Source organism: Barbatula barbatula (genome assembly GCF_947034865.1).
Source record: "Barbatula barbatula genome assembly, chromosome: 8".
NCBI classification, from domain to species: Eukaryota; Metazoa; Chordata; class Actinopteri; order Cypriniformes; family Nemacheilidae; genus Barbatula; species Barbatula barbatula.
In genome coordinates, this window is record NC_136771.1 from 22668946 (window position 1) to 22741034 (window position 72089).

At 38.7% G+C, this 72089-nt stretch overlaps 2 protein-coding genes across 2 annotated transcripts; both read left to right on the top strand.

The window, feature by feature from the left end:
* The first annotated feature begins 25416 nt into the window (after positions 1-25416).
* Positions 25417-35773, top strand: gaa2 (alpha glucosidase 2). The gene is made up of 20 exons (XM_079462216.1): positions 25417-25518; positions 26887-27525; positions 28016-28161; positions 28264-28429; positions 28635-28731; positions 29024-29143; positions 29243-29361; positions 29514-29645; positions 30214-30324; positions 30724-30837; positions 30929-31013; positions 31359-31476; positions 31941-32074; positions 32285-32436; positions 32730-32878; positions 33067-33208; positions 33332-33430; positions 33676-33840; positions 33927-34073; positions 34743-35773. The coding sequence occupies exons 2-20, from the start codon at positions 26896-26898 to the stop codon at positions 34803-34805; spliced, it is 2889 nt and encodes a 962-aa protein (XP_079318342.1). The 5' UTR covers positions 25417-25518; positions 26887-26895; the 3' UTR covers positions 34806-35773.
* Positions 35774-38009: 2236 nt separating this feature from the next.
* micall2b (mical-like 2b) lies at positions 38010-50623 on the top strand. The gene is made up of 17 exons (XM_079462217.1): positions 38010-38287; positions 38697-38745; positions 40656-40797; positions 40904-41052; positions 42126-42256; positions 42660-43133; positions 43241-43861; positions 44255-44421; positions 44726-44777; positions 45222-45406; positions 46119-46183; positions 46525-46642; positions 47023-47125; positions 47226-47299; positions 47724-47838; positions 48223-48269; positions 49599-50623. Exons 1-17 carry the CDS (start codon positions 38148-38150, stop codon positions 49682-49684), a joined length of 2718 nt encoding a protein of 905 aa, XP_079318343.1. The 5' UTR covers positions 38010-38147; the 3' UTR covers positions 49685-50623.
* Positions 50624-72089: the final 21466 nt, after the last annotated feature.

Below are 72089 nucleotides of genomic sequence, written 5' to 3' on the forward strand. Positions count from 1 at the left end.
TCAGGGAGCGGGTAAACACAAAATGCAAAAAGCATCTTATAATCCTTTTATGGTCCGGTTCTCTGTCACAGAATGTGCAATGTTCACAAGACGCACGACAACTGAGTGTATATAATCCTAGGGGGTTTTAATAAGTCGACAGCAACGGACCACGAACACACATAACACAAATTAAACACGGACCACGAACACAGGCAAGCACAGGGCTAAAATACAAAGGAGAACATAATCAGGGCGAACAGAAACCGGTGTGGGACAACCAGGAAAACTAATGAGGGAACACAGGCAAAATAGGAACACAGAATACCTGTGAATACCACAACATAAAACTAAAACTGCAAACACTACGTTGTACAGTTTACCTATAATAGATTCATTGTATACAAGTTTGTATAGAGGAGCACAATTCCATAAATCACTGGGGCGACCGTAGTTGGACAAATGTTCAATATTTTTAAACCCAAGACGTATTTTCTAAACCACGTGTGAAATTTGTAGAGCATTTGGAGGCAATTACATGGATTAAAGATGGAAATCCTTTACATTTTTACTCTGAATTCTTGAAATTCACTTCCAGCCCCCACCATTTCTAGCTTTTTTAATCTCTGAATGAGGAAGGCAACCGATGTGGTTTAATATCTATATAAGAAGCATCTAGAGAATACAACTCGACAACATTTCTTGTCCCCCTCTTGCCTACTGAATAGTAAATTAAAATAGAGCAGCGAAGGTGCTGAAACAATTGTTACCTGCGGGAGGCAAGCAGCATCTTGCTATACGGTATATGTGCCCTTGAGTTTGATTGACAGATTACATTTATATCATCTCCTAACTGTTTGTCTGTAGAACTCCAGTTTTCAGCCCATTTACCGTAGCTTGATAAACTGCTTGGATCGTTGCATGTATATGCAAACGTCTTAGCCTCAAGCATTTACCATCATTTATTCTCTTCGCAGAGTATCAGTCTGAGTTAATGGTTCGTAACACTGAGAATCACAGTACTGTACATCGATATAAATATCTGAGTTTAAATAGATCCGTGTTGAATTGTCACTCCTTACGCACGTGTTAAAGAAATAATGCATTCTGGTGTGGACCGGTGTTTTTTTTAAATCAAGTGTTATAATAACTATCCAGTGTTAAATAAGTAACACTTTCAAATGTGTTACTTTCACCATAAATAATGGGACATTACATCATTTGGATTGTTCATCTTGTTATGTACTGTAGAAGGTTTAATGCCGACATCTGAGTGAATCGCACGTTTTTACAAGAGCCCAAAACAGCAAAATAGGGTCTAGCAACACCTACGGTCTTCTTAATGCAAATGTATTATCCACATTCGGTGCATTACTGCCCAATAATTCTCTGCTGAAGCCATAAGCTGAGACAGTCAAGTTTATATTTATTCAATGCCGTTTTCCATTATTTCGACGTGAAATCGATATCATGACGAGGGCTCTGCATTAAATGTAGCTGAGAATGTAATGAAAGCATTCGCCGGCATACTATATATATCATTTTCAACCACAATAGACGATGACTGGTTATCAACCCCTTATCAGTGCATCTGCGAAATGGGAAATCATTTATCTTTTTAACTCAGGCTTGCCCGGAGGACTCTTTCATGGCTCAACCGATTGTTTATGGATGTGCGCTCATTTTAGACCCTACTGTTGAGAGTCCCTGAATTCCCACAACTAGTAAACACTGGTCCAGAAGCATCCGGTTTCATTTTGTTAAATTACTATTGTTTTTTTATCTTACACATGCAGTAGGTAACTCGTAAAAATATTTGTTTAACATTTGGGGTTATAAATGTTCGGTTGGTTGTTTTTTGTTTAAACAGGAAGTTCTTCTGGACCAGCTTTGTTCAGGTCTTCCGAAGGGGTCTATACGATCTGGCATGTGTGTAGTATAGAACGTAATTTGTAAGATTTTGGTTGTGGTAATATATTATATACCATATTGGAAAGTTTTATTAAACAACAGCCCCAGAAAAGCTCCCTGTTATGAAAACATATGCATGAAAAATACAAATACTAAATAATTTTATACAAACATTTGTGATAAATAACAAGAAATACACTTTGTATGAAGGACCGGTTTTTTTTTGTTTTTCTTTTTTGCATTATGACATTTTTCTATGACAATCCTCCCCAAAAATACTAACATTGAAAAACACATCATACACTGTGTTTGTATATTGAATATTTATTTGATCATGCGCTGACAGGAGTATTCTCATTACTGTATCTTTTTTATTTAATTCTCAGGCCCAATTAAACTGCACTTGAAATGATCTTTGCAAATGAATATTACTGTTCAAACTATATTTACTTCAATCATTTAATATAGACTCCTGGTCGTGTTGCGAACGATACGTCAGTGCACATAATGTTAAATTAATTTGCATAACCTTTGAAACAACCTTCCCTTTCTCATCACGACTTTTACGTGTCGACCAACAGGTGGTGAAGCGCAAAGGGTTTTCCACATTTCAGCCACATACTGAAGTTTAAAAAAGATGTGCGTGGCCCTCATTACATTTCTAAAAATTGGAAAAACAAACACTGTGTTTCAAAGTATCTCACTGCCAAGACTCTTCCAGAGGTATGTGTGACAGAAAATAGTGTCTGATGTACAGATCCGCACCTTTCAAGCGGCACTATCTTTATATAAGCCATTTTCTATTCTTCTCTTCCTCTATTTCTCGCTCTCCTCTCTTTCCATTTACTCCGTCTCCTTTTGAAATCGCAGGGAAAAGAAGCTCCCCACCCAGCCCTGTGACATGAGAGGAATGATTGACTGGGTTTTTTCCCTGTATCTCCTCCACTTTCCACCTCTAACCTCTACTCTCGTGCTCTCTAAAACAGGACACCTTGCAGGAATGAGGGTCATTATGGAGAGTTCTCCGTCGCCGGAGGATTTCGTCCCTAGGCGTGCGGAAAAGAGTGAGAGATTATATCAATACAATTCACATGCTTCCTATGACATGAGAAATGGCAAAAATCCAACTGGTGTCACCATAACGATTTGATTTAAGATTAAAAAACTGTAGGAATATGTAAATGCGATACCAACGGCAGCAAGAAGGCCCTGAGCTTGAATTAAAAACTGCTCGCATCACTGCACGCTGCGTAGGGTGTAAATGTGTATATGCTTTTCTAAATGTGTGTTAAAGTACATTTTATTTAATTGTATTTATTTAGGCCAAGACGCAATGATGTTTGATGCATTTGACTGTATCTACAGGTGGAGGGAAATGTCCTCAATTGTAATGCAACAATGCAAAATAGTCTTAAAGTGCAACAACTGCGGTACCCTGCGGTGACTTCATTTAGTGGACACAAAACCAATGCAAGTCAATGGGTTCCGCCATTATTCGGTTACCAACATTCTTCAAAATACATTTTGTTGTTTTCTGCAGAAGACAGAAAGTCATACGGGATTGAAATGACAAAACCATACAGGTTTGATTATGCAAAATCAAATCGATTTTAGAATGACAACATTCAACGCGAACAACTTCACTTGTGCACAAGACCTGCAGAGGTTGCTGTATCAACCTCTCAAGATGAAACAAAGGATTTCGAGCGTGTCTGTGGGAACCGCACAAAAGCGGCAGAAGAGGGAAAAGAGGATTAGAGAAACAGAGACACGGCTAGAGAAATGTGAGATCTCCCATTAAGCAAAGGCATTTGCGCTCTGGTTATCTTTAATGCTTTGATTGTTCTGGTTTAATAGACGAGGATCAACATTTCATTTCCAACAGAATGAAATGTGCCTATACGTTATCCCGAACACAAATATGCCAACGGTTCCTATTCATCATATTTATGACCTTTTTATTGCCTTTCACGCATGTGTTTCCTAATGCTGGCGGTCGACCTTACAGCTCAAACGCTGTTGGAATTCCTATTTCAAATTCACATCACAGGGTCATAAGAGAGGCAGAAAAAGTATAAACGGAATTGGTGAGTGTGTCGTCTGTCTGTAATACAAAGAGATCTTGGGCTCAGCCTGTGTCATATTAACGGTTTCAGAAGATGCTGATAGCCTCGGCACACATTGTAAAAAGTAAACTTACATAAAAATGAAATTAGCATCACATCAGACATGCACTTTGCACGAGCTTCAATAAACACACATACCGTCCTTCTCAATTATCTTTGTCTCACTTTTTCATCTTTTCACAACTTGCTCTCTTTTTCAGTTAGAAAGAAGATCAAAGCGTTAAAGACACAATTTATCGTCCTAAATATCTGATTAAGCCTTAAACGCATCACACTTCTTGATCTTCAAAGCAAGCTGCTGAGTTGGAAACAGAGACAGTACAGTCTGATATCTAACTTATGAATTTAAATAATAGGCTTACACGTAGACAAACAATATATACTACAATATATACTATATATTATTTAATGAATTTGTAAAACTATGCAGGAACACGATTGGATGATCGGATGTTTACCACAGGATGCTTTTTACCAATTTGAAGTAGCTCCCATCTGTTTTTCTTCATTAGTCAGTCAAAGTCCTTCATTTCAGATTCTGACTGCGGTATTGATAGAATTCGAACAATTACATATTGTCCTTCACCTACCAACCTTCCCCAGTTTCATTACATCGATCAAATAGACACACTCACGGTTCGCTAAGCGCCCGCACACTGCGCACTAAACTGCTAACCTGACCAAGAATGAAATATATGCATAATTCTCCTCAAATGAGAAGCTTAAAAATCCATTTTAATGTCATTGAAATCAAATGACGTCAAATTGAAGCAATCGGAAGACTGGAGAGACAAAACATTCAGAACCACAAGACTCTGACATTTCAAACAAACGGATCAAACTGTGTGTGTGCACCGCATGTCAGGCCATGAAAGGAGTTCAACTATGTTTGCACACACATCCATCCAGTGATGGAAGTGAACTCAAATGCTGACATAACGTTATGACAGCCCGGGTCCACATTAACATTCTCTTCAGCAGAAATATTTAAATCACATTTCATGAAGGGAGGATACTTATGAAAACGCCCTGAAAGCAAAATAATAATGCATTAAAGGATGCACACAAACAAACATGCGTCTTTCACTGCTGCTTGGGTATAAAGGTCTTTGCACATACAGTCTGAAAGGACTTGTTTGTACGGTGTCTTTGAATTGTCATAACACCTCTCAAAATGCTTGCTACGGATGCGAAAAACGCAGAAAATCGAACTTTTTTTATGACGCTCGAAAATTTCGGAGGCTGTGTGTAAATGTGATTGACACGACATGAGGATGTATTTATTTTTTAATGTACAGAAATTTCTGACGCAAATTTCAGACTCAATGGCCTTTGATATGACTGCCGTCGCATCATCCAAGTGGATGCTGCACACTGGTGGTGGGTGAGGAGAGACCCCCAATATGGCTGACAACTCTATCATACAAAAGTGACAATGCACATTTTTTTAAATTGTAAAAAGTTTGGGCATACACTCAGATCTCACCGACCCTGTGTGAAAATGACATTGAGGTTGTACAGTAAGACGTCATTAGTATTTCACACACACTCGCACCCAGTGTTGCTGACACTATCTGCTTCTGACACACCGATCTGATTGGAGAGAACAACACCTGCACTCTATACAACGTCCACACCTACTGGCTGGAGGGGCATGTCAATTAAATCTGGTGAATGGCGGTGCGATAAAACTGTCTGCGCGAGTCGTGCAATGTCAAATGATGGACTTCAACTTCAACTTGCTCTTGTGTCTCAAAGCGAGTAAGCCTAGCAACAACTCTGAAATGTATGCAGCTACTCTGTTCCACACTGTAAAGCTGTAGTCGTAACCTTTCCGTGCACCAGTCCATTCTGAAGTGCTACAGTAACTGTTATGCATGTCTCATCAAAATTTTACATCACACTTGGACTCCACGTTCCAGTTATGTCACATTATACAGTCAGGTCCATAAATATTGGGACATCGACACAATTCTAATCTTTTTGACTCTATACACCACCACAATGGATTTGAAATGAAACGACCAAGATGTGCTTTAACTGAAGACTTTTAGCTTTAATTTAAGGGTATTTACATCCAAATCAGGTGAAGGAATTACAACAGTTTGTATATGTGCCTCCCACTTTTTAAGGGACCAAAAGTAATGGGACAGATTAACAATCATAAATCAAACTTTCACTTTTTAATACTTGGTTGCAAATCCTTTGCAGTCAACTACAGCCTGAAGTCTGGAACGCATAGACATCATCAGACGCTGGGTTTCATCCCTGGTGATGCTCTGCCAGGCCTCTACTGCAACTGTCTTCAGTTCCTGCTTGCTCTTGGGGCATTTTCCCTTCAGTCTTGTCTTCAGCAAGTGAAATGCATGCTCAATCAGATTCATGTCAGGTGATTGACTTGGCCATTGCATAACATTCCACTTATTTCCCTTAAAAAACTCTTTGGTTGCTTTCGCAGTATGCTTCGGGTCATTGTCCATCTGCACTGTGAAGCACCGTCCAATGAGTTCTGAAGCATTTGGGTGAATATGAGCAGATAATATTGTCCAAAAACCTTCTGAATTCATCCTGCTGCTTTTGTCAGCAGTCACATCATCAATAAATACAAGAGAACCAGTTCCATTGGCAGCCATACATGCCCACGCCATGACACTACCACCACCATGCTTCACTGATGAGGTGGTATGCTTTGGATCATGAGCAGTTCCTTTCCTTCTCCCTACTCTTCTCTTCCCATCACTCTGGCACAAGTTGATCTTGGTCTCATCGGTCCATAGGATGTTGTTCCAGACCTGTGAAGGCTTTTTTAGATGTTGTTTGGCAAACTCTGATCTGGCCTTCCTGTTTTTGAGGCTCACCAATGGTTTACATCTTGTGGTAAACCCTCTGTATATACCCTGGTGTAGCAGGCAATTGTCCCATTACTTTTGGTCCCTTAAAAAGTGGGAGGCACATATACAAACTGTTGTAATTCCTACACCGTTCCCCTGATTTGGATGTAAATACCCTCAAATTGAAGCTAAAAGTCTGCAGTTAAAGCACATCTTGGTCGTTTCATTTCAAATCCATTGTGGTGGTGTATAGAGTCAAAAAGATTAGAATTGTGTCGATGTCCCAATATTTATGGACCTGACTGTATGTCACGTGAGCACCCGGCTGAGTCTCAGTTGAATCTGTCTCCTTGATACCCTACGTTATATCTACTACTTTCTACCTGAAAACCTCTGTTACGGTTTCTGATACTTGTATGACTTTCTTTCTTCTGCAGAACACACAATTATGTATTTTGAAGAATGTTGGTACCAGAACAATGATGGTATCCGTTGACTTGCATTGGTTTTGTGTTCATACAATCGAAGTGAATGGGTACCGCCATTGTTCGCTTACCAACGTTGTTCGAATATCTTGCAGAAAGAGAATCGACAAGGACAAAGCAATATTTCCTTCGTAATGGTAGATGACACGCTTAGTTCAGTTAGTTTCACAATCCCGTACATATACCCTGACATCCACTGGAGGGGGCATCTCACTCAGTACGCTCTCAAGGGGGTTTAGCTCTCTCTCACTTTCCTGCCCCATCCTTTTCTCTCTCACCATCATGCTCGTCCAAATGCTCGCACGCTCTTTGAAGTTTTCCGATGCGGTTTGTTTCTATGGCAACAGGAGCCCTTGTTTCCCTGCGGTTGACTACTTGGAGTTTTTACGCCTTTAATTATGAATGGAGGGTCTGATAATCAGAGACAGATAGGCAGGATGAATGATTCAAATCTCACATTCACATCTCTTTTGCTCCTATTTAGGAAACAACTGAATGAACAGAAACAGGAGGCCTGACAAAACACAAACAGCGCTCCTTGTGTAAAGCACGTTCGTTCAAAACGTTCAATGAAAAGAAATGATGTAAGGAGCTGACAAGAAAAGCTCAAGTTTCCTCACTCCCAGATGTGTATCAGCGAATATGACCCAGTTACTGCCATTATTTCAGCTGTGCCATTAGATCTTATAAGTCAACACTTTTTATCACAAAGAAATCAAAATTCTACACGTTTGAGATCTTGTAATGTATGAAAATATATTTTTGTCCGTCCAATGTGTCTGTGACGTTCTTTCCGTCGTCATCAAGTTGTTTTGCAAAAAGACAATTCTATATAAAATATCATTTTCCAGTCAATAACGGTAAAACCAGTTTCACATGGAAATACGTCACATTACGGAGGAAAAATTGTGAATGCTGTTTCATGTTGACATCCGATGAGGCATGTGTCCAAACAATGGTAGTCAATGGGTCCAATGTTGACCAACATTTTAGGAGCTGTATCTGACCAGATCCCTAAAACATGATGTTTGTTTGTGAGTCATATTAAAGGAGTAGTTCACTTTCAAATAAGCCGCCATTGGCTTTCTATAGTTATTTTTATTCCTACTATGGAAAGTCAATGGCTTATTTTAAAGTAAACTACTTTAAAAAGTATTAAAAGAAAACCAGTTAATATTAATGATACCATATTGAGTATATTTGCAACCCTATTTATTTACTGAAGACTGATATTTGGCATATCGTATGGACAAAGCTGATGATTGAATTCTGCGTTGTTAAAATGGTTGCGTTCTGCCCTGCATTTGCATGAAGGTGACATTTCCAGTCACCAGTGAAATGAGTCTCTCTTTCTTGTGATTTCGTTTTATTACAGCTCGTATTATTTCACGCACTCTGAAAGACAATTCGGTAGCCCCATTTTCTTTTTCCTCCGTGATTGTGCTTTCAAGACTTTCATTTTCCTGTACACAGGTTTATATAAAAATTGTGTAATACTATACACACAGCTCATCTATCTGTGCTTAAAAGAATAATGGATTTTTATGGATTATTTGTTATTCCACTGTCCTGTGTCATCTTACCTTTTTGGGTACTTTATTGTACCCTAAGGTTCTATTGTGTACTGGTACAAAACATTTAACTGTACCTTTGAAACCCAAACATTATATTATGTTTTGTATATCTGTAAACGTACAAAAAAATAACCTTAGGGTGCAGAAAAGGTACAGTTTTAAACGTTTTTCTCTGACGAAGAATCTGCATTATTTAAAGGCGCTATCAAACAAACAGTAAGCACATTTGTAACATTTTCCATCTACATTTCTTTACTTTCATGACAGCACACAAGATGCATTTCCACATCATGCTGGGATAACATCACATACCACGAAGTTCTTTTTTGTGGACTTCAGGCGATCATAATGTCACTAAACCAAAGGGGAGATGTAAAAAATAGGACATTCTCAAAAGTTACGAAACGAGAAAGAAATGAAACACAGACAGTCACACACAAATAGACAACCACTTACATCTGAAACAGAAAACAACGGCTACGGTTAACAAATGTTGTCAGTTACAGTAATGACCAGTTATACGCCAGTCACAAAACATTACAACCAAACTCAATACAATGCTCGAACGGTGTCCGCATCGGTTGTCTAACACGACAGTAATGCTTTCATTATAGCTTTATGAGTCTTACTGTGCATATCGTATAGAGTAATGCATCATAACTTGGCGTCCTTGTCTAATCATTGCCTTAGTTTTCCCAGACGCCTCTTTGAAAAGCAAACTCTCGCTCAGTCACGAACTCGCTCCCTTTCTCCATTACCACGGGGGGAATATCTACCGCTACACAAACTTACATTTACCTAAATTACATTTACCTGCTCTTCCGCTCTAAGAGATAGTTGTCTTCGCTGTCTGAAGGTCTATATTTATACATCATCTGACTAACTAACTATAAATGGTTTTTAAAAAGTCATTGATTTTTTTATGCCCAGACGCGGTCAAGCGATGACTCTAAAGTTGCAGTGCATTGGAAATAGGAGTTTCAAATTGGATGTCTTATGTAACGGGAGCGAATGACGCAATAAATATAATTGACAGCATCGTAAAATAGCGCGGGGGAGCTCAACTTTATGTCTTCGAAAATTTGGTGGAAATGTTGTAAAGTTTAATAGACTGTCTCACTAAAATTTTAAGTCCATTAACCACTTCTTGCGTCTTATTGAATTAAAATTTCTGCAGTGAGATGCTGTTGTATTTGATTTTTTTATAATAAATCCATAAAGCTTCCAAGTTGTTTATTTTAATGTGACATTGATTTATAACATTCTAGGCAAAAACAAACTGAAATGTGTTATTTGCCGTGTATGAGATTTCACAGTGGCACTAAAAAGCATATGGATATTCAAGCCACGCCTACAAAGTGGGAATAGCGTTACACGGTATCATATTTTACATAAATATTTTATAATATTTACCGTAGGCAGCTACAATTTTTACCTTTCACCGTAAACTGTTTTTGGTCAAGCTCATTTCTTTCAGTTTTCAAGTCCATTTGCACAATCATCTTATGCTTCCCCCTTTTGCCTATAGGTTATTGTTATTCAGGATACCCTGAATAAGACATAGAAGAGAAATGAGACTTCTGAGTATCCGTGCACGATGAGTCATTACCACACATATCTTGAATTAGTCGGCGCCCGAAGCTAAGGCACACCTCTCTGACCTCGTGCTATAAAATGTATATAAAAAAAGAAAGATGAAAGTAAATGAACCAAATGATTGAAGGTTCATTTTCACGAGGCGAAAGAAATATTCCCATAATGAAATGATGTTCATTAAGCAACCTGGAGCACAAGTGTTCTTGCACAGCAGTAGTTTCTAACTTCGGTCCTGCGGACCCAGATAGCGTTTTTATGTCTCCTGTTCTGATCCACTATAGGATTTCCCTGCCAAGCCACTGCTTTGAATCGTGTGTTAAATAAAAGAGAGACAAGATCGGAGTTGAGTACAGTTTTCAGGCAGGCACACTGCAGGATTTTATATGAGGTCATCAGAAATCTGAAAATAATCATTTATCATCTTTTTAATCTTCTTGTTTTTTCAGGAAATAAAAACAAATGGGGGAAAATGTTTCCAAAAAGGCTCTGAGGCCGTAAACTTTTGTCCTATAAGAACAGAGATTAAAAAGAATCGTATAAAGTAAGACAGTGTGCTATTTATCACCGTAACAAAAAAACACCACTGTCGTTTGTTTTCATCCAAGATAAGATCAATTTACTTGCATTTATTGTAAGATGAGTTTTTTTCACAGCTCTCTACTTGCTTCTCGAGAGCATTCATCATGTTCGAGGAAAGCTGAAATATATATGTATCTTAAATGTAAGATAGAAATATATATGCAGTGTTAGATATAAATTTTATAGTATTCGTATTTTCTCTTGAAGTCATTATGAATAGCACAGAAACAAATGCAAAATGAAATTTCTGCTTTTCTAAATCTTTTGTCCTGCCTGAGAACAAGTCTGACTCCGGTGTCCCATAAATGCCAATGTGGTCATTTCTATTAGTCACAGTTTTAGTTTGTTTGCTTTCCGTGTGTGATACGATCTCAGAATTTAACCTCATCTTTACTTTACTAAATTGCTGTGTTCATGGGAAACAAAGCGTTGTGATGGCGGGAGGTTTCCTGAGTGATTCGGTCTTATCTGCCCTTAACCGGTCACAGTGTTAATGTGAGCTTGTGATGAAGATTGCAGATTTATACAGATCTGTGTTCAGGTTCATCATTTTTTTCAGATTTGTGGCGGGGCAGCTGATCTGAAAACATTCAAGCCTACGCCAGGGTCGACGATCTGGCCTTTCTTTTTTAATTTTCATGTTTGAAGTCTCACGGCTTTATCCTAAATCATAACAGAATGCTTAAAAAGTTCTCGCGTCTAATGCTTTGTTACACTTGCAATACAAGTTTATTAAAAAGTGCTTCTCAGTGTGGTCTGATTTAGAGGAACTAAAGTCTTGGAAGTCAGAGAAGATGGCAGGACTTCTCCTGAGACGTCAAAGCATTCAGGTGTATCCAATTTTCCAAGCCGGTCCACACAACTGGTTTTAAGGTAGGGTATTTTACCTTTCACATCACCATGTCTTTAAAGTGCCAGTTAAACTGTTGTGTAGTGACTGACGTCTCCCTACAGAGAAAGTACTATATAGTTTGTTTGCTAGTTTACTTTAGTGTACTACCACAGTATTTATTTCAGTGCGATTCTAAAACTTTACAGTGTCTAGGAATTTTAATGTAGGTTAGCGAACTGTACAGGGTATTCCAGTGTTTCCCCAAATGGGGGTTTGTATACTGTATCTTTAAGTATATAGTCCAATGCAAGTTGTTTACATTGCTTTAAAAAATGCAAATTGTAAAGAAATTATCCAGGCTTAATAATAGCAATAGTAATGTAAAATACTACTTATAAAACTTTAAAACAGATCAAAGTTGACCTTAGACATGCAAATGTCATATTAAATTATTGAATAATTATCTTAAAATTTCATGGGACATTTGAGTAAATAATTTAAGTCATTTTTGCCCTGGATCTCCAGTGGTGGTTCTCAGTGGATTGCTGGGGTGTTCGCTGTAAAAAAATCCAAAAACGAAGATATTTTCAAAGGTTACAAAGTAATAGTAATGTAGTGCTCGGATGTACATTATAATAGTAACAGTGACGCTTGCCCTGTTCACCTGAACTTATTACATGTTCAACTTTTTTTCACAAATCACATTCATTAGCTTGGTCTTTATACACGAGGCACTAAAATAGGCTTCATGCTCTGAGAAAAAAGAAGATAGACTTAGCGTCTAACCATGCACGACCGACTATAAAGGGGCCGAGACACTGGCAAGAGTTTAGGCCAGCAACATTGTCTTAAATTTAATTAATGAGGGAATTTCCGGATGTTAAAAATGAGTCGAGCAGCAGCATTGTGGATGCGCTCTGGGGATGTGCGGTAGATGCTGGAGGGCCAGCAAATAGGTTCTACCCCGTAAGTTATTAAAAACCCAGAGGCGAAGAATAGATCTCCACTAATGACAGGATTAAGAATAAAAGCCATTCATCTTGCGCAGATTTGCCCCAATGCGTTTCGGCGCCAGCGGAAAGTGCGCTGGCTTTAATTGGCAAAAGCTGGAACGGCAAAGAGCGTCAATTAGACAGCTCAGTGGTGGATCTCCTGGGTTAAAGAACTGATGCGTAACAAAAAAACAGGCTAAGCAAGTGAGGAAGTAAGAACAAAGAGAAAAACAGCTAGAGAACCTGAAAGCCTCGGCCTTGAACATACACACGCTTTCATCATTAAAGGAGAAGTCAGAAAAAGTCTCTTGTCGACAATGAGGCAGAACGCGTCAGCCTCCATAAAACCTCAGGGGTCCGACTGACAGATTTGTCTGTTATGGGATGACTTTTCGAGTCTCAATCTTCTTTCTATGCTACCTGCCTTTCACAGGACCCTCACAAAGAGCAAAAGCGTCACGTGTGAATTAGAAAGTCAAGGTGAAGGAATTGAACAGGTCGCGTCAAACGCAGTGACAGCTCTAATGAGATCATACTCCATCATTGACTCAGTGGGCTGTTTCGCAGCTGACACCAAACACAAAAAGACATTTGTAAACCATACACTCATATATGCTGAAAATCCTTTACATTCATGTTTTTATCCATTTTCTTCACCCCTTGTTGCTGTTTCATCTCAGGTACTGTAAGTATTTCATCATCTCATACGGCTCTCTTCACATCTCTTTAATTCTTTCTTTATTTGCATCCGTACATGCTCCTGTTTGACCGAGTTCTTAAATAAGCCCTTTAATTAAAAAACCTCAAACACATTATTTCTCTTCATTTATTCATTTCTGCTTCTCTTTGACAAGCAGAACGTACTCCCCAAGTCAATTATACCAGGTTCTATTTCACCAACAGCCCACTTGCATGCCTAGAAACGTGTCAAATATTCATAAGTATGTAATTAGGTCAAAAGGTGGACACAGTATTAATCCGCTTCCCCGTCGCTGCTTCTTCTGCGCGCGTGCACGTGCGAGGACGGCTAAACTATGCTGTGCTGATTTGTTGTGCATTAATCCAAAGAAATGTCAAGATATATTGACCCGGTACAAAGTGAGAGATACGGGGTCAGAATGTCACGGATGTACGATGAATAGGCCGCGGCTTTTTATCTCCTTCCAGTGCAATAGGTTGTTTGCCTGTGAGTAGAGAGGTTTGATTTCTGTTATGGGTGTGTATGGTGAGCGAGGGTCGCTTTGACGCTGTGCAATAACTTCTTGATTACACAGCGCGTCTGTCATGGCAATCTGAAAGTGACTCTAACAAGCTCGGCTGAGAGCTGGGGATTACACTCTTTTATGAGCTCGGAGCCCGGCGAGACGCCGAGAGCCGTTTGATGCGCGGAGGACGTAATGAGCGAGCGTCTTGTGTCACACACCTCAACGTCGATCAAAGTCGAGGCAACCATGGAAACAGTGCGTCCCGGAAAGCGCGCCGCCTTGCCTTTTTCATGGCTGTAAACGCATTTGGAGACGATGGGAGTTTAACGATCATGCAGGTGGCACTTTAAAGGCTAAAAACCAGGACGCTGGATGAAGGTTTATGGGATGGTTGGGTCCCGGAAAGCCGCTGAACTGCACAGTTTAGTTCCAATCCTAATCCCACACACCTGCATGTCATTTTCAAGTAATCCAAGTTTGTTTATCACGTAACCTCTAGGTGCTGAGGTGACATCATTTTCTGGCTAACACACAGTGAGGACATTTATTTATTTTATTTTTTTATATACTGATTGGAAACAATAGTGTATGTTTTCAATATTGCGATGTCAAATGATTACAAAATGACACGAAGACACATCCCAGTTTGGCAACTTGGCCACCGGTTTAAGCTCTTTCTCTTAAATGAATCTCCCTCTTTCCTAAAGCAGGTAGACATGCTTCTGAATGTGGTGAGCTGGGGCGAGACGGAGTGCACGAGAAAGAGTGTGGCCAGGACCTTTGATCTATCAAAGTAATGTATAAATGTGTTTGTGCATTAAATCTATAGGTTGTTTTTCATGCCTCTATCCATTACACTGAATCCTTAAAACGCATGGGCTTGAAGGAACACATTGGAGATTACATAAAGCGAAGTGATGACATAATTTACATATTTCATACGCCTTTTCTGGATAGACTGGTCTGTTTTATAAATTAGCACTGTGAATTTATGAATTGACATATATAGGAACAGCTGTGAGGTTTTAATCAATGTGTTCATGATGGAATACTTCTAAAGTGAATATCTTACTAAAACAACAGTTTTCTCTTAAATTTATGCTCAGAAGTAAATGCTTTTTGCTTTGATTCCTCAATCTATTGGAAGATACGAAGACATTCAAAATTTGTAAAATGTCAATTGAACGATTCATACATACACTACATACAGAACAATAAAGAATGCATTAAGTAATGCATTATGTTTTATTTATTGAAAGATAGATCACCTACCTCTGTCCGGGAAGACAAAACCCTCCAGTTCAGCTGATAACCGGGCAATACATTTTCTGCGTTGGCAGGATTTTGGCAGTATTTTAAAGAATCGTGTTGACGTTACAAGTATTGGGTTAACAATTTACAACTGAGCTCGCAAATGTTGGTATTTTTTTAAATGATACCCAGCCGAGTCCGGCACTGTCCAGGGTTCTGAAACGCACCGCTGCGGGGATTGCGCACGTAGGACGCGTTCTTGCGTTTCGTCCATTGCATTAAATGTTGTGTCTATGGACACGCGCATCATACTAAACGTTGCGTCCTCCCTCACGCCGTGACTGTTTCTGAGCATTCAACTTCAAAATAAACACGTTTCAGGAATATTTCGTTTTGATCCGTTTCGTTGCGCCACCCTTTCATCGAGTCCGATCTACTCTTAACTGAATAATGAATCAATTATTCTAAGATTTTTCTTGGTTAGGGTTATCACAGCAGCATGTAAACACAGGCTTCATAGAAGTTTGAAAATACGAATCGTTCTCTGGAACGGGGCATTATGGGGATGGAATAACAAACCATGCGTTAAGTCAGGGGAGGAAATGTCAAAAATAGCCCGAAATAAAACCTTAGTTTCATTCATTCATGTTTCATTCTGTGCGCATTGCATTTGTCTCATTCGCATCCATGAGGCATCACATACTCTGTGTCACTTGGATCACATGCAGTCGCGAGGAGTACGTAACTCTGAATACTAATTTCCCTGTGCCCTTCCTCATAAGGCGGCCTTGGTACAGGTACGAACCCAAATGTTTCCCCATAGACCACCAAGAAATCAGTATCTTGCAAGCTCCCCGCGACCGGTGCGCACTACCCAAATGCGTAATCGATAAGTGACAATAAAGCAGATCCATACTGCGTTATATTGACCCCTCGAGTTGACCACAGACTGCCGGTGATCGACTCTCATTTCCCGCAACTTAAAGACTCAAATAAGAATGTGGTCTTACCTTCTAAAACAACATGCTCCCGCCAAGGTCTCAAGGTTTTCTTTTAACAGAGTGTTGGTCTGATCTCATTCACTTCAACTGCAAAATCCAGCACTGCGGACGCGTCCGGGTGGAAAGCAGCAAATGCCCGCTGGAACAAACCACTGCGGCAGCTACAAATCTCCCGTTCCCGGAGAGCGCACGGTGATTCATTCGAGACTAAGGGGTGATGGAGAGTTGGTATTTTTTCCGCCGTCCTTCCCTGTTTATCCCGCTCTGAGCCAGAGCGCATATACTTCTCCCCGCCAAGCGGTTGGACTGAGCAACCAGTTTCACATGCATACTGAGCGTGTGTGATGGGAGGTGGGAGGGGGTGTGTGAGGATGATTGACAGGTTGTTATTACTTTGAATTTTTTATTTTTGAGATGAATAGAGTCCTGATATCTATTTATCTATTTGTCCTGCGGAAAGAAACCCAATATTTGTATGGTTTCCACTGCCATATGAACCATGAGATGAATACCATTAAAGCCATTACAACATTCATTTGTAGTGTGTTTTGGGTCTTACTCCAGTTGAATTTAATGGTGTTCCCCGAAAACACTCCAGCAAGAGAACACGTTGCCGAAATAACTAGCCATCCAAACCAATAATCCATCAGATTTTCTGTGATGCCTTCCATTGTTTTTTTCAGCAGGGTGATGTTACGTTCCATATCTCAAGGTTGGTCCAGATATGATTTTAATCTTTTACTCGTCTTCGTGTGTTTCCAAACCTACGGAAGAACTAAATGCAAGCCATAAGAGATTGAAACAAGATGATGTTGAGCAAACACGGAACCGTTCCTTTAATTGTCTGCAAATGGTGAAATCACATCACGAAATCTTTTGCTGCATTACCAACTTCTCCACAGTACTTCACCTCAAGGCTTGTGAAACTTTAAACGAAACAATAAAAATTGGCTTTCCAAAGTTTTATAGAGCCTCAGTATTGAAATCTACAAAATGTTTTAGTCTCCATTTTATATACCTGGTGTCCCCAAGGGCATCGGTAATTCACATTTATTTGCGATGTTAGTGCAGATGTGGCCCGTGGACATCGCTATCAAATAATTACTTTGAAATGCCATAAAGGTACTTTTATGGAGGACTTTTCAAATGTAACTGCTGGCTACAGCTCAGGAACAAAAGTTCCCCAAAATTGTACTTTTGGCACATTTTCAACAACATTTGAGTTATACAGTCGCAAATTGCTTCCCTTTTAAACGCGATCGCACATCAAAGTGAGTTATGGTTCCCTGTAGGAACTCATTCAATTACACAGAGCCCTTAAAATGTATTCAGCTCAAAATTGTGGAGCTGATAGTTGATCAATCAAGTCACAAATGTCTACGTCTGAGAAACAGCTTAACGCAAACTGTATAAATCTATAACTGAGAGCAGTATTGCTTTTCCCAATTCCCTTACCGGCACAAACTCTCCACACAAGACCGGATGTATGCAGGGCTCCAAAAACACAGAAACACAACCTCCTCGACAGGAAAACAACAGACATGTTTAGGAACTATTTCTTCTTTTTCTAGCTTCAGAAGAGACATACTGTACCAAAACCCACTTCAGCTTTCACTCCAGAATTGCTCTTTGAAGATACCCGACCAAGGCTAAAGTGAAAAGTGAAGTAAACAAAACAAAACTGATTGCAATTGATTTTTTTCTATGGTTTCCTGTGCCTGACTAATAAATATGAAAAGTATTTGTCCATACAAAAGTCACATCATCAATACTGCACAATCTGTTCTGTGTGGTTTCTAGGGTGTAGCGATGAGGTTGCTAAGGTGTTCAGTTTGGTTGCTAGGATGTTCTAGACTAAAGTTAAAAGAGCCCACCCATTAGTCTTGGTGATTTTCTGGTTACTCATAACTTGGTATATCTCCGTCAGTGTTTTTAATGTCAATATGTCGCATCCTTCAACAGGTGAAGTTTCTAAGATGAGAACTTACCATTTTCAACAAAGCATAGATTTTAAGGTTGTATGTTTGTTACGAATTATGTGCCAAGTATTCACCTCCAAAACTGTCATATCTGTCATTCGATGCTGGCAAACAGAGGGCTTTTGAAAATACTTCACAGCAAACTCATGGCATATGGTTTGGTCTCGGAGGGCTGTGATGTGTTTATTATATACAGTTACACTGACAGGTATTGAGACTATAGAAGTGATTTATGTTTTGGCAACAGATAGACATTCAGGAAGTAAAAAAGGAAAAGAAAAGGAAGCAGAGATCGACGCTCCAAGGTTTTTTTATTTTAATTTTTTTATTTTGGCATTTAGCCCAGGCACCCCGGGACACCCTCACATCTTACCTGAACGCTCATTTAAATGATCTCCTTACTCACTCAAACACTTGGCACCGCTCTGAGAGAAATTGAACAGTGAGGAGGTGATGTCGAGGGAAGGAGAGGGGAAGAGCATTCAATGTACTTCTCCTTTTCCTTACGGCTTCCTTGATGAGTAAAAGGACTTCTTGAATGTTGCGGCAATTTGGGTGTGCTTACTAGAGTTAGAGAAACAACACAAACAGAATGTCTTAGGGCTGGATTTGAAGATGAGAACCTAAAGTGTCTGCCAAAAGAAACCAACCCACATTAAAAGGGGATGTGTGGTGATGTGACAGAAGAGCAGAGAGGAAGATTATGAGTTATGAACTTTTTTCACACTAAGACTTAGTGTGAATATAATATATAATACAATATAAAGCACAAGTAATATCGAGTTTTCAATAGTGTTTCATTGTGTTTTTGTGATATGGTGTCTTTGGCAAGAAAGATAATCCAATAGTACTGTGAAGCTTTTAATGGATACAATGTAATGGTAAAATTCAACATTTATTATGTATCGATTTACAATCGGCTTACATTTATGGGCCATCATTGACTACCATAGTAGGAATATATATATATATATATTGTTCCCTTTAACACAAAAGAAGATATTGTGAGGTATTTCGGAAAGCAAAAATGTTCTGGGGCACCTTTGACTACAATATCATTTTTTTTCAACTGTGGTTGTCTCTGAGAAAGTCAACATTGCTAACTATTCTTCCAATCAATACAGGTTTGGACTATCCATTTAAAATAATCTTTTTTATTATTAAAGTGATATCAAAGTAGAAGCCACACGAAGGTCACACTGTAAGACCATAGGGCCTAAGGAAAACGGATTCTCGAACAGGTCTGCTTAAATTATAAGTTCACATAAGCAGAAAAAAGAATGTGTTTTTATTTTACTTTTTTATATAGTAGGAAAAACATATCTTAGTATGTCAACTGCTAGTTAAGGTTAAATGCAGAGCAAATGGATAATGTTTCCACAGACCACAGTTTTAAACCAAATTCAAATCCTTTCATACAAACTCAACTTTTGAGTTCTTATCAAAATCTTCACATTTCCCCAAAATGATCAAGGCTATGCTATACATATTAATTGTATAGAGACCCTCCTGCTGAAGGTCCACTTTCCATCTTTAGTTCTAGCCCTGCTCCAAAACACCTACAGTACCTGTTTTTAATTTTTTATTAAATGTGTGTGTGTAAAATCTACAGTATGCGTATAGTCATACTGTACGACAGTATGTCAAGAATTTCTCATTTGTGACAATTTATAAAAGCCGGACATACAGTAAGAGCTGGCCATCTATGCTATTATAGAAAAAAACATAAAATTATATTTTATATAACGTTTTACAGAATTTAGCATAAAGGTTGATACTTACTTAAAACTTAAATAAATGTTTCCTGCTGTGCAACCCATCCACTTTTCTTCTGTGATAAAGAAGTGCTGTAATTTAGCTATACAGTCATTATTTTGCACTTTTCAGTTATTGAGGCCCAGCTATTCATACACATCTGCACTCACACAGTCTCTGGAAAATGTGAATGTACAAAGATTTCTATGTGCGTTTGAGCATTTTGGTGTCTGGTCTCTTCTTTGATCTTGGGCCATATGGCTGTGCTACAGAGCTTTCACTGCATTTCAAAGGGCATTTATGCAGGACTTCGGCTGGCCAGTCCATAAACCACATGCGGTCATGCATATTCACATTTTTATTTTTGATTATGTAATATGCTCCCTTTCATGGTCACTGGTGTCTTACTATCTTCATTTCCTGATAGTGACTCTACATTTATATCTGTGTCTGACTTCTCACAGCATAGGGTAATAAAATACATGACTCAGGGATTTCAATGTGGATAGCTAAATAACAAAAGCTTTAGATGATGATTCAATTTATATTAAAGAAATCGTTCACTTTCAATATGAAAATCAAGACATTATTTACTTTCTTCTACAAAACATCTATCTTCTACAGAAGATACAAAAACACACAGGTCTGAAATAATAAGAGGTGAGTAAATTATTCACCCAAATAAAATGGCATTTTTGGGTGAACTGTGGCTTTAAATTTAGGAATGCATGCACTTTTTAAACAATAAACCCCATTCTCTGAACCAAATGCACAATAGCCGAAACCAATCTGTCCTATAAATCACTCTTTCTCCAAAACCTATCTAATGCACTCTTTTTGCAGAACTCCAAACACATTCTCACTCACTAAAACACGACTGTGATGCATTTGTGTTGCAAAACACAACACACGAGGAACAAAAGTTAAGCACAACTAATGCACAGTCGTCATCAATTACACACAACGACTCAAAATTCTTTACATTTTTTCTTATTATGTGATTAGAAGGTACAAAATGGTCCAATGCGCAAAGATGGTATGGGTAAATCCATCAGCTATGGATAACATTGTGAGAGGACGACGAAGACCAAGACTAAGAACGATAGTTTCCGATGAAATTAGAGCCATTTTGATACAAAGTAAAATCACCAGTCAAATTAACACTCACAGTGTATATATATAATCCACACTCTCAAAGAGTTAATATGACATTTTTTAACACGGGCGATTTTGCTGTGCAGGGACTTCCGTTACTGTATTGCAACGTTGGTCAATTACATTTCTCCCTCTCCTTCTTCTCTTCGCAAGATTGCATCCTGCTTCATCAACAAAAATTGGCCTTTCAATGGAATCCAATTCAAACGCTTTCTGTAAATTAAAATAAAGTAATTTACTGTAGCAAATGATACTTCGTCTGCGTCTGCTAAATGTCTAAGTGTAGTCTTTTTGTATGCATTCCTGATTTACAGACTTTACAGTATCTGTAGGCTAGAAACTCAGAAGTGTACCACGAGCATCAGCGATGAAAATGTCTAGATCTTTGACCCTTTCAGAGTTGCGCTCAAAGGGTACTCTTTATACTTCATGCATACGCGGTTATGTTGGAGGACACAGTGAATGGTAGAAAGGCTTACTATGTATCCTTCACATTTTGAATTGTCTTCAATAACTCTTTGCTGAATTTCACGGAGTCGGATGGCATTGCTTTGAGAACCTCTTGCTCTTGGGAGAACATAGCAGCTCTTCCACCCTGATGTGTTAGTCTTGCATTTCTACAAAATTATTTTAAAAAACGTACGTATATGTACTAAACATATGATGGAACTTACTTCCAAACATAAAGTGTTGTGTGTTTGTACAGCTTTTCTTTATTTTTTACAGTTCACGTTACAATATTGAGAGATTGAATTGCTCAACGATGAAAATCCAGTGTAAAAATTGACCTTTTTTCTCCTCTGAATGTCCTGCTATGAGAATCTGCTCAAATTAGGTTGAACTCGTTGTCCTGCCTCCCGCATTGCCATTCAATTCACAAGAACATGATCAAGGAAAATCTCTTACAGGCAATGGAACAGGCCTGTGGTGACATAGACGTCCGGTCTTGTCAACGCTGGACCTGCCACGCACCAGAGGGTTTTTTGCCCGTTGTCTGGCAAGGGACAACCGTGCATGTGATGTAGATGAAGTCCTCTGGCCAGACCCAGCGCAAAGAAATGATCCGGAGGAAGAAGAATCTTTTTCCAAGATTTTGATAGTCTACTTTTTGATAGTAACATCTACAAAATGCATCATACTTAGGTGTGATTTATTTTGTTCTGTGTGTTTTGTACTATATAGAATAACTTTTTTTGTAAATAGATGGACTGGATGCTGCGTTCTTGATTTTGAGTGCAGGTGAAATGGTTTTGAAGCAATTGTTTGATTTGGCCAGAAAAGGCCGAGGTTTTGTGAATTTAGTTTGAATGTTTGGATTTGTGTTGAAGGTTCTGTGAAAAAGAGTGATGATTTCAAGAAAGGTGTTTTAGCAATTCTGAAAAACTGTAAAAGTAATTTTGAAAAGGCAAATATATAACAGTCTTCTCATTTAATATGAAGTGATAAATACTGCATGCACAATAATAGTGTGTGTGTGTGTGGTGTGTGCGTGTGTGCGTGTGTGTGTGTTTAATGCTCCAGAAAGTTATTTTTCTGGCAGACTGACAGTGACTTAAATGAATAAATGTTTAATTCCATTCCTGGGTAGAAGATGAATAAATGTGACTTGAGGTTATTTCAGTTTCTCATTGCAACAGCTCTCACACCCATACACAGGCAATTCGTGTCTGACCGTAATCTATTGGCATGTTGGACGTCACTATCACTTCCTAATTTGAAAAGAAAAAAACCTTTCAGTTCCATTATAGTTTTAACAATTGAGGACAACTTTGACTGTAGTCTTCCTTCTCCCTCAAACACACACACACACACACACAGAAATACAGAGTTTGTGTCTCTTGTAGAGTGGATCTTGCTGTACGTGCACATTTTTTTGTCTTAGATTTTTTCCAGCTGGCTGCCTAACGCTGTGAATGGCCGTGTCTCAGCACTGTACTACTGCAAGCATTGCGTTCCCAAGGTCAAACTGATTATTCCCGCTGGGAAGCAGCTGTCCCGTCGGAGACCAGCTGCGTGCGTGTGTGTACAACATTAAAAGGAGAGGGAAACGATGAGGAAAGCAAAAGGGAGGGATGCTGGGTGGCTCTTAAATAATGACGTTAGAGGTGCTTGTCAAGGCGAGCACTGGGGCTCATATTTAACAAACATTTAACCCTACGAGTTAGATGTGGGACGCTACATACGTGAATGATGCCTTAAAGTGTTGGGGGACAAGTACAGTATTATAATGTTATGATTTGTTTTCTTGTAACTCAACTGCTAGGTCATTGCATTAGATGTAAAAAAGGTTGATTCCCAGTAAACACGCTGATCGGATATATAGTTTAAAAACACTATAAATTGCTTTGGATTAAAAAGTGATATGCCAAAATGCATTAATGATTTTTTCTGGTGGACAAAAAATGAATAAAAATGTCTGTACTCATTGAGGGATTCTATGGAATATCCCAAACACTCTGGCAACCATGAAGTAACGTATTAACGTATTAGCAACCAATCAAAACACCTTAGCAACCCATTTAGCAACACCCTGGTATAGAAAGAATGGCCCTTCTTACTGTACGTCTTGTGCTATTGAGATCCCCTTACAAATGGCTAAAAAATGTTCCATCTATGAAAATTCTGGTTTAACAAACGGGGACAAATGTCTATATTAGTGTATCTCGTCACGTAATAGCACCAGAACTCTATTTTTGCAGCTCTCTTCTTGACCTCAGGCTATAAGCCAACATTCACTGGAATCTGGAGTCTGTAACAGAAGCTCTGAGATCAGAGTTATACAGAGAGAAATCAGTTTGTGAATTTGTCTATTTAAAAAAGAAAATTCAGCTTTTTTAATATTTCTCCTTGCTTTTGAAAGCTTATTACACCTGCTCTGCAGAATAGTTAACAGATTCGGTTAGGCCTACTACTTAATGCAATAACGATCTTATAACTTCTAGCGAGGGACAGATAAATCCACCAATGTGTTTTGACACAAAGCATTGTGGGTAAAAAGTATAATAAAAATGGTAAATGTTGAAAAGCTTAGTGTGGTACATTTTATCATAAGATTAATGTAATATTGACTGGAGGGAGAGGAGAAAAAGTATGGGTGAAGTCATTATTACACCAGCGTGAGCTTCATAACACAGAGATTATCATCTAGCGTTACAGGTAATGCGTGAGCAAACAAGGCGATATTCTGACCATTAAGAGACTTCGATTTTTTCATTTCTCTTGGGGAATCATTTGTAGCGTGAGTGAAAATTAGAGGGAAAGATTGTCGTGTCAAATTGTTTAATAACAGCAGAACAAAACAATGATAATTAAAGCAATAAAAGCTATTTATCATCTTTATATGATGTGTGGTGCATAAAATGTGTTCGATACTAAAACATTGACGTATTCTTTGTTTAACCGTAGCCTAATGGAATGCATCCAAATATTCAAAGTTATCCATGCCATGTTTCAAAAGTAAAATAATACATGTTGTTGTGACTTTCTCCATGTTCTTGATCTAATGTATATTTTAGACTGAACTGCCATCTGCTGGACTGATGTTACTGTACATAAGGCTTAAAATAACCATGCTAATAATTTGATAGATTCAACTTTTTATCATGATTTTCTTTACAAGAATATAACTTTCAATCTCAAATTCCAATTTGATAACTGAAAAAGTTGAGATTGAAGTCCTGCTGTGCTGTCTCCGAGGCAGCTGGTGGCAGTAGCGCGCTAACAGACGACTGAATGTTACGGGTGAAGAACATACCGGCGTCCGATTCTTAAATGAATCGTTTCAACCAGTTCTTTTCCGAGATTTGTTCGTTTCGATGTGATTCAATCGGCAGAATAAGACTTTGTAATGTAATGTGGATTATTCTCGCAGAACGTATGACATTGTTATATTAGTAAATGAGTAATAATACGTCACTTTAATATAGAAGTAAAAATATAAAATAATTACGAAAACAAATGTATATACCTGACATGAATAGGCCTATAAAAATAATCAATACGTTTCTAATTGTTTTAAAATGTTACTTTAAAATTTAATGTTCTTTCCATTTGGTTTCTGAATAACAGGACGAACGCTAGCCAATCCGGCTTTCGATTCGTTCAAACGAATCACTTCGCTAAACGAATCTGATTCAAATCGCTAAGACTCGCATAACAACACTAACTTCATGAATCACACGTGACGTAAACATCAGAGCGCGTACACGAGAGGATCTTTACTCTCTCAGACAATATATCGTGTAAGACATATTTACTGCCTAACAAGGTAAGCGAGTGTTTCTTTAACTGAACGTATAGAGAGGTGTATGTCTGCGTTAATGTACAAGGTTAAATGTCTAATCAATGTCTAGAAACGTTACAGAGTTACGACGCGGATTGTCATTGCAACGGCTTGTAAACACGAACGCTCTTTCTGTCATGTTTTCAAAGGTTAGCGTTAGCCGTGCGCGTTACTGCAGAGACCTTTTTGATCTTATATTTTCGACATGTAACGTTAACAGGCCAAATATCTGTTTAACTTACTGAACAGTGATGCTATTAGAAGATAACGCTGTATGACGTAAGCTCACGTAAACGTGCACGCCATTAAAATATAATATTAGCATATCATTGGTATTATTTGCATGGTATTGTTAATGTGTTTGTTTAATCCCCATCTGTCCAATATTTAAAAAGTTTGATAAGTATTTAGTTAAAGGTGTTTGTGTTTTGTTGACCTTTGACCTTCACCCCACATTGACCTGGCTGTCAATCTAATGCAAACCCTTTGAGCTGACCTCTCAGACAGCAGTCTCGGGCACTTCTTTTGGTACAATGTGTCCATTTACAGTATTTTATTACCAACATGAAGCCTTTAAGATGAATGCGCTTAAATTGATTCATTTATATGATTTGATATCTAGCACAGCTGATTTTTTTGCATTTGTCATGCGGTCAGTGAGGACAATACAAGGTTATCACCAATATATTATTCTTCAGTGCCAAATCCTTCTCTTTGATTATGAAGAGCGCAGGTGGCAGTTGCATGAGTTGTTAAACATGTAAGACTTCATACTTTTTTATTAGACTGCACAAACTGAAAAGGAAAGTCTGGTTGATCTGGATAACATTTTGTAGACCTGCAGCCTGTCCTCTAATTTGATGCACTTTTTTCATGCGGAAATAATACCAATTTCCTGCTGGAATATAGCATTTTATTTCATTATAATAGTGTTTTATTTTTGTCTGCATTTGGGACCTGTACAGAAAGATTCACTCCTGTGAATGTCACATTCATCATATCATATCATAATTTACTCATCCTCATTTTTATTCCAAACCTGCCTGACTTTTTATGCAGAACACTGAAGAAGATATTTTGAAGAACCAAGCAATATTGGCCCGGTTGACTTCCACTGTATGGACACAAAACCACAGAGACATTTCTCAAAATATCTTCTTTTGTGTTCCTAAGAAGATCAACACGTTTCCATATGATATTCCTGTTCTTAGATATGGCTGGAGTCTCTCCTTCAACGTGTCTTCTGTATTGTCTTTAAGGCACAAACATATTGGGACGTGTTACCCATCAAAGTTGAATTCTTTGCCTACGAGCTTGTTTTCACCACTAATTAACATCTCCGTTTATCCTCAGACTTTTGAAATGGTTTCATACAAGAGACTCACCCCTGAGGAGGTTCATTTCTCAGGAGCCGCGTTGTTGGATCCGCCCCCTGATGATTCGACGGACCCAGAGGTGAAGGAATTAGACCCTGATCTGCCCCTGCTGCCCCAGAGACCTCGCTGCTCCATCACCGCCGGCCTTCTGACCCTCGGAGGACTTATTTTGGTTCTTTCCGGCGTCTGGCTGTTGGGAACTATATTCTGGCTGCACAGTCCCCCCTCCACAGAACCTCATAGACCCCCGCCACCCGCCATGGACCCTGGCAGGGGAAATGGGACGAGGCTGCAGCCCGAGTCGTGCTCCAAAGTTCCAGAGGCTTGGAGGTTTGACTGTTATCCGGAGAGAGGTGTGGTGGTTACGGAGGAGATGTGCCATGCTCGAAACTGCTGCTTTATACCTCGATCACAGGGAAAGACGTCGGGACGGAACGGTGTGCCGTGGTGTTTCTACACACCTGATTATCCATCCTACGAGTTAGTATCTGTTAGTGACAATGAAATGGGAATGGTCGGAAAACTGCTGCGGAAGAAAAAGACGTACTACCCAAAAGACATTGATACACTACAACTTGAAGTGATTTATGAGGATGACAACCGGTTGCGTGTGAGGGTAAGAGAACTTTGCTATGAGTCTATTTTTTATTCTTGGTCATTTAGTCAATTTGACAAAAACCTAATTTAAAGATGTAATATTAAATATATACATTAATTTGGAATTTTTTCTGCTGGTTACTTAGAAAAGCATTATTTTTTGTCCGTGTTTTTTGAATTTGCAGTTTTTTAATTTTGATAAAAATACTGGGATATCACAGCATAGTAAACCCAGTATTATTCATTGTATAGAGGCTTACGCTGGCCGTACCAGCAAATACCGTGATACTATCAAACCGTAAACCCAGTATTATGCATTGCATCGAATCCCAAAGTGTCCGTGACACAAAATACCGCCATTCTACCAAACCGTAAAAAGATATCGTGCATTGTATCGAATCCCAAGCTTACCCTAGCATCAAATATTGTGATATCATAAATCCAGTATCGTGTATTGTATGAAATGGTGAGCTGAGTGTATATATCACAGTTACTTTGTCTCACCGCAGATAACAGATCCCGCTCAGAAGAGGTACGAGGTGCCCCTAGATGTTCCTGTGGTTCAGAAACAAGCATTAAACCGATCCTACACCGTGGAGTTCATCAATGAACCTTTTGGGCTGGTTGTCAAGCGAGCCCTCACTGGGACTGTATTGTAAGCTCTGTTTGAATCTATCCATCAGTCTACCAGATCTGTAATATATGTACGTGATTGTGTGCATTGAGTTATTAACATGAACGTCATATGTGTCGTAAGGTTGAATACATCCATAGCGCCTCTCTTCTACGCCGATCAGTTCCTGCAGATTTCCACGTCATTACCATCACGTTTCATATATGGGCTGGGGGAACACCGCTCCAACTTCCTCCATGACGTCCGGTGGAACACACTCACCATGTGGGCTCGAGATGTCCCACCAATGGTACATGAGATCTAGTTTGGCGTGTTGGTCTTGTCATTAAAGGTTAAAAGTTTGATGTAACTAAATATTCAAGCAACGTTGGTATTTGATTTGCATGCAAAGAGTTTAGGCAAAGAGAAAAAAGGTTCATGTAATAACAAAAGAACATAATTATTAGTACGTCATTCATGTTTGCTGGTAACCATGCATGTCTGTTTTCTCGTAGGAGCTGACCAACCTCTACGGCGTCCATCCATTTTACCTCTCTATGGAATCTGATGGAAAGGCACATGGATTCTTCATGCTCAACAGCAACGCCATGGGTGAGTTTATTATTAATGTATTAATAAATTCATACATTACTTTCACACAATACATTTTTCCATTGAAAATGCTTTAAATGATAAAGACAGACTGGTTCATTTGTACTTTGAACTGTTTACGCCTGAGTGCAAATGAAGTGGATTGTGTTCATTTGTAAGCATTTTTAATGGGCACGAAACAATAGGTTTGGACAATTCTAAATCTGCAAGCACATTAGAATTACTTTGAGGTAGAAGCACTTGATGCCATCAAAACAACAAAAACATGTTTGTATTTCAATCTTTTATGCAGATGTGGCCCTGCAGCCCGCCCCCGCCCTGACCTGGCGCATGATTGGTGGAATCCTAGACTTTTACATGTTCCTGGGCCCAAATCCGAGCTCTGCGATTGGTCAATACCTGGATGTTGTCGGTCAGCATACACGTTTGTGAATTTCACTGTATTGATGATCTTGTTAAGAAGCCAATAGAAGAAAATGTAAGCTGAGTCTCTTTGTCATCTTACTTTTAGGTAAACCTGCAATGCCCATCTTTTGGGCTCTGGGCTATCATCTGTGCAGATGGGGCTACAAGTCAAGCAACAAAACCTGGGATGTTGTGAAAGAAATGAGGAATTATGGGATACCTCAGGTACTGTTACCATTGGTTGCATTCGGTGCTCAACAAGTGTTAATTTGGGACCCTGGTTGTACCTGTAGAAATAAAAAATAAAAACCTTTAACGTGAAAATAAAGGTTACACAAATTAAATTCATAATTGTGATCATTATTTGATTCTGTCAGGACGTGCAGTGGAATGACATCGACTACATGGATCGTGCTTTAGACTTCACTTATGAACCTTTGAACTTCTCCACCTTACCCGACCTTGTGAAAGATCTTCACAGACATGACCAGCGCTACGTCATGATCCTGGTACTTTTTTATTCACTTTAGGAATGACGCTTTTCGATTTTGTGCTCGAGCCGTATTGATGCTGTTAAAAAACTGCAGTGTTAGAAGGTCTGAAGAAGGGTTGCTGCAGTCTTTTGGTGGAACATGATAAATGATTATTAAAATGCCAGTATTGGCATGTGAAATAGATGTGATTGACTCAAGGCACGTCCTGGTTTGCTGAGAAACATCTTTTGTTGTTCCTGGAACTACAATACTGTCAGGAAAGGCAGTTTAAACCCAATGCGAAGCCGTAACCTTAAACTACAGGAAAATAATAGCTTGATAAAAATTAGATCGAACAAAAGAAGGAACAAATTCATGTAAACTAAGTCACAGAAAGTTAATCTACAGTTACTCAATATGCAGAAATAAGATGAATTGGTTTTGTAATATCTGCTTCTGCAAAACATGACAGAAGTCCATCTGACGCACATCCTTATTTTCTTTGCGTCTCTTTAAAATCACAAGATGCTCATATGACTGATTCGGCCACTGAATGTTTGTACAACAGTCATAATTGTGTGTATTATTTGCTTTTCTCTAATAGGATCCTGGTATAAGTAGCACTCAGAAGCCTGCCTCCTATTGGCCGTTCGATGAGGGGGCTAAAAGGGGTCTTTTCATCAATGAATCGAATGGAGACATGTTAATTGGGAAGGTACAGACACACCAAATGGAAACAAAGATTAGGGGATAAAACCCTAATCGGTTTAGCAGGTGTATCAGTTGACCTACGCCTAAAGAGGCAAATAGTTCTCTTTTTTTAAGATGTATACTTTTCTCCAGTCATGGTGTATGATATCACCAGCTAAATGAATAAAGTGATAATGGGCGATGATGTATATATGAATAGAATATTTCTTCAATAGCATATATGGTTAAAAATGTTTGCGTTTGCATGATGCTCCAGGCCTGTAGGTGTCGGTAAACTATGATTTGACAAAACCTAAAAAAGAAAACCATTCAACGCACCTTTAAAAGACCAGTTACACTTTAATTGTTTTATCATTATTTCGTTTTATAAGAGTCTTGTTTGAACACAGATGTTGTTTTGAAGGTCTGGCCTGGACTCACGGCATTTCCAGATTTTTCCAATCCAGACACACATGACTGGTGGTATGAGAATCTGCAGAGGTTCCACGACAAAGTGCCGTTTGACGGCGTGTGGATCGTAAGTTTGCGTCAGTCTACAACTAATCGGTTTGTTTATTTGTTAACCCATTTCTTCACTTTTCAAAATATTTGTATTTGCTTTTATGAAGGACATGAACGAGCCGTCGAATTTCTTTGACGGATCACTTAATGGTTGTCCAGAGAATGAACTGGATAATCCTCCGTACATGCCAGGTATCAGTGTGTTTGCTTTTGTGTGCCAGGTCCATTGTTCATTACATATTTGGAATTATAATAATCATAAAATGATAATTTCAGAATTTTGAGTGAATTTTTTCAGGTTTAATGTCAAATTAAATTCACAAATTGAATTGTCCATTTGTCCAAAAATTGAAGAGGAAGCGTTGTTGTCGGCTGGTTCAGATTAACTGGTTTACACCGATGCATTTATTGTTTCAAATATTATTAGGAGATTTGTTTAATCAGAAATATAATTTATAATCAACATTCATTTTGATTTATGCAGGTATTTGAGACATGTGTATTGTAAATACTAATAGCTTGTAAAATCTGTTGCAGGTATTTTAGGCGGTACGTTAAAGGCCAAGACTATATGTGCATCAGCAAGACAGAAGATCTCCTCTCACTACAACATACACAGTCTGTATGGACTCATGGAGGCCAAAGCCACTGAAAGGTACATGCTCATAATCACCCATCCATCTAGTGGTGCGGTTGTGAATTGCAACCAACTGCTCACTCCACCACTTCCCTTTCGAAGCACTACGGTGGCTGACACAGGACTAAGATGTCGTCACGTTTTCGCTTCTTTGCAGAAGGAGATAACGTATTTACATAACACGCTCTGTAGAGCAGTTTGTCCGTTTAGGGCTACCGTAGAAACAACATGCCGAATTCCATGTGAGGGTGTGTGTAGATAGAAACAGCTCATTCTAAGGTAATAAAAACATAACGCTTCATTATGTAAGGTCTTTATACACCTCTGAACACATAGTTATTTAAAGTATATTGAATTGCGGGAAATAGACCCTCAAAAAAATGACACACTGGACCTTTAACACACACTCATTGTAAATATCAAAGCAGGCTGCTGGTAAACTGACATTTTAAATCTCATTTTTTTATCTTCATATGTCTTAGTGCCCTGAGGAAGATCACAGGGAAACGTCCATTCGTCATTTCACGCTCCACGTTCCCTAGTCAGGGCAGGTACTCGGGTCACTGGCTCGGAGACAACAGGAGCCAATGGAAAGACCTGGCCACATCTATATCCGGTAAACAAACATAAATCTGCTCTGCTGCATTGCATTTTTTTGTTGAAATAGATGAATTTACATTTAGTTTCTCATAGTTTGGTTAAGCATAACGTGTCATCATGTAATGCATGTAATACAAATTCTCAATACAGTAACCTCAACTACATGCATACATTTCTTTCAAGTTCTATATTATAAATCCTTTATGTCACTTTTTATCGTTTCCAGGTATGCTGACGTTTAACATTCTGGGCATCCCTCTCATCGGAGCAGACATTTGTGGTTTTGGGGGCAGCACCACAGAGGAACTTTGCGTTCGGTGGACCCAGCTAGGGGCTTTCTACCCATTCACAAGAAATCACAACTCCATAGATGAAACGGTGTGTCTTCCATGTTTCCAAACACATGTTAATGGCATTTCGTCAATTTACGACTACAGTCAAATCCGGCTTACAGATTGTTGGTAACATTTTTCAACCCATAACCTTACAATATCAACAGATGTGTGCTGTGGCAGGGGCTCTACTGTGTTTTTATCCCATTCGTCTTTGACAGTCGTTCATGCTTTAAAATATTTCATCTGTTAATCTGATTAGTAACCCATCTGTCATTGCCAGTGTAAGATTGCTTTTTTTATAGACTTTGATGGATTTACTGTTTTATGTCTCAACAGGATCAGGAACCAACTGTGTTCAGTCCGGCAGCTCGTACAGCAATGAAAGAAGTCATCCTGCTGCGATATTCCCTTTTCCCGCATCTTTACACGCTTTTCCATCACGCACACGTCAGAGGACGCACAGTCGCCACGCCACTGCTCTTCCAGTAAGACAGACACATGTATACGCACTACTTTATATTCTTAAAGGCACAGTTCACCCAAATAAAGTTTCTGTCATACTTTACACGAAACCTTCATGTCATTGTAAACCCATTTGACTTTTCTCTTAATATCTTCATATAATGGTCAGGCTACAGTATGAGTTCTAAACGTATGCTGTGTTGCATTTTAGGTTCCCTACAGATATGAAAACGTATGGAATAGACAAGCAGTTCCTATGGGGAAATAGTTTGCTGGTTACACCCGTGTTGGAGCCAGGTGTGGAATATGTTGTGGGGTATTTCCCCAAAGGTCTCTGGTATGATTTCTACACGGTAAGTCAACAACCTGTAAACAAACCTGCATTGGAAACCCAACGGGATGCTTTGACTTTGCAGTCATACGAGGGCAATTTCTCGGCTCGATGTTCATTTTTGGTTTGGTTTTGCCACACGCAGGGGGACTCATTGGTTAGCAGTGGGGAGGAGATCAAACTTCACGCTCCGCTGGATAAAATCAACCTGCACCTCAGAGAGGCTTCCATCATTCCTACACAGGTTACAGAGCATCGTTTATACATTATAAACCACAAATTTGGTTTGTTTGTTAGTAAATGATGTTAAATGGCCAATATATTTCTAAATCAAATCTTAAACAAAATATTTATTCGAACACATTCATGTAGAAGTTAGGGTGGCTTGACAAAAAAGGGACAAACTTTCCAAAGTCTTTACTCGTTTTATTCGGTTCTTTATTTGTATATTTGAATCATTTGTTTAATTTTCTTTGGGTTCTGATTTAGCGACCTAACACAACGCTGTGGGTGAGCAGTGGTCAACCTCTTCACATGGTTGTGTCTTTGAGTAATGAGGGTCTGGCACTGGGGGATCTGTACTGGGATGATGGGGAGAGTCTTGATTCATACGAGACCGATCAATACGCTTACATCTATTTCACAGTCAAACAGGTATACAAAACAGCACAATTCACATTCAAGGGTTTTGCGTGATATGCGTTGTGAATCATTTGAGTTTGTTTACTAATGTTTCTCAGAACACAATGAAGTCAGAAGTGCTGCATACTCATAAAGAAGCCACTTACATCACAGTGGAAACCGTTTCCTTTTATGGTGTGAAGGTGGAGCCTGAAAACGTTACTGTGAATTCACAAGAGGCAGCGTTTACGTACCACGACAATCAGGTGAAATGCGACCAGCGCGGCACGACAAAAGACATTAGAAACGCATTAGTACCATTATAATTTTACAATACAGTGTGTATTTTGTGGTATAAAGATCTTATATAATGAAGTGTTATGTTTTTATGACCTTCGAATGAGCTATAACAAAAAATTTACATTCTTCAATTATAAATATTCTCTATAGAAATAGAAAACAAACGTATTAAGACACTTTATGGTTGGCAAACCGTATTGGACCATCTGTGTGAACTTGAATGGAACTGACAGATGGTTTAAAGTAGTTATCAAAATGGCAAAGTGAAGTTAGTTCTGAGTAAACTTAACTCTGGGTTCACACCAAGCGTGAATTAAGCGAATATTTGAGTTAATTACATACAAAGTCAATGCAAAGATGCGCGAATGACGCAAATCGGGCGGCGTGATGGCCGCAAACGCACGTCAATCTTGTCTTCCGTAAGGGTTTGAAAATAACAAACGCTATACAGCATATTAGTGTTGGTTACATTTTTATAATTGTATAAACTCTATATAAACCACTGTACAATTTTTCAGATCAGAGAATGTTTCAAGTTCAATAAAAACAGGGGAAATAACTTGCAAGCCTATAAACTTACACACTTTACACACAATGAATCTCGGAGTAATTGATGTGTTTCTTTATCTGAATAGGTGCTGGTTGTAACAGATTTGGGTCTAAACCTCAGTCAGAACTTCACAATCAGCTGGATGTAAATTTGATTTTACTATTCACAAGCTCCCGTCATGGATTTCTTTTGCTCATGAACCACCTCTACATCTGCGTAAGATCTCAGTTGGAACAAGGAGTATTCAAGTACACGTTTTTGAATTCTCACATTGTATTTCTCAGATGCTCCAGTATGTGACAAATACAATGTTTCACTCAATACATTTATTTGATCCGTTTTTATCTCTGATTTATTGCTGACATTGATTTTATAAACTGATTCAAGTTGAAGAGGTGCAATATAGATAGTTTGCACATAGACATTATACGATTTATCATTATTAACATGTTTTGTGTTTGATTCAGTTTGATCTGCAAACCTTTTCCTCGCATGATTCAAATAATGTTTTACATTTTATTTTAAATGGCATATATGTATATATTGTTTACAAGCATAATTGCACTGTTCAGGACATTCTGATGGTACAGTATACTGCAGAAATGCACGTCGGAGCTTTAGTTGGTAACCATTTATTTTTTTCCCTGTGCGTTAATGTGAATATATTTTCTTTCTGTTATTAGAAGTCATTTTAAGGCCAAAATGGCGATACTACTAAAGTTTGACTTTGCAGTCACAACCATGGAAATACTATAGAAGAATACATTATATACGGCGCAGTATTCACCAAGGTTTAAAGAGAAAATCTGCAGTATTTTATGCAGTACTACTACAGTACGTGCTGTCAATATTAGCATTCAAAACATAACATTGTGCCTTATATTTCATCGAAGCTGTGATTCAACATACAGTGTCTTTACTGTGAATGTATTAATACCTTCTGTCCAAAACACTGGACTGCTTTGCAACTTTTATTTATGTGTTATAATGAACTGGACTTTCAAGGCAGGGACTCAGATGTTATATAAACACCTCTTAGCTTTAAAAGTGACTTTGAACTAGAGGCGTTTCAGAGGACATAGCGGGTTGTGTGCAATAAAGATTTTAAGCAAGTGATTTATTTGTTTCTTGTGTTTCCTGAAGTTTTATTACGCAACTTGACCCTCATGAGCAGCCTGATTTGTTTTGTCATATACGAGTAAAATCATATTAATCATGTACAAATAGTTACAAATGTGGTTTAATTTTAAGTTCATATACTTTCTGATATTGATTTTAAAACCTAACCTGTTTCTAACACGACCTTTGTATGACCTTTTGACAGAAAAATGAAGCTTTAGTGCTGCTGTGTCTCGCCCTTAAAACCCTTTTTGTTGTTGTTTTTGAGACACGTTGCTGTAAACCAGGCGTTGGGAGTCAAATGTGATGTGCTCCGGTGGAATGTATATCCGCATCCGCTGCCTGATCCTGCAGCTTTCATCTCAGACTGACACAAAGCTTGTTTGAAGATCACAGCCAGACGTTTGCTTCCACATCCAATGTGATATGACAGCGAGTATAGCCTTTATTTTGTTCAGAGAAAAGAGAAATAAAGACGGAGAGAATCAAATACAAAGATGGAAATGGAGGAATTACTTTAGGTTTTCCATCCGTCATTCGGGCACATGGGTTCTTAATATTATAATTACCTTAAAACACACTTTATACTTGTGTTTGTTTTCAAGTTCAACCCGGTTTGTCATTGACGACAAAATTTTGTCTACACATTACTGACTTGCTAATACAAAAAGTGAAAAAGAACAGCCTTTGCATGCCTTTGAAGGTATGCATGTGTTCAAATGCAAAGCATTTAGATTGTTTGCAAGCATTCGTGTGAAAAAAGTTCTAATTTAATTTTTTGAAGGTAGAAAAATTGCACAAGGTTGATAAGCGTATCTGGTTTAAAAAAGGGATTAAATATCGCTACTAAGATTAACTCTACAGTATCATGAAAAAGTTCAACAGCAGTTAAAGTGATAGACACAAAAATGTCATTTCATAGCTGTATAAATCACTTTGTTCTTATAAACAAAATAAAGATATTTGGAAGAATGTTAGTCATTTTCAATTCCGGGACATCATTGACTACCATAGTAGGTAGTCAATGATGTGCCCCAGACCCGTTTGTTTTCCTGAATTCTTCTAAATATCTCATTTTGTCTTCAACAAAAACAAAAAATCAATAATTTCTTTGATGTCCCCGACCTAAACAATTCCTAACATCCAAAATCTTTCTCCGTGCTCATCAGAACAAAGAACTGTACAGGTTTGAAACAACCTTAGTGTATGTAAATGACCAAATTGTTATATTTGGATGAACTATCCTTTTAAATAGAAAGTTATGATACCATTTGTCACACAACTAATGTTTACTCTGGCAGTAAACGCATGAAAGCTTTTCATTCAGCCTAACCATGCTGGACAACTACACAGTATCCCACTCCTCTCATTCCATGTGTATTCACAGAGGAACTGGAACGGAAGTTCAGAGATAACAGCTTCCAGATGTTCCACATTCTCACTTTACATGGCCATACTTTACTTGAAGATGCCAAAGAAGTGACAAGACATGAATTGCCTTCAAGTTTGTTTCTGCCTTCGTATAGTGCAGGCAATCCAGACCCCCAGATTTCTGACGGGACCCCCAAAAAATACATTTCTGGTGACTGTCACTGTTTATTTAACTCGTGCATTGAAAGGCCAAAATGAATGCATGTTCCAATGCAGAGTTCAAGTGAGCTGCTAAGACAGGTTAAACATTAACACAGTTTCACTTTAAATACTTTTACGTTTCATGTTCCACGGAAATACATTTGACCGCATGTCTTACAGGCTCTTGCTGACATCTAGTGGTCCAACGAAGAATGACACCTTGCCATAAATGAATCACGCCTCTTCAAATGTTGGTTTTAAACATATAATTGTGTTTCTTTTCAACTAAAACTGCGGGAACTTTTTCATAGCTAAACACGAACCCCATAGTAAGCAAGACCAGTATGAAAATTGTCATAATATTACCCAGAAACTGTTGTGAATGACATCGAAGGTGCGCGTTCGTCGCTTTGCTCTTTCCGCTTAAATCGGATGACTCAGCGAGATAAGACTCGTCCAACAACACAGACACACCCATCAACATAACAAACAATGTGAGAAAAAAAGTTAGCATGCCCTATGCATTTCCATGCATGACTCCCAATACCGAAAAACTACCGTGCGTGTGATTTCATTTGACGTGTCGTGTAGTAATACAGAGGAGACTATACCGTGGCCATACCGCGGTATATTTAAAGGGAAGTCCCTCACCTTTGACTCCACCCATGGAGTCGTCATAAAATTGCTCAGGAGTTTCAGGGGTTTCTCAACTTCTCGTGACGGTGCGGTCGGAGGAGCTCTTCGCGTACCGAGAGCGCATTAACCGCGTCGAAACCAGTTTACCGCACAGATCGACGCGATGGCTGTGAAAGCTCTCCAACAGTGGTGCAAAATCCAGTGCGATGGATACCGCGGTGTTTCCATCACCAACATGACCACTTCTTTTCGGGACGGGTTGGCGTTCTGCGCTCTGATTCACAAACACAGACCGGACTTGATGTGAGTTGCGACTGACCCGAATGCGCTTGCGCTCGGTTACGCTGGAAAAACGACTCCGTTTACGGTCGATTTGGCGATGTGTGGACGGCTTTACTGTACTGTTAAAACTTGTCTGGAAACCACGTTTCATTTGTATCAAATGAAGGGGACGCGGGGATTTGCGCTTGGGACGACTTTAGGATTTGGGATCCGGCGAGCTTGTGTTATTCACAGTTTGTGTTTGGTCTTTTCAAGCCCAGTATCTTGTAAATTGACGTGGCGTTTGGGAACGCGTGGGATTGCGTTATCTCGATTGTGATTTTGATGATATTAGCACTGTTGTGTGTTTGATGTGGGAAAACCCTTGGTTGCGCTTTGGTGACTGTCGGGATCACTAATGCGCGCTTGTCATCATGTTTCTCTCTTGCAGAGACTTCGATGCCCTGAGCAAAGAAAATATTTACGAGAACAATCAGCTGGTAAGACGTTTGGCCATCTTGTCTGTCTTGTTTTTACTCACACGCTGTGCCTTTCATACAACCAAAAGCTTAACGCATTCAATTCAGTCCATCATCGGCTTTTTTTGCTGAGATGCGTTCATTCATTCAGTCTTTTAACATTAAATCTGACATTCACACTTGGCATTTCAAACCTGTACGACTTTCTTTCTTCTGCAGAATACAAAATAAGATATTTTGAAGAATGTTGGTGAGCATTCACTTCTATTGTATGGGCGCAAAACCAATGCAAATCAATGGCCGTTTTGGGTACACTGACATTGTTGTATAAGGGGTTACATTACATCATAGGTTCAGAGCAGCTTGTTTACATTTATTATCAAAAGCACGTTCAACAACCTAGCCAACAATGAAGAATGCATAGAAAGTCAGAATAGTCATTTACATTTATGCTCTGAATTTAGTTTAGACATATTTTATCAGTATGCATGTTCACTGGCATCGAACCCACAAGCTTTGTGTTTCTAGCCCGATGCTCTACAGCCTGAGATGCATAAAAAAACCATTAGAAGCCTAAAACGTTCATAATTATGTAGATAGCAAAGGTGATTGATCAAATGCAGAATCTCTTTGACATTTATTCAACATTAAATCTAATATCTTCGCGATCTCAAACCCTCTCGGTTGAATCTTAATCGCCTCGATTTCTGATTTTGTGTAGAGCAGCTCTGTTTATTTCCAAGCAGATCGCAACCGTGTCATTTTAACAGAAAAGGAGTTTCATTGACCTCTCACAGTGCTGTGTGACCTCTAACCTAAGCTGAGATCTGACAGATTGGCTGAAGATTGCATTCTTGAGGCCTATTTTTGGGACGTCTGTCTGTCTTCTACAGAAGTGGATTCACATGCTCTGGTGTCATAGATCGTGATAAATCATCAACACCACGCAGTTTCCGCGGAAAAGGAATGCTAACCCGGGCAAGAATGCGATAGAACGGCGACGAGAAACGGCAAAGAAATGCTAATGGGAAGAGTTTGAAGGACAATGGATCTTTCACAGGCACGCACAGAAAGAGTGAGAGATTGAAAGACAGAGAAAGTGAAAGTGTTAGGATGGTAACGGATGATTTACAAGGCGTGAAAGAGAAAGTTGTCATGTTTCAACATTTATTAGCTAATTATAATGGCAGGTACGGTAACTGACGATGCCGCTTCCTGGATTTGACCTTTTGTGTTCTTAAAAGATTGCATTTGTTATTTTTAACCAAATGGATTGTTAACGGAGAAATACCTCTGTGTTTTTGATCTAGATTTTATCTTTCTCGCTCTCGTCGTGTCTACTCATGTTTATTTTTGATCAAAGTTTTTTCCCTGTTACGGAAACACGAGCCAGCTTCACATTTTTGCGTCTGACGTGGATGAATTATTGCCTTACTTGCCACTAAGTGCTTATGGATGGAAATCTAGTCCAAATGACCGTTTTGCCTCACTCTTCTTACACATTTTTTGAAAACATGCCTCTTAAAAGCCATTGAATGACACACATTCAGAGATTCTTATGAATAAAGTGATTAAAATAATCATATTTGGCTTTATTGGACTTGCTTAAGATCTTAGAGATGTTTGGTTCATGAAAGTCAAATGGATTTAAATCCTTATTAGTCTATTTATGAGAATTTATGAATTTTCAAGTCACATTGAAATAAACAAACTTATAATAGTGTTTGTACTTTATTATCTTTCCTGAATGTCAAATCGGCTTTAACAAAGTGCTAAGATTCAGGATACAATACGTCATTTTTTTGTACTTCCAAGTTAATTTTTATCTGCATCCTTTATTACTCAAGGGATTTCCTTTGCAGGTTGTGGGTTCCTTGGGAAATTCTTATTGTCGGACACTAAAAACTCCCATTGCTTCCATGTGATGCTAGGCTTTCCAGGTGGCGGAGAAGGAGTTGGCAATACCTGCCCTATTGGACGCTGAAGACATGATGGCTATGAGAGTCCCCGATCGGCTCAGTATTCTCACCTATGTCTCGCAATACTACAATTATTTCCACGGACGCTCTCCAAGTAAGACACATGCACCCTTCTGAAGCACAAAAAACCTCTAAACGTCATTCACGTGTTTCCATTGTACTTTATTAATGTCTCGCAAAAACATTCGCCGTGTGTGCAGTTGGGGGTATGGCAGCGATTAAAAGACCGGCTGAAGAATCGAACGAAGAACCATCAGGAAAGAAAAACCAGCCTGTCGCAGCTAAAGTTTTCATCTCTCCTAAACCGGCCCCAGAGGCTCCGATGCCTAAATCACCAAATGACAATAAGGTACATCGTGCACCCCATCGCCAATTTTCTAGTCCCTTAGGACCTTTTAACTGTTTGACAGATTTAGTGGGTGGAGTGTGTGTAATAAACAAGCATGGGCGATTTAACACCGCCTGTGGGCTTACAGGATAAACCTTGTCTTAGATTACGCAACTGTTAAAAATACTTAATCTGTGGTGCTTGCTAAGGCAAGGCTTTGCTATTGATTGGTTTCATACGATTAACTCTAAATATTACATTTAGGAATATAAACCCTCCCACACCCATGTAAGTACAGACTTCTGGGGGGACTCTTTTAACCTAGGTCAACATGCAATCGCATTTCAACACCCTAAAAACATGCATAGCACGCCTAAGCAATGACCTGACAACATCCCCCCACATCACCAGAAGCGCACAGAGTAACTTCATTAGGGGTGACCATATGTGCCATTTCTCCTGGACACGTCCTGGCCTTCTTGACCGCATACGTCATCAAGGTTTATTGTTTTAGCTTTTATTTCAGAAAATCGGCCGTTAAGCTTGAAGTTAAGAAGGAAACTGATTATTCATCTTAAGCGTGTTAAAAGTTCTTTTACTGAAACGACGATGCATGGGGTCGACAAATGCAACTTCGGGGGACGCACCCGAAATCCGGGGCAGGACGTGTCCGGGAGAAATGGCACATATGGTCACCCTGACTAAATATTTAGCCAGTAAAAATGTATACGAAAACTTTCAGTACTAAATCCACAGCTACAAATATATATATATATATATATATATATATATATAAAATGATCTAGGAGTGTGTGACAAACTTTATAGATATTGTTTGTTTTAACTGCCGAAAGTACTTTTTTAATGTATACTATAAGATCCTGCATAGTCCACCCATATGCCAGTTTATTTTAACACGCAATTTTACATGTTTAGTAATAAAATATGTTTGTGTGCTAGCATACGGCATATTTCCGGTATTGTTTACAGTAAATAAGCATGAATAGATGTGTTAGGATAGCGTTTAACGAATCATCTTGCTTAAAGCTTTTAATGTTGCTCTTTTCTTACGCTTTCTTAAATATCTGTTCCAGAGAGAAGTTTTGTCCGAACGTGCCAACAAACAAGGGACCCTTAGCAGCAGCTGCAGCGTGTGCAACCAGCATGTTCACCTCGTGCAGCGCCACCTAGTGGATGGGAAGCTGTTTCACAGGAACTGCTTTAAGTAAGACGCATTCGTTTGCTTCAATAACTTCTTTATTTTTAGGTTTAGTGCAATAGTAGCTCATTCACATGAGCAGGGAATCACAGCTGTCATAATAGGCGTGTGGTCATCACGATGATGTAATCTGATGTTATTTGATTGGCGTTTCATTGTTCTTGCATGGGTTATCTTCCTTTCAGTACAGTGGATGTTTAATGGGTATATAACTTTCACTGTTCTAAGGAACGGTTTAGGATTCATTACTCCCTATAAATGCATGAATTTTTTAAATTTCACTGAATGTGTCTTGGGCGGTCAGATGCAAAGTGTTTTGGGTCCCGTTCCAAAAATGGGTCTTTGTCAAAACACCTCCAACTCTAAACCCTAACTTTCCTCTTCGGTTTTCAACGTCCCTGTGCAACAGATGCAAGGAATGTTCCACCATTCTCCTCTCCGGTACCTACAAGGCTGGAAAAGAACCGGGAACTTTCATCTGCAAGACCCACAGCAAAGTGGAGAAGCCCCCCACCACTCCGACTACAAACATATCAATACCTGCACCAAAAACACAGCCCACCGCAGTCAGCAGAAGCAATACCTCCACCCCGACAGACCAGAAAGGCCCAGATGGAGGTACTGGAAAAGCTAGTTCTACACCTACCGCATCTAAACTTGGTTGGCTGGCTAATAAACGTGACCTTACGCCCACCGGTCGGTCTCCTGCCGTACCCGCTACAACACCCACACCAGTAGCAGCACCAAGAACAACACTAGCTTCAAAAACAACTCCAGCACCGGAGACTACAACCACGAAAATTCTCTTTAACTTGAAAACGCCAACAGCGTCACCTACAACTATAAGCAACATTGTACAGAAGAACCAAGATGCTAGAAAAAGGTTGTTTTTTGTCAGATTTGACTCCACTTTTGTATGTAGCGCAAAATAACTTTCACGATACATCACTACTAAAGTCTTTCAAACTAAAGTGTATTTTTCTTTACTAGATTCTACGAGTCAAGCCCCAACTCCAGCAGCATCACACCCACCATTAAGAACAGCCCATCAACCACATCATCAACGTCCGTGAGTCCAGCGGGCCTTAAAACATCAACATCCGTGAGTCCAGCGGGCCTTAAAACATCAACGTCCGTGAGTCCAGCGGGCCTTAAAACATCAACATCCGTGAGTCCAGCGGGCCTTAAAACATCAACATCCGTGAGTCCAGCGGGTCTTAAAACATCAACGTCCGTGAGTCCAGCGGGCCTTAAAACATCAACGTCCGTGAGTCCAGCGGGCCTTAAAACATCAACGTCCGTGAGTCCAGCGGGTCTTAAAACATCAACGTCCGTGAGTCCAGCGGGTCTTAAAACATCAACGTCCGTGAGTCCAGCGGGTCTTAAAACATCAACGTCAGGGAGTCCAGCGTCTGTCCCGAGTGCAGGAGCCGGGGCAGGTAAAGGTAGAGTCCTTCTGCGGGTGGGAGACTGGGCTAAAGTGCATGACGAAGAGAAAGAGAAAGAGAACGAAAGGGAAAAAGCCAGAGTGTTGATTGGTAAGACGGTGACGGGGAACAAAAATCACAGCAGTTCATCGCCGAGTCCAGCTGGGCTGAAAGCCAATGGCAGGTGAGCTTTGGTACTCCTTTTCGGATCTCGCTTCCTTTTCACAGGATTTCATAGACCCTGTCGGAAATCTAGCATGTATGTACTCATTCCTGTCAAGTCGTGTTTGCACGTTTACTTAGATTTTGTGTTTGTTGACACATGTTGGTATACCCTGGCATTGTTGCGTGTCCTAAAAAAACTTTGTTTAAACCAGCTTTAATCCTCCTAGTAGCATGGCCTTTTAAACTAACGGTACTGTTTAGCGTGTTGACAACATGTGTATATGCTCTCTGACTACAGTCGCTTTGGGTAGAAGCGTCTGCCAAATGCATAAATGTGATGTCAATGTAAAAAGTGCTGGTCCTCACGGACGCCTGTTATTAACGCCCATCCTCACCGCTCTGGTTTCCATAGTAACGTTTCCCCCGTGGAATCGGGTGTGAAAGGCCCCCCTGGTAGGGTGCGCCTGAAACCGCTGGATGTCGGGTTGGACACAACTGCCCCCGCAGCTGGAACACCATCCTGGATCAAAGACAAAAACTCACCCAGGCCGGCAAGCTCACTGTCGTCCAACAGCAAGGGTGAGGACTTTTGTCTAATGTCTAATCTCTAGAATGCATTTCTTGTTTATTTGATTCACTTCATGATTATGTTTTGTTACGAAGCTGCTTGGCATGGGTTGCTGACCAATATAAAGACAAACTGTTAATATATTATTTTAAATATGATTTGTTTTCATTGTTAGTTGCTTTTTAAATTTTTGCTGTCACACAGCTGGTTGAGTTTGAGATTGGGAAGCCAACCACCGTTGATGTCTTCTTCAAAACATAAAAAAAACTGTTTAAAGTTAAATATAGTAGAGTTAAAATTTTTGTTTCATTACAGAAAACGATAAAACGCCGACTGACTGGAGATCAATGCTGAAACCTGTTTCAAAGTAAGTCCTTCTCTTGCGATTGAATTATCAGATGAAAATACTACATTAGACATGCATTCATTTTTGTGTGCTGTGCTTTCCCTTTAAAATCATTTCACAACGAATCATCCTGCTGTTCCCTCATTAACCGGTTCATTCTCCAGACGCTCCGTACCACCCACACCATCACGCTCTGTTGTGATTGGTTGTCTCGGGCACGTAACCCTCCGCCCAATGAGAGCGGCGGTGGGTCGTATCTAAAGGCCCCAAAGCAATAGATCTCCGTGCACGTGCACATTCCCCCCTATGATGATCTCTCACCTGTTACTACCCCTTTTACTTCCTGCCCCACCCTCTCAAACTTTCACCCGGCAGAGGTGAGAGAAGCGATGCTAAACATTTAGAAGCCCTGAAACACGGCGTAAAGTTGAAATATTTCTTTTGTTTATTTTCTGTGTTTATTAGAACGGTCACTTCCAGTGAAGGCATTGGTTCTCTAAACAAGAAACCAGAGGCAGCATCACCGCCACAAGCATCAGGTGTGGGGATCTCTCAGAAGTCTGTGTCTGCTCCTTCTACTACAAATGCCTCCACGGGCATCAACCGCCCCATGGCACCCTCAGCTAGCCCGCTGAAAAACGGGCCTATTGGTAAATCAGTAGGAAACGTATACCAGACAAGAAATCAAGCATAATTCACTAGATTTAGTGTCGGAAATAGAAATTGTGTGTGGTTTAATGCTTTGAAACGTTGTAGAATGGGGAAACATTTATTGAGCTTTAGTTCACCCAAAAATGACACTTTCGCCCTCTTGTCATTCCAAACCTGTATGACTTTCTTTCATCCGCAGAACGCAAAACATTTTTTTTGAAGAATAATTTTGGTGTCACCCATTGACATTGGTTTTGTGTCTATACAATAGAATAACAAATATCATCTTTTTGTCCTGCGAAAAGTCGTACAGGTTTGAAATGCTAAGAGGGCGAGTAATGGATAAAGGACATAAAAAGCTTTTATTGTGAAACGTTGCTTAAAAGAGGTCTTCAGTGATGCAATAGAAGAATCATCTTTGGCTCCCCGAAGAACCTTAGTCAAAGGTTCTTGAAAAAACCTTTTTTTATTTTTTGTATGGCGCCTTGAATCTTCTTCCACTACAAATAACCTTTTGTGTAATAGGAAGGTTTTGTGGATGTTCTTCATGAATCCATAGCCCTACAAAGAACCTTTATTATTGAGAGGGTCTCTAATCCATGTTTGCTTCTCGGGCGCAAATATATCTTGTTTCAGAGATATTGTTCCTGCTGGAAAACCACACGATTTGTCTTTATTTTTCTCTACTTTTCTGTTTTTCTCTTTATACAGACTCGAGCGCCAGCAGTGTATCTTCTGTTAGCTCCTCCGGGACGGAAACTCACAAATTGCACAAGGTGTGTGTCAAAACAGTAATTACAAGTGTTATCTGGTCTTGTGCGTTTCTTTCTGCGCCCGCATGTGCGGGTGTTGGGGGATTGCTTTGTCAAGGGGCCCATTTAGAGTGTTTTGGAGGATCAAAAGGGCCCTTGGGAAACCGTTATCTCCGAATAGACTGTAGAATCAAAATTGAGCGTTTTCAAAGTAAGTCAACACTTTCAAAATCTTTGAAAGCGTTTCCTGGCGGATTAGACGAGCGTTGAAAGGAATAAATGAACCATTTAGGGTCTGTGCGGAGACGTTTGTAGAAAAGTTGCCTTTTAATGTACTCATGGTGCGTCTGTGTTTGCTTAAAAAGCCGGATCACATTCCTAAAGGAGAGATTCTGAAGGAGCTGAAGGAAATTGAGATGAATCTGAACGAGCTGGAGAAAAGAGGAGTGGAGCTAGAGAAAGAGCTCAGACAAAGCGATGAGGGTTTGTATATATGCGCAAACACAGACGCTCATTTTTCACAACACATCAAAGTTCAATAAAGACTTGCAGACGTGAACAAATTCACGTGCCAGTAAATATAATCGCTCTATTGTCACATGAGGGTCTGGCTTCTGCCTGTGTAGCGATTTATGTTCTTTTATATTTAAAGTGAAGTGTTGTGGTTGGGAAGTGATTTGGGGAAAATGCATATACATTTTATATGTATCATACATTAATTTTTAACTGTTCCGCAAACATATCTGTATCTGTACTCTCCAGCAGGTGGAGACATACATTAAAGATGGTTTCAGAATCAAAGACCTGCAAATGAAATTATGGAAGAAAAATCAACTGTCTAAAAAAAGTGTTTTTGTCTTCAGATGGAGAAGAGGACACATTAATGAATGATTTAATGGTGGACTGGTTCAGTCTCATCAGAAACAAGCAGGTCTACATGAGACGAGAGTCTGAGCTTGTGTACATGTAAGGACGCACAAACTCTTGAATCTGTGTATATGCCGATGGGAAACGTCCTGTTATCCTCGACGACTTGTGTGTTTATGTGTGTTTGTGTTGTGATCAGTGCCAAGACTCAAGATCTAGAGGAGGAACAGCCCAGTGTTGAGGCAGAACTCCGAAGTCTGATGGAGAAACCAGGTTAGTCGGGTCACGCTTGCGCTTTTCAAGCTTGATCTCTTGTCACTTATGCCCATTGGTATTCATAAGAACAATCTGTATAAAAATAAATCTATTCAAGTGAATCCCTATAATTGTGCTTTGTTGTCAAGAAAATAACATTGTGATTGTGATTGTTGATGTTGGCTTGTGTTATCCTTTAAAATTAGAAAAAAAAATTATATTCAGTGTAGAGTAAAATATTACCCTGAATCAAAACAAGCTTTATGCTATTTATATAGTTGTTAATAATTATATCACCTAATAGAAGTTTTCGTTTATATTATTATTCATGTGAAAATGGAGAAGCGTTTCTCACCAGTGGAAATAGCATTCTCCTGTTTTCTTTATCTTTTTAAATGCAGTTCTGATGTGTATAAGCATCCTGCATTTATTTGTCCTTTAGATGATTCGAAAACTTCGAGAGATCACAAACGGGAGGAGGAGCTGATGGCCAAACTGGTGGAGATCGTGAACGACAGAAACGCCATCATAGAAGGACTGGATGAAGACAGACTAAGGTCTCTCGATACTACAAAACACACACGAACTGTTCAAATAAGAAATAGATACATACAGATATATATATCACAACAATACATTTCTGAGCAAAACCAAATATTTGGTGGTAAATGTTTTAGTGCAGGATTCGGTTTATTCCACTAGATTTGATTGGGTTGTGAATATTCTTGTATATCGTATGTTGATATATTTTGATAAGTGATCAACTTTTTTTTAGCTTTACACAGTGTGATCAGGTAGCTTAAATTAAAAATACCCCATGTGTTTTGTCAGCCTGGTGCATCTTTAATGCCTATCGCTGTATTAGTTACACGACTTAATCTCATGCTATAGACATCAACAATACAATTTACACTTTTTTTCCATTGGCTGTTTTTACACAGGGAGGAAGAGGAAGACGAGCAGCTGAATAAACTGATGCAGGACCTTGGTAAGCATGGCGCTCATCTCACTTACTGTATCTTAAAAAATAAGCAATGTCGTGTACTGATAAACATTTCAAATGAAAGAAATGGGTGTCGTAACGCTTTACAATGATGTTCCATTTATTTAATTTAATGCATTGACTAACATGAATAAACGTATGAGATGCAAGCTTTCAGACAGCTTTTTGTTAATCTTTGTCAATTTAGTTGTTCGTGTTACTTCATTACTGCATTCAATAATGTTAACAGAGACGACACGTATTGGTAAATTCTGAAATGAACAAAGATGTCAAATTGCTGTAGTGTAGCGTTCATTCTTAGCTGACAAATAGAGCGTTATTGTAAATTAATATTTATTTATAGATTATTGAGATACACTTTTTGAGAAATGTGTATATATATAAAATAAAGTCATACATCGCATCTAAATTAATCTTGGTTACATATTTCTGTAATTCTTTCCAAAAGATGAAATTTGCTTGTGTTAGAACCGATCACATTATCCTCACTAGACCTTGATTTCTGTGCACCAGCTGGCTCTGGTTTAAGAGGCAGGAATTTGAAGCCAACTCTGTTTATTGTAGTTCATTCTGTTGAGTGACTGAAAATGAACATTCCTTCTGGTTTGCAAATAATAGAAGGCTGGCAATAGTGACACGATTGTTTATTGTCACCATTTGTGCAGTGATAGCCGTGCAGCTGCACGGATGATAGTTTGCATGCGTATCGTGTATGTTTTCAGTCATAAACAATATTTTGAGGATGATGTGTCTTTTAAAGGCACCAGCTTGGTCTGTGACGTTTTCAAATAAAAGATGCATTATTTGCATAGTAATGTTTGACTTTTAACCGGACTGTCTTTGTTATACTCTCTATCGTCAATGCTAAAACCAAAGTTTCCTTTTTGGAAATACGAACATGTGACCTTTCGCCCACCACTGAACCTGCAATGAATCTTGGGAGTAATTGGTCTGTGCATATATATATATTCCCCATTTTGAAAGGCCACAGTGTTGCTATAGCTATAGAAAAATGATTGAGTCCATTTTGATTTAATGGCCGCTAATGGACTCCATCGGTGTCTAGCCATGGCTAATAATCTTCATGTGTTTTCGATGCTAAAATGAATCGTGTAAAATGTTTAATTTGCCAAACAAATTAAACCAACACACAAATGCGGGCAAAAGTCATAACCATTTGCAATTCATGACAAAATCTGAAAGCTTTCACGCCATTATGGAAATTCCGAGTTGAAAGTCAGCGACCTCTCTTGAAATGGTTTACCTTTGTGTGACTTTTCGTAACGAACGGGTTATGTTCTTCTTTTTGAACAGATGTGAAGAAAGAGAAAGTCAAGAGGAAATCATCCATGTCTCGGTGGTTTAGCAGGAAAAGTAAAAGGCCGTCCGAGGAAGACTGATCCTCATGAGGGGTGTGCATGTGTGTTTCTGTGCACTTGTCTCAGACTTTGAAACATTCTGCTGATAGTCATTAGCAGTTCGGTTCAAAGGTCAGATCCTGAAATCTAAATTGCAGTCACACAGACTGTAACAAACGGTGTATTGGAGATCGCACGTGTTGCGGCGTCGCATGTCATTATGTATTTTCACACTCGTTTCTCACATGCTTTTGCACGTTCTCCGTGGCTTTATTTGTGGGTGTGATTCGTGCATTTGTTAGCAAAAGTTTTGCACTTCGAATTATGTTGATCATAGCTCTGTCGGCGTTTAATCAGGGGGTTTTTGTTGAGAGAAAATAAGTCTCAAGTCGTAATGATTCATATTGAATTAAAAAATGGACACGTTTTTGGTCCACACTTTAAAACCGTTCAGAGTATGTCGCTTGACTTTTTTTTAAATGAACATTTTTTTAAATGAGGTTTGGTGCTTTCTTCCCCAATTTTAATCATGCAATGACACTTGCAGTTCGATCACTGACCAGCAGGGGGCAGACAACCACTAAGTTTATATATCATGACATGTTTAATCGGACTTTGAGATTGATCTGATTTGACGGGTTTGGGAAATCTCAGATCATTAGGTGTCTGCCACAAAATATCATGCTTTTAACCCACTGTGCAGATGATTTTATTTATTTTTCATTTAGTTTTTTGCTTGAATATGGGGTTGAAGTTGTTACAAAATGTATTGCACTTTTTTGATTTTCAAGTGCTCTTAATCTTTGTTTGCTTTAAACCAAGATATTCAGAACTTTGCTCAAATGTAATGTGTAGGCTACTATAAACAGTTTATAAACCATGCTTTTAATTTAAGACTGTTTGCCGTTTTTACCCATTCCTGAAAATTAAATGCACAATTTTACACTACTGGATGCACAATAAATTGTATTAATCAACATCAATGCTTTTCTCTTCGTCCATCTGCGTGTATAAAACATGGTCGCGCTTCGTCCCGCTTGCAAGTTTATTACGTCACATGCTGTCATACGTTTTGGTTTCTTGAAGTTTCCCTCAAATTTTAAATTCTTATGTTATTGTACACATTGGAGAGACATGCCTCTATCTTTGTTAAACAAATAATACCGTAATGGTGAAAAACAAAATGGCAGGCCTACTTTTAAGTACATACTGTATGGACATCGAATGTATATTGGAATCCTTTTAATGCCATAGTATTTACTGTCCTACATTCAATGTCACTATATGCGTGTATGGTACATTGATAAATTGCTTTACCTAAACGTATTCCACTAATATTTCTCAGATCACATAAATGCTCCTAAATAACACGAGAAAACACTTCCGGTGAAAACCTAGCATAATTTAATGTCTATTTGGGGGATTCCTTGTGAAATTGAGCAGTCATGCGGCCCTACTTGTGTACAAACCTGGCGAAGATCCATCTTAAAAATGAGTATTTGTTGAATTTATGTATCGTGCTTGTGTTTTTGGCCTCTAATGCACAATAAGTTTGGCTTCGTCGCTCGGTGGAAAAATCTGCAGTGACAGATTACAGAGCGCACGAGGCCACGAGAACAGGAATGCTCACATATGCTAATGTGTCGGCACAGATATGGCGAGTGGATTACCTGTGTTTCTCTTCATCTGATCCACGGAAAGGGACTACAAAACAAGCAAATCGAGCTTTAACGTAACACGGTACAATGCGTTTGGTATGCATTCGTGCTAAGAGTGTTTGTGTGTTGAATGGGTTTGCTCAAGTGATCCTGAATACTCATTTATTTCACTTGTCCTCTCCCAGTTTTAGAGATTTCTGTGTAAGTACGTATAATGTATTTCTATAGCACATTAAATACAGCAAAGCTGTGCAAAGTGCTTCACATAGTAAACAACAACAATTATAAACATGCAGACAATAATACACAAATAAAATCATAAAAAAGAAAGGAAACCAGATCAATTGATGCTATTGTGGCTTGTGTTTTTACAAACTAACAAAGTATCCCTCTCATTTTTAGGTTTGTGGATGTCAAAGTAAACAATTGAAACAATGTGTCCGTTCACTGTTGAGAAGGGTAATGTATTGTCTAAAAAGGCCCAGGTTAAATGAATTTAAGGCGCACACGCATACATGCATTAGGACGAATATAAACCCTTCATTGTGTGTGTGGAGATTTCTGGGAAAGACATTAGAGATGGAAAAGCAAGACTGACCTGGAGAGATAGCCCGTGTCAGACTCGGTCACCATGCGCAGAGAGCATTCGAGCCGGGTTTGAACTCCGACCTACCAATAACACAAACACACAGTGTGATGGCTACATAAAACGTTAAACACCCATGAAGGAGGGTGAACGAAATATAGAGATTTCTCTTCTACGTTGCAATACATCCAAACAACATTTTAAAGAGAGCGGAGAAAGAAAGTTGACAAGTTTTTAATATAAAAGGTCTTTATTAATATACAGTACAAACCAAGGACCTATGCCAACATCTTGTATTTGTTTCAGTCCATCTATTTATTGATCTACGTAGATAGATTGTAGACCTGACGTACAGTAGCTATCCATTATTTAAACAAACCGTCTAACTGAACAATGTTCTGATATTCTGAACAAATATTAGGCATTTCAGTATTGGCCTATCGTTCGTTACGGCATCCGATCCGGTGCTTCAAAATTCAAGCTACCCTGATTCTCAATAATTATTATAGTAGTAAAATTATTATAAAACTGTTACCAAATATCACACAAATATTGTTGTTGTCATAAAATGTGGATGTTTTTTTAAAAGCAGTCAATTCTACAATCTGATTGGTCGAGAGGCGCTGCGGATGCTGTCAGAACAGCGCCTGGCGGACGCTGCGGTGTTCTGTATCCTTCCGCTACAGTTAGCGGCGAAAATGTAATGCGAAATCGACAAGTTATCGATTTCTTCAGCCGGCATATAACCACATATGCAGGTCATCCTGTCCACCCTACTTAACTTTAGTAAAGTCTCAGAAAAGCAGTCCATGCTTGCTGGAAAGTGAAGTGTATGGATTAGTAACGCGTATCTTTGGAACTCAGTGACGTCACAATCTTGAATCCGCGGCGTTAGAAAGTAGTCCAACAAACGAGTGTTTTTGTAACTATTTTGGGTTTTGTCCTTACTGATTTAAACGCGTTCAGTTGTTACATAAACTGTTGTATTTAAGCAGCATGACAATCCTGTTGTTATGCCTGTATATGTATTTAGCCGCAGGAATCAAATGAGCGAGTGAATGTCGTCCGTCCAGGTGAGTGTACACTTGTCTGTATGTGTGTTTACACGTTTTTACTGTAACATGGCCAAAACTTGGTGAATACTTCCGCATTAAATTTAGAATAGAGTAACTTTTGTAATTTTAACCTCATTTTAACAAGCCAGATGATTTTATGGTATCATTTCAATACTCGGGGTTAGGGATCGTGTTCAAATTCCTGAACCTAGCTGTCAACAACAATCGTAAAGCTTCCCCTAGCACACGTCCCCATAAATAAAAATACTTTGATTTATATTTTGTATTTATTTAAAAAGATGTTTCCACTATAAGTGTGTCATGATGTTAAGGTTTCGTAGATGGATTGTGTAACTTGGTCAATTAGAGCAATTTTGTGAGTGCGGGCAAGCGAGAAATCTGTCTAGACAGCAACTGTGAGACAAGGTAAATTCTCTCACCTTTACTTTCTCTTGACTTCTTTGTCCACACTTACAATTATTAGATGCGTTTGTGTGTGTAGTAGCAGTTCTGCGTTTTCACTTTATAATGCTTGTGAATCGCCTCCATTGACTCAAGTGTCAGGATGCATGAACAATTTGTCATTTGTCTCTCTCTTTTGCTCTCGCATATATAGACTCTCAAAAGCGATAACTCAAAATCATGTTGAGCAAGGACGGCTTGCCAAGGCTAACATGGCTCTAGCATAATTATCGCTCATAAGACGTGTGTGTTTGTGCCCAGACTGACGTCAGTAGCAAGTGAATTTTCGCCTTTGGTATTTTTGTTTTTGTGTGTGGTTTCGTCCAGTCTTTTTGTCGAAAGAAGACTGTGACCCGAATGAAGGCTACATTTACGCATTTGGCAGACGCTTTTATCCAAAGCGACTTATATTGCATTATCCTATACGTTTATCCATAGGTATGTGCAATCCCCTGGGATCGAACCCGCAACCTTGCGTTGTTAACGTAATGCTCTTACCACTGAGCTACAGGAAAACTACATGACAGGCCTGGGCTGATTTTGGCCTCGTCCGTCAACGCCATCGTCACTCTTTGCTGACGTTTATTGCTCTGACTAATCATCTCTCAAGAAAACAGACTGGCGTCACCACGTCAACAACGCCAGACCAAAATGTGACAACTTACTCAAGAGTTATTCCAATCTGTATTATTCCAGTTTATGATGTATTGTCCCATTAGTCAGTTCTATATTAAAAAGATATAAGAATACGTCAGATTTTTTTCCAGTAGGCGTTAGCAAAATGGGGACGTTGGGATCCATTTTAGAAATCCAATCAGGAGTGTGAAGTGAATGAAAATTGGCTGACGATTAATTGGCTATTCATTTATTGTGATTATGGCGATTAATTGGCTATTCATTTATTGTGATTATGGCGATTAATTGGCAATTAATTTATTGTGCTTATGGCGATTAATTGGCTATTGGTTTATTACGATTGTGACGATTAATTGGCTATTGGTTTATTACGGTTGTGACGATTAATTGGCTATTAATTTATTGTGATTGCGTCGATTAATTGGCTATTAGTTTATTGCGATTATGACAATTAATTGTCTATTAATTTATTGTGCTTTTGGCGATTAATTTGCTATTGGTTTATTGCGGTTGTGGCGATTAATTGGCTATTAATTTATTGTGATTGTGTCGATTAATTGGCTATTAGTTTATTGCGATTATGATGATTAATTATCTATTAATTTATTGTGATTAGGGCGATTAATTGGCTATTAATTTATTGTGATTATGGCGATTAATTTGCTGTTAGTTTATTGCGATTATGCCGATTAATTGTCTATTAATTTATTGTGATTGTGGCGATTAATCGGCTATTAGTTTATTGTCTGTTTTAGGGCTTTGACTTTTTAATTCTCATTCAGCTTTGAAATGACCATATTGTTCTGAATAGTAGACTATGATTTACTTTTTCTTAATTAATGTCATCATACATTTAAGGTCAACGCTTTTTCACGTCAATAATACAACCGCCAAATACATGTTAAACAAGTTTGATCAGGAGTGAATTGAAGTCACCATTAAAATGCTATCAGTCGTAGAAAAGCTTCTAGTCTACAATAAATTAAGAGATTGAAAAGCGATTGTTGGAACATTTTACCAAAATTATCGTAGCTAAATTACGATACATACACATAAAATACTGCAATATGCAGGACCCCCTTGTGTCTTCTATAAAGATGTGCAATAATTGCGATAATCTGAAACCAGACAGTTAATCGTGACAGCCCTAGTGTGAAGTGTTAAATATGTTGGTGTGCAAGATTATATTATATAGTCTGTACAGAAACTAAACGGAAATCAATATGATAATCAATAAAATATTAAATTAACAAAATAAAATACACAAATAAATAAATATCTTCTTAATCACAATATTATTTCTCATTTCTTCTTGATGTCTCGCATTATTTTTATGTCTCATTAGACCCGCTCTCCTCTTCCTCCTCACTCGCTCCATCTCCTCACTTCTAAGGTAATCTGATTTCAGCCCATGTAGTCTGCGCAGAGAAAGACAGATTCCTGCTACGTTTAGTGGATTAGATAGTTAATCACAGTATATTACAACCTCTCTGTTGGCTTCCCATTGAAAATGAGACACCTCTCTCAGCTAAAGCGCATTAGAAGACCTAATAAGATCTCCGCTCCCTCTATTACAAATTGAATGATATAATGTTCCTCAGTTTTCAATATTAAAAAAGCCCCCGACCTTTTAGTTTTGACTTTTCAACGGGCGTGTAGAACTTCATCACGCTCCTCTGATAGAATTACCTGATATCCGAGCTTCCTCTTCCAGCGTGTCTCCATGCATCGTACGCTTCCTCTAAGGCTGGCTGATTGAATTTGAGGCAGGCTACACCAACCACTTAAGCATTTCTGCACGTTACTGATTGATTACGCCCTTATCGTATCATCTTGCTCGCTGTGGTGTGATAGTCCTCTTTCCCTCTCTGGGCGAGTAATTCTGCATCTTCTTTTTGTAATGCCTTGAGGCGCTCTTCGGACCTATTCCCTATGGTGTGTGTGAGAGAGTCGGATAGTGACGGACCGCTTCAGACATGGAATACACGGATTACTTACGGATTAGATAAACTGTACGTTGAAGTTAACCCGTAACTTAAAGATAAGTAAAATGGATTTCAGATAATCTGAAGATACTGTCCGAGATCTTTGGCATCCTGATAGCATTGTTGATTAGATACGTAAGATTAGAGTCTCACACATCGGTGAAGAACATTTTAATAGTTATTTATGAAATAGATTTGGCCAACTTTTCCCACTTTGATATGCCTGTATGGTATGACAAAAAAAGTGTTTGCTTCTGTTTAGGTTATTTAATTACAGTTACTTAGTTTGTTCTTGCCTTACATACAGTACAGTACAGTATATACTTTCAACAATGCTGTAGAAAAATATATTGAATCAACATTTTGGCGAGTTTGCGTTATAATGATTTAGAAATACATGTAACCGGGTGAAAGTAAGAGCCCCCACGCTGTATAGTTATACGCCATTTTGTTTAAATTCATCTGTATTTATGTGTAGTGTTTAAGTGGAATGTTTATAGTTTATAACATTAAAGCTAATATTAAGATTTTTAGTTATTAGAAATGAGTAAACCATTACTTTTGTGACAATCTATTTAGTGGGCTACATTTTTTTTACTAGGCATTGCTGTTGGACATTAGGTGGTCATTATTTACCCTCTCTTAGATGTAGTCGACACTATGGTGTTTTCATTTGAAAACTACGTTTTCATTCTCAAAATGCTCTTCGTCCACACTAGGGCTTTCAAGTTTTTCCCAAACGCTGCCCATCCACACTGAAACATCTGAAAACGCATACATGAACTGCGCATGGGAAAAACCTAAGACAGGTCAGCGTATGTCATTTCTATCAGGCGTTTATTTACTTTAGTTTCTGCCTTATTATGTTACGGCAATGTGGAGCAAAGACAGAGTTTTTTTTAAATAGATGGACAATGAGTTAATTTAGTGCGGGAAACACAAGACTATAAAGCTACGAAAGTGAAACTTAACTCGCGCTTCGCTTCCAAACAATAACTCCAAGTAATTCAATATTTTCTTTCTCCTAAAATGCAATCTTAAGTATGCACGAACTGACATTTAAGCTATCAAACAGGAGAGCAGCCGAAACAACTATGTAACATGACGAAAAGCAGGTCATCGTTTTTAAACCCCTCCTTTTCCTTATCCACACTACTACGCGAAAACCGGGTTTTCAAATGTATCCACTTTCGAGTGCATTTTTGAGTGCTTTTTGCTCGGACGAAATGCCAAAACGGTGTGAAACAGATGCGTTTTAAAACCAAATATCTTCTTTTGTGTTCAACAGAACAACTATCCATTTAGACGCAGTATTATAAACAAAAATGCAGTATTGTAAAATCTATGAGCGTGTTTGTGTGCACTTGTTGTTTGTACAGTATTTGGTTATGAACTCATCAGTGACCAGTGTGCATGAAATTTGGTGTGCATTTTGCATGTACCTGCAAGCTCATGCATGTGTGTATTTCATGGGGTTGAGACAGACCCTCTCTCCTCGCCTCGGCCCGGGCGTTAATTAGTACACAGATAATCCGAAACCCGCTCAGCGTGCGAGCAGACATATTTGGAGCCTGCCATCACAAGCACTTTCATTCACGCAGGTACACTTCTTAAAGGAATGGTTCACCTCAAAATGAACATCTCATCGTTCTTCATCACTCAAACCCATATAAAAAAAAATTCTGCAATATGCGATGGCAGGAAATCTGAAAAATGGATGAGAGTATTCACGCTGGCACAAGTTTAAATATTAAATTATACACATTTTACCATTCATAAAGATCCCATCATGTTGTATGCATTTAAAGTCGCCCTGAAACGGAAGTTGCGATTGACTTCTTTTCAGGTACAGTGACGTATGACCGAGTGCAACGGCTTCTGAAATTTGAAAAAAAAGGTAAGGCGGGGCTTTATTTTGCCCTTCACGGTTTGATTGGTTTGTTGTAAATTGGGCGTTGCTAACAAAATGGAGGCGGATTTGAATGCCAGTTTACAGTCTGTTGTGGAGGGGAGGGCTAAAAATGCCTGGCCATTGGACAGTCAGTTTTTATCCTACCCCGATTTTATTGCTTGCTGTGATGTGGTTAAGAGTTGTTGAGAGGGGATCTTAATGTTTTTGATTACAGATTGTGTAAATGAATATAAAAAGAATGGTGTGCACAGATAAATCATTTATAATAATCCCTGCAATACTGTGTAAAACACATACACATGACAGCGTTCTCAAAACGGTCTGCATTTACACGGATCCAGGAAAACTGATGAAACGCTGAAGTATGCATGCCAGGCCAGTGGATGGCGATGTTGTTAAGAAACAGGACTTGCCTTGGCACATACACATGCACAGCTATAAGCCAAAAGTGCTTTTTAATACCGTTGGTCGACACATATGTGTGTTTAAAGTCTGTCGAATGTGAATAGTGTGTTTATTTGGTGCAGCAAATCCACATTTTGCTTGGGGAAACATAGTCGAGCAACGAGAGCTTACAGTACAGAAAGCCGCCATATTGTTTTGGCTATACTCGCCTGACTGAGCACGTAATACGCGTGGACGTCATCGTTTTCAGAATGTTCCTTCTTGCAGTTTAAATGAAAGTCCCTAAAGTGCTGTTTCCGTGTAAACAGACTGCCAAAGTCGTTTTCAGTTGTAAACGGTAGCTATCGTAAAGTTTTCCCTTTTGATTTCATGGTGACTTTAAATAGCAAAATTTGTGGGTGCAATGTAACCGTTCAGTCATATCTAAGGGGTAGTTAAACATAAACTAAAGAAAGAACATATTCTCCTTTCCGAATGCTGTGATCTGATGAGCTCTAATATATTTTAAGAGCATGGCTATCTTAGAAAACATAGTTGTATTCATTCTGCCTTCAGTGCATTTTGGCAACATTTTCACTCTAAAGTGAATGTAAATAGGTTGGAACACAAACCAGATCAAACGATGTCAGAAGTTTAAATTTGAGCTTAATGATGCTACATATTGTTGTAGGAAGACTGTTCTGAGTACAGTAGACTGGACTTCTGTTAGAATGGGTCATTGTCTGCTGTCAGTTACTAGCAAAATAAGACGTGGCAAAAAGTGGTGAAGAATGAGAGGTCAGGGTAGAATAAGAAAACAGAGTGATGAATTATAGGAGCTTTCAGACGCACTGGCCAAGTTACACAGAGTGATTTGCATGCACGACGTATGAATGAGACATATTTCATCCCACCGTTTGGACAGTGATTATTAAAACAGACTGTCTAAACTGCTTCACTTTGTTGAGACAAAAACAGGGTCCTCTTTTAAATGGGTCTTTATGTCCTTACTCAAATTTTCAATAAACAGACTATGGAGCTCTTCCAAAATCTAGCGAGATGCCGGATTTAAACATGGAAAATGCCTATGATGCTTAAAACACCATCCAAGTTTTAGCCATATTCTAAGGCCACTTAATACATAAGAATACTATATCACTTAACTAGAGATAGTGTTGTGAAACACTCCTTAGTGTTTATATAGTCCGAACATGGGGTTACTATGTTGTTCAAGTTTGCCCTTTTAAAAGCCATCAGTACAAACCCTTCCCCTTACAAATAACTACACTCCGTATCAACACACTCACGGTAAGACCCTCATCTCTGGTTTATCTTTCTAACCACCACAGATCTAATGACAAAAACAATTACCCACCCAGCCGCTTTTTTAACAACCAAATTATGTCACGCACACTCACACCCAGTCTGTTACACACATTTGCTGACACTCGTGATGTATATGCGCACACATACCGAATCGCGGTGCCATCCCGGTCTTAATGAAGTCCTTGGAGTTTAATTAAGTAGCTAAATTATCAGCAGTAATGTTAGCATTAATTATGCCAAATTACAGCAGCGGAGGGCGAGAGAAAGCGCGAGAGGAAAATGTCAATTCAGCTCAGCTCACCTGCGGGGTGAACAGGAGATGGATGGATGGAGGGGCAAGTGTTGGCGTACTACCGTAGATTTGACTACAGCAGCGGAGGATGTCTTTTTATTAAAGAACTGTTAATTGAATAGTTCGTAAAAATAGAGATATTTTTTTCATTCTTGGTTATATGTATATGACCTTTTCTTCTGAAGCTTTGAAAATGTGCATTGATCCATCATACTGTGAAAGCAATCCAATCCAGTGCTTAATACATGTATTCTGAAGTGAAACAATATGCTTTAATATGACAGTAAAAGCATAGTTTTGATGATTGTAAAGCACACTGTATTGTCAATTGTTAGCATCATTGTATGTAATGTTAACACAGCAAACATGAAGCCACTCGGTTTGAGTTAAAGAAGTAAAAATGTATGTAACCCTGATCCGGTGGAAAAACATAACTATTTTACAAGGTGGAGGCTTTGTATGAATTCGTTTAGCATAAATCGTAGAAAAAAGCAAGCGTGAAGGCCCCCCCAACCCCACATCTAAAGTTACAGGGTCGAAAGCTAAATGTATGATGTACGAATTTATACGAAACAATGCTAAACGTTTATGAATTTCTTTGAGATTGTGTTGTAGTATGGTTACATACCCGAAAGTACATTAGCATTATAGGCTGTCGATGACCAGTACTAATACTATTTTACCATGGTACCGACAGAGTAAATCATAATGTTTTACTTTTGTAAGGTTAAACATTTATGAATCAACAATGCGATTAGTACGTTTGCATTTGGCAGAAGCTTTTATCCAAACCGACTTCCGTTGCATTATACTATAAATTGTATATGAGTATGTGCAATCCCCTGGGATCGAACCCATGACATTGGCGTTGCTAGCGCCACGCTCTAACCACTGAGTTACAGGAAAGCACATTATCAATGTAATAGACGTTTATCAATACAGCCTTTGTGTGTGTGTGCACCCTTTCTGTGAATGACTGCTCTTTTATCTCGGCGACTCTTCCTCTGCGGACAGCCTCAAACGCTACGTTATTAAATTATGAATATTAATAAAAATCAGACATGAAAAAGGTAATAATTCTGCTGGCGCACAGAAATAATGAACCTAATTTTGATAAATGGGGTGATAGCACAGCAGCTGAATATGGAGGCAAATTTATCTTAATTAATATCGCAGACCTGAACACGGTACTAGGTAAATGGGACCTCTGGGGCTGGGAGCAGTCGATGTAGCGCGCGCGCACACACCCGTCTGTCAACATACATTTTTCATTCTTTCCCTGCACACTACATAGAAACGAGTGCACTACGTTGTGTTGGTATTTTTGTAATTGTGTGTATATTAGTCACTTTAAATAGTATAAAAGCACTGGGTATTTGTTCTCTCTCTCTCTCTTTCTCTCTCTCTATCTCTCTCTTGAATGCAAAATGGAAACGACATTGTTTTGCCCCGTGGTCACATTTTACGAAGAACAACAAAGAGGTAGAAAAAAGATAAATGGGGTAAAGTGAAATGGCAACAAAGTGTCCATTTATTAGAAAGTGGGACAAATGTAGTCCGAATAAATTAATTAATCAGACGCTTTTAATTGATTCGTTTGGAGTCCTGGCTCGTTCTGTGATTATGCTCAAGTGTTTAATTACGAATACAGATGAGATGATGCTGTTTAATTAGTCTGGCCGGCGAATGAGCTTTCACACTCTTCGGCGTAATTAGCATTTTAAGTATGCGTGCGCACATGCGTGTACCCGTTTGCACTGCTGCACATGAATCTGTGGCCCGCATTCATATTAGTCGGCTTATTCAGTGTTTTTTTGTGTCGGATTTATCTCTGTTTAATGCATTTAAAAATAATTGTCGGTGGAACGGAGGTTACGTAATCTGTTTTTGGAAGGAACAAGCATGTATGTGACTGAATGATTTTATACCATAATACCTCAATTGCCTTAACCAATATATAACTTGCATTAGCTTTCTAGTAATTGACTGATATTTGCTCAAATAAAACTATACCATATTACTGTATGATAGCCCTAAAGACCCTAATATTATCTGGAGATGCACCGATATATCGGGGAAAAAATCGGTATCGTTCGATTAAAACTTTTGTTGTTAAACAGCCAAATGATCAGGGCCGATATATCCGTGCCATCAATAGAGGACAGAAAAATGCACTTATGCTCTCTATATAGAATTTGTCCAATATTAATAGTCATATGAATTGATAACATTCAGAACGTGAATAAATATTAATTTTATCTTCAGAATCTAATATTATCGTAGTGCCATGTACTACCATCGTACATCATTTTCTTATCAATAAAAACTATTTGTTGGCATTTTAAGCAGTCAGGTCTTCAAACTGTCTTCAACAGCTTGCATCAGAAGTTGAACCATGTCCTTTGAGATTTGCAGCCATGTCCGTCTGAAAGAGTTCAGCCCTTTTTTGCTGTCTGTCACAGTCTGTAATGGAATCTGGCAAACGTTAAATGGCCTGTAAACCAATCTTCCTCTATTCCATGCCTTTCAATGAAGTGAAAACGTGTGAAACATACTGTTCAAAGATCCTTTGATTGATGCCTGCTCAAAACATCCTCAATGCATGTTCTGACACAGGCGAGTCAAGTGTGTGCCTTACAAGTTCTCTCTAATCTGCTGTGTCCGGCTGTTTTGTGATCCTAAAATTCAAGTGTGTCAAGGAACTCGTAACGCATGGATTGCGGATTGATTTTATTTACAGTTAAGCTGTGTGTATGTGTGCGTCTATACACACTTTGTATTTCCAGTCATCTCAAAGTAAAGGAAAAATAACTTTTGCTCGTTCGCAGTTTGACACACACAGGATTTCATGGTTTCGGTGGAACACGTTTCCTGTGTGTTTACAAGCGGATCAGACTCGGACATCCTCGGTCGTTTGATAAAGATTCTACACGGCGGTGTTTTGTTCGCGGACTAAATCGTGCAGCAATGTTAAATGTATCAAAATATATCCTTAGAAGAGATTTGCAGGCCCATTTCATGCATCTGAAAGTTTTCCTTGAGTTTTCGAGATGCCGTGTTTGTAGTTTCCCTCAACGGATTAGCGCTTGGGCCGGGGAATCACAGGATGACAAAAGAGTGCTTGAAGAAAAGAAGAATGAGACAAAAAGCTGCCACTAGACTGATTTAATTTAAGTCCTCTTTAAAAGAGATTGAGAAACAATGTTCCCAGTATAGCAATTGTATGCTAATGATGAGTCGCTTGACTGTGCGTGTGTTTGTGCGAGACACTCTTGTTGAACATGAAACATCTTGTTGAATAACCTCAGTGTTGTGATAACCTCATTATAACAGTTTGAAAATCCTTTGAAAGCTTTCTGGTTACAAAAGCATCCGAAACGGGGCGACTAATATTGCTGTTGTTGCGCAGAAACAAAGCGCGATTGTTGGGAAATCCTCGCTTCGGCTAGGAAGTCGAGGGCTCAGCGTCACATGCTATTCTTTCTTTCCTACCTTAAAAGGTTCTTCGATTACACAAGGGAATGCTTCTTGAGAAGATTATCTCGATTTATTTCTTTCCCTGCCAAAAAAAGATGAAGTAATTAACAAGCAATAAGAGACCGAGTCCTGGACAGGAAAACGCATAAGCCTGCTTTTGTACGTGGTGCATTTATGTGGATTTTCTGTATATTGCGAGATGAGTGTGTGTTGAATCTTCTTCATATTGTTCCTTTAAGCAATCATAGTTTTGAAGGATCCTTTTTGTATTTTTATGCACTTCATCAGAGCATTACCAACGTCATGACAGGCAGAGTTTTGTTTCGTAACCCCTTAGATGCAAAACAAACAGAAATATTTTCTTTACGTGTATGTGTGTATATGTGCAATTTTAAATATCATCGCTATCGAACAAAAACCTTGCATTTCCAAAAAACTGCCATTTTACATTTTCAACAATTTAACACCAAAGTTGCCAAAGTCAACAACATAAAGGCTGACCAACATTAAAACTGTATGAAACAAATCATGTTCCAGTACCACAGCGACAATATAAATAGATTAAATAATCAGAGTAATTTAAAATTAAGCATTTTATTTTGTTTATAAATAGTTGCAATACACGGCTCTCACTGTATATTGAGATTCGGAACCTCTATGACAGCCTGTCTGTCTGTCTGTCTGTCTGTTTGTCTGTCAGTGTGTGTGTGTGTGCTGGTTAAATGTTTGCTAGCAGGTGATCCTGTAGTTAGCAGATGGTGTTTGCAACTAATACAAGTTCTCAGCAGAAACAGACCCCAGGAACACACACACACACACACAAGTATTCCTCTATGCATTTAGAAGCCAAAAAGAGATGACTGACATCTAGACAGATTTGACTTTATGTTTAAAAAAGATACAAAGAATCTCCTTGAACCAACTTTAATGAGCTCTTTGAAAAATAAAGTGAAAGAGAGAGGGGTTTTAATCAGCATGTGTTTGCCAATACATTCTACGCTAGTCACTATATCGAGAAATGTGGGTTTTGCTTTTACATGTACAAGTCTACTTAAAACGTCACTGAAGAAAATGCTTTTCGCCAGAATTGTGATGTAGTGACAGCATTTGCCAAAACGGGATGCTTATCCAAACCATGACCATTTCTTAATTCTGCCCAAAAGTACTTTGGAAGTACATCACAATGGAAGAACAAATAACAGCGATAAGACTTCTATTCCCAGAATCATCTATATAATCATCATCTCTCTCTCTCTCTCTCTCTCTCTCTCTCTCTCTCTCTCTCTCTCTCTCCCTCTCTCCCTCTCTCCCTCTCTCCCTCTCTCCCTCTCTCCCTCTCTCCCTCTCTCCCTCTCTCTCTCTCTCTCTCTCTCTCTCTCTCTCTCTCTCTCTCTCTCCCTCTCTCCCTCTCTCTCTCTCTCTCTCTCTCTCTCTCACTCACTCACTCACTCACTCACACTCAAGAATCGTTTTGAGAAGTTGAAGCTAATTCTCTCTGTCTGAACCCATTACAGCATTAATTTAATTTAGAGCGAGCTGCCATTAGCTCATTAACACGTCTAATTAATTCATTGACAGCACCATTAAGATGTCTCTTTCGAAATTGGCATCTGGTGTGTGTGTCAATCCACTGTGTGTGAGTGTGTGTGCGCGAATACATTTGTGCCTGATGGTTGGCAGTGGAGGTTAAGATAACAGATCAGGTGACAAAATATGGAGAGAAAGAAGCTTATTCTTATTTCCCATCATTTATATGATTTTTTTATGAAGATAAAGATTTTCATTTATTTTATTATACAGCTATTTACTTTATCCAGATTGGTCAAGCGGCACTCCACAAGTTCTTATATTTAATATCACAGAACTTGGATATATTTTATACGTTATATCCGATGTCTTTCTCTTTATAAAATATCAAATTAAAATGAATCTTTTATATCCACCTATTCGCTTGTTAAATTTATATTTCATAAAGACTTTATATCCTTCAGATTGTCATATGTAGAGAGATGCTTCACTTGGCACACGTGCATAAAGAGAGGGGACCAGTTTAACTGGATTAACTTCCTGTACTGGCAGGAAGCGCAGACTCGGGGAACAGGTGTCACTCACAGAGAAGCATCTGTAGGGAGCGAGTGTATGTGTGTTCTGCTCCATCGCCCTGGGTCCCCACCCAAGTGTTAGCAGGCGCGATATCAGTATAGCTGCTCATCGTCGGCGTGCACCGTGTGACTGTGATAGCATTCTGCCCTGTGTATGTCAGTGCCAGAACCTCATTTAATGCGGCAGGTATGCTATATTGTGAATATAGTCTCGTTTGAAGGGCATCGGGTTAATGCCACCTGTTCTGTATGATTGTACATTTAAAATAACATACTCGCCCCTTAGCCGTTTTTCACAACTTTTCAGGTGAATATTGTGGGTTTTGCATCAAATGATTTAAAAACATTTCTGTTTAGTTGAATGAAATACTTATAATAATTGTCATATTCATAAAGAAATTATGTTTTGATATGAAAATTGTTTGGTTAAGCCACTTAAAGGTACAGTAGGCCTAAACGTGAGTGTGTTTACAAGATAAGGATGGCACCACCTCCAAATCATTTTGAGCCAGGAAAAACACTGTATTGAAAGCTGCAATCCATAACTTTTGCCTCTACAAAAGTCTCTGTTTAAACTTTAAAATGCTTTTCATAGTTTACGTACGGAACAGCTATTTATAAATCAAATCACTATTATAAGCCATTATGAATTGAGGTGAGGTTAGAGAATGTCCTTTTTGTGTGTATTTTTAACATTTCTACGAACGTCGATAACCAAACATTGGCCTTCATTGACTTCCAGTATGGACACAAACCACTGAGACATTTCTCAAAATATTTTCTTTTGTGCTCCACAGATGAAACAGTCATACAGGTGTCGATTAAGATTAATGTAAATAAATGATGCAATAATTAAAAATGTTGGCTGGACTATCTTAATTTAATGTAAAACTGTGCAGATCTCCTTTGTAATTGTTTTGTCTTTTTTTTAATGTAATAAATAGTAATGATTGTAATTATATGATTAATTTAGGTAACTACCACAAAAGTGATAACAGCATATTTAAATAATCTACCAAATAATATTAACAGGTGGACTGGTAATATCGTAATAATACCGGATTTAATTAATGTCTTATAGTGATCAGTGGATGTACCATCATGTTCACCTTATCTCTCTCTTTCGTTTCTGTTTCTTCAGCTGTTTGCAGGATCAGATTTTCAGCACTTTGCATTTTCTCTCTCTAAACATCTGTCTGAATCGTGAAAAACAAAGCTGTGACTAATAGGTGCCAAATTGTTTTAAAACATGCAATAAAACACTGCTAATCAACTTTCCAACTGGTTCATCATAGAAATTTGGGCTGAGACGTGTAAATTATGTAAATTGGGTGTGTTGAACACAGAGACAAATGTGCAAATTGACAAAATGCCACCCAGGCTTATTGCGTGTTGTTTTGTTTATTATAGACTCCACACAAATAAGTTTCCATCACTGTTTTTGGAAGTGTAGGTTCGCCCTTATCCCTTGAACGCAAAACTTCCACTTAAGAATAAAAGTGTCTTGTAAGGAACTGCTGTAGAGCAGTTTGTCCATTAAGGGCTACTGTAGAAACAACATGGCGAATTCCAAGTAGGTGGACTCGCGGTGTTTGTAGACAGAAATAGCTCATTCTCGGTTAATAAAAACATGACGCTTCCTTATGTAAAGTCTTTATACACCTATGAAGTCATGATAGTTATGTATATTATTTAGCATTTCTTTCAATAGATTCTCCAAAAAATTACACACTGGACCTTTAAGGCAAAATTATAACGAAGTGCAATACGACCATCTACTAGTGTTGTATTCAAGACCACCCAAACCGAGACTTTGACCAAGTCCAGCACTCCCAAAATTCATTCAAAAGATCCACAAAAGACAAAAATTCATAATTAAATAATATGTAATTTGGGTAATCTATTGTGCAGAAATGTATGTGTAGGATGTTTTACATTCCATGTTTTATCACCCACATACTGTAGCATATTACAATTTTTGTGCATGAAAATTCCAACAACTAAACATAAAAAACTTAATTAGTTTCATTGCTTTTATATCTAATCAATAGCAAAATTGCTGTGTTTTGCTCAGAAATGCACAAAAGTACAGATTTGTTCAAGATTTGTTTGGGAATAGCCGAAATAGAATAAAAACTTTAAACTTGAATTGTGTCCTAAGCTTAAGTCACTTATTAATTCAAGGTTTATTGAATAATTATACAAAATCAATATCACGTCAGATGTTATAAAATAAAAATCAATATCTCATACAAGTACCTTATTTGCAATCACATCTCGGATATTGTGTGCCTTTGTGTGTATTCAATATGTTGATAGATTTCTTTTGAAGACATTCTTCTCTTTACTGCAGTAAGAGTAACAAAATTAACAGAAGAATAAAAGAAGGAACAAGTGTGGAATGGTTTTAAAGCCAGAAGTTTTACATCCAATCACATGGATGATGTTAACACATACACAATGGACCAGCAATTTAGTGTAATTTTCACAGTTGTGGTCTGGACTGGTCTTGAAATAAAGCCCGAGACCACTAAGTCTGAGACCAAGACAAGACCGACACCAAAGACCGTCGAGACAAGACCAAGACCATTAAAAATGGTCTTGAGACCAGTCTACAGACCAAGACCGGTCTTGAGTACCACTATCTACTATGCTAAAACGTCAATTAGATTCTGCTGCAGAATTATTCATATAATCATATGCGTAGTAGTAACACAATACCAGATTACTTTCATGGTTATTTTTAACTTTATCATCATATTGCGTTACCCCCATTTTCTATGATTGTCATATTGTAATACAATGCATTCTTCATAATAACAGTATCGCTAACCAGCGTTCATCAGTAAAATCGAATGTGTTGTCAGCTTTTGCGAGCATACAGTTATGGAACAAACATCTGATACAGGGTTTAATGAAAGATACCAGACCAAAGAAGAACAAATAATGAAAAGTGTGTGTGTTCGGGCTGTTCTGCCTGTTTAGCACTTCATTAAACATCTCCTTCAGAGAGACATGACGACTCAAGGGAGTCTCTCTCTCTCTCTCCCCCCCTCTCTCTCTCTCTCTCTCTCTCTGCAGCTGTAGTAATTAACCCTTCTCCCTCTTGGGTCTCATTAGTGGAGAGATGCTCCTGTTAAAGCTGCATATGGCAGCAATTAAATCAGACATACACTGAATCAACATCTCTGTCTGTCTCCCTCATCCAGCAAATGTCGTAATGGCTCTGGAAATTCCCACTTTGATGCCCATTGATCTGATTTGTGTTCCCGTATTTTTTTCCTTCTGTTTCATTAGAGACTGCTCACGACTATATCCATATAACCGCAATAATGAGGGGATGAATATTTAACGCCATGTGTCAAAAGCCAGGACCACGTATCTGGCTACCGAATGTTTCACATTTAACTCCAATTATCTAATTCCATATTTCTGATGGGTTACACTCCAAATCTTAAAGAAGTTTGTGCCCTTTATTCAAGTGTAATTTGATAAAAAGGAGATTCGGTTTCATGGTAAAAGGGTTGAAATTATTTCATAAGCTTCGTGCTAAAAGGGTTTTAGACCTCAGAAATGAAACGAATGAAATTATGAGGCCCCAGATGTATTCGGACACTTGCACTTGAAGTATGAATTTCCTTGCATGAAATAACAAAATATCAAATCGAGTGAAGCATCTGCAAACAAACGCTGCCAGACGTTTTTTCTGAATGAACCCAACCTCTTATATATTAGCTTCCACTACAGGGATCGTTTTCACTCCAGTTTTACTAGTTTTAGTACATCTCATGAAAGTAATAGTAGACCCAAAATATAAATTCTCTAATAATTGATACATCCCAAATGTATATGACTTGATTTCTTCAGCCATAGACGGTCTCATCGGATGCATGTGCCTGGCTAGTCTGGCTAGTGGCTAATATATATTTTATATTCAATTTATAATAATGTTAATTATATTCATATTTTATTGTAAATTAATTGTGTCAGTGCAACACCTTATTTTATGTGTTGACGTCATTTCCCGTCGTCAATCTATCAAAAGTGGATTTGGACACGCCCTGAGTGCACCTGTGCCGTGCGCTTAGATCATTAAAATAGGGCCCAAATACTCTTTAAGGGCCGTAAGTGATGCGCAAAGAAAACATTGGCAATTTGAATAATTTCCTTGCTCAGGTATTAAGCAATTAAGTGTGGTTTAAAATACAGCACCGATCCACAGAGAGGACTTTAGGTCCAAAGCGGTGCTCGGAGACTAATAAAACCCCTTAGACTAATGACAGTGTTTTCACCTGTGTATTCAGGTGCCAGGAAACAAACAGCAACAAATCTTACAGAATCCCAATAACAGCGCAGGGATATATCTGTAAATGTTTTTATGATTAGAATTGCTCCAAGGAAATTCACTCGATTCATCTCGCCACTCATGTATGGCACTTCTTGATGATTTTTATAGAACTGTTTTGATGGCATATACACCTGCGCAGCCATTAAAAGTAACGGCAGAGAAATTGTTTGACAAATAACTGAAACCTGGTCTAATTGTTTCGTAAGTAATGTAAATTATTACTTTTCCTATTTATAAACCTTTTTACTTTGGTTTTTAAGTTAACTCATGAAGACATTAACAAACACATTTCTCGTTTTTCACACTATTTGTTTTTAAAGACTGTATACAGAAGATGTAGAATTTAATGCACAAGTCACATGGACAACGTTTATCAAAATTGTATGGTGCTTTAATGTCATTGGCTCCTATTCTTAATCATTGGATTTGCATGGAAAACAGTGATCAGTACAGTTTAAATACATCCAGTTGCGCTTTTATCCAAAGCTACTTACATTGCATTATACTATACATTTGTTTCTAAGTATGTGCAATGCCCTGGATTCAAACCCATGACCTTAGCATTGCTAGGAAAGTTAATACAAATGTCATTTTTGGGAGGATATTTTGACAGAAATACAATATAATATACACAACTATGTCTTCAGATGTGTATAAAGACCTTACGTAATTGAAGCGTTTTATGACCTTAGAATGAGCTATTTCTGCATCCACATACACCGCGGGTCTCCTTACATGGAGTTCACCGTGTTTCCTCATAGGGCTGGGTTTTGAGAACATTTTGGCGATTCGATTCATATTTATATGGTTTCGATTCGATTCAATATCGATAAGTTATCAGTATTATACTTAAAATATTAGTTTTGCAGGCATGGAATCCATATTTAAATATATAGGCTGGTAACCGATTGTTTCTACAGACGCCCCCCTAAACTGACAAACTGCTCTACAAAGCGCGTTTCATAAATAGGTTATCTCCTCCGGCAGAAACCTGACGACATCTTATTCCTGTGTCAGCCTCCGCAGTGCTTCGAAATAGAGGGGTGGAGTGAGCCGTTGGTTGCACTAAATATATAGACTAGATATTGCACACTGGACCTTTAAGAAAGTAAAAAAAGTGATATGGGATTTCTAATAAAAAACCTGTGGATTGAGAGACAAAATAGCTGAATAAGTTATTGGTTTGATTCCCAAAGAACACAAATACCGTAGAGATAAACATGCCTTGAATGCACTCAAAGTATAACATATGTTAACGTTTCACTCATGTTTATGTTCGGTCATTTATACAGTAGTATGTGTATGCGAGACTCGCTTTTGTTTTGCCCTCGTGTGCGAGTTGTTTGTTGAGATTGTTCACACAAAATCCCATTGGCCAAACCTGTGACCCAAAGGCCCATGGGTAATGATGTTACCACACACGGCTTCCATGGTAGCAGCACGGAGGGTCCTAGAGCTGTGTAATGTCTAGATGTGTGTGTGGGGAGAAACATGATCATTAGGCAAGACAAAAGCATCATCATGTTTGTTCTGTCTTAATAAACAGATCATCTTATAAGACACATCTTCGTAATTATATCAAAATGTGCAAAAATATATAAGCTCGCACTGTTTGCACTTGAGTTCTGAAAATCACGTGACAATAGTTCTAGTAGAGATTTAGCTTTACATTTGTTTTGTTTCTACGTATGTGACACTGGCTCTGTGTTTCATATTAGCGCAGGTTGGGATCTTCCACTGACAAATGCGTTCTTAAGTGTGGTCTCGATCAAATCTTCTAAAAGAAACACGGACGGTGCTGTTAAAAGTCTCAACGCCCACGCTCTTCTAAAAAAATAGACATCACAAATTGCGGGTTTCCAGCGCTGCTAGTTTTGTCTGATTTCCATATTGCATAGTGGAAAGCCAAATGAAAATAAACAGTGTCCTGAAAGAGAGAGGCCGAGAAATAGAGATGGATGTGCAGGGAAACCTCAGACTGAAATATCCCCGTCCGCTAGGTGCCAAACCAAATGAACCACTGACGGCCGATGCCAAACGCTGACCGAAATCCTCTACTGTGTCTGTTCTGTTACTCTGTGTGCTTTTACCCACCGTTTAAATTCGGTAGTTCATCTGTTCTCACAGGCTGAGCTAGTCTGGCAGCGCAGATATCTTCTTAAAATGTGTTTAAAGATGAGTTAATTCACAGTCACGCAGACTGTTATGGACACAAACACGGGGC

Excerpts from the sequence above, each read along its gene's own strand:
- gaa2 (XM_079462216.1), top strand. The coding sequence starts at position 26,896 with ATGGTTTCATACAAGAGACTCACCCCTGAGGAGGTTCATTTCTCAGGA. Across the intron at positions 28,430-28,634 it reads CTCGAGATGTCCCACCAATG|GAGCTGACCAACCTCTACGG; the intron begins GTACATGAGATC and ends GTTTTCTCGTAG. Across the intron at positions 32,879-33,066 it reads GCCACGCCACTGCTCTTCCA|GTTCCCTACAGATATGAAAA; the intron begins GTAAGACAGACA and ends GTTGCATTTTAG.
- micall2b (XM_079462217.1), top strand. The coding sequence starts at position 38,148 with ATGGCTGTGAAAGCTCTCCAACAGTGGTGCAAAATCCAGTGCGATGGA. Across the intron at positions 38,288-38,696 it reads AAACACAGACCGGACTTGAT|AGACTTCGATGCCCTGAGCA; the intron begins GTGAGTTGCGAC and ends TCTCTCTTGCAG. Across the intron at positions 45,407-46,118 it reads GCTGAAAAACGGGCCTATTG|ACTCGAGCGCCAGCAGTGTA; the intron begins GTAAATCAGTAG and ends CTCTTTATACAG.